This window comes from Tinamus guttatus, unplaced genomic scaffold (assembly GCF_059628265.1).
Source record: "Tinamus guttatus ecotype Peru unplaced genomic scaffold, ASM5962826v1 Tinamus_guttatus_pri_ptg000252l, whole genome shotgun sequence".
In the NCBI taxonomy this organism is placed as follows: domain Eukaryota; kingdom Metazoa; phylum Chordata; class Aves; order Tinamiformes; family Tinamidae; genus Tinamus; species Tinamus guttatus.
The window spans coordinates 316,288-372,372 of record NW_028288786.1 but is presented as its reverse complement, the minus strand read 5'-3'; the positions used below and the strand labels follow the sequence as shown (position 1 = coordinate 372,372).

Here is a 56,085-nt window from a genome sequence, read left to right as displayed (position 1 = left end):
ATTCAAAGAGTCAAGTTATTTGAGAAGTAGAAGAAAAGCATCTCTCAACTCCAACATCTGACTTCATTTTTTTCCTAAGCTTCCTCACTGAAATGAATCAATCTGAATTCGTAACAGACTATTTTATATGCATGTAAAACTTGTTTTATGAATGACATTAAAATAAAAGGGAGGACATAACTTTTAGGAAGCATTTCCTATTAGGGTAATAAAATACCCAAAGTATTTTTCATGAAAAAAAATTACCTATCAGATCTCACAGAATTACAGAGAAGTTGGAGTTGGAGCTCATCTGGACATCATTTAGTCCACTCACACATTCCCATACCCACATCCACACATAAGCAGGGTCAGCTAACAGCAAGTCACCCAAGACTTGATAAACCTGGACCCTGTTCTTCTACAGATCTGTATGAGTTAGGGAAGGTCTTTCTGACCCAGCCGGGGGCGGGGGGGCGAACACTTCTGTTCCTCACACCACTATTAAGTGAATAAATACCCAAAAAAAGGGTCACAAATATTCCTAAGGCTCCATTATCAGAGTATCAGAGTAGGCAGTCTAGAACTCCACACATGCACTCACTCGTTTTCATTGTTTAAAAGAGAACAAACCTGTCAGTGCAACAGTTCAGGATCCCCCTCCTGTTCCCCATCAGTAATTTAAAAGTCAGGAAATGCTGAGTGCTGAAGGCAATGGGTTAGCATTTTTGCTATTCATTTCCTTCTGCCAAGTTCTGAAAAAGTCCTCTGTATAAATTAAACAATGAAAAGATGTTATTTTCAATTCTATATCATTACAGCCAACAGAATCATAACAATGCATCTTAAATGCATGTCCACAATATATCAGATATACTTTTTTTTTGGGGGGGGGGGGGAAGACATTCTAGGCTTGTTAAAAGGATAATGTTCCCATATTTTTATTAACAAGTTAGCAAAACAAAATCCAATGGGTTACAATATTTACATATTATTTGAAAAATAAAGTAGTGATAAAAGCATTTCAGAATAATTTATTTCATTTTTGGTAACTATTACAAACACCCAATCGAGGTATGAAACTGTTTAAGCACACTTGAAATAAAGTCAATTGAAAAACAAATACAGACACAAAGTGTGTATTTATACTTGTCCCTCTAATGTATTTTTCGCATGATGCTCTCTCTCCCTTCCTCCAAAAAAACAACCCTTCCCCCCAATAAAACTCCCCCCAAATCCTGCAAACACACAAGTGATGAATCTTTAAAAGCAAAACACCATGCGTCAAGTAGGGCTTATTCCACAAATGCAAATTTTACTGTTAATTTTATATGAATCTGATGAATCTGTCTGTAACACTATTTCCTCATCAGCTTCCTGGCGTGTGTCATCCCCTCCCCTCAAAAGAGAAAAAAAAAAAAGACACAAAGACACATGCATTTCTAAAATTAGGTTTTAGTCAAATACTTCCTACTTTTTTGGGAAATAAAATTTTGTTCACAATCAGAACATACCATGGGAACAGATCCTGTATTCCTTGTTCAGGCAAAATTCTTGCTGACTTTGGTAGGCTTTCCACCCAAGAAAAAGTGCAGGATCAACCACTAGGTATGTGGGTTCCTATTCATTCTATACTGCTCCCCTCATGCTAAAGGCTAAGGAGTAAGTGAAAAAAATAGCAACTCCCACCTTGATTCAAGTAAGAATAGTTCTCCAGGCTCAATGCAGTCTGTAACTATTTCACCTCTGCTTGCAAAAGGATGCAAGAACAGACATTACTTCCTCTCACCATATCAAAACAAAAAGAGTGTGTGTGTGTGTGCGCGCACACACACATATACACATATACCACAGGTGTGTGTGTGTGGGGGGAACACAGCGGCAACATTAACAGAAAATTACTGTTGCAAGACATAGATTTTAATATAACAAGCAACAGAACAGTTATGAAGACTATGTTTGGCCCAAAAGCTGCATAGCTATGCCATAAGTTTGGTTCTCTACTTATCAAGTTTTTCTTTTTTTTTAATTTCTGCATGTTTAACATTTAGAAAAATTATATGCAGAACTCTTTTTCCCTGTCCCACTTCCTTTTTGGGAAAACAAACAAACTTTCTCATGTAAAATGAGGGGGTTAATTGTGTTATTTTTCTAACACCTCAAGCTGATAAGAAATAAACATATGGCAAACAAAACCACACAATCAGTCACATGAAATCTATCAAATCCTAAAATTATAGTTGAATACTAACAAACAGCTTACATAGAATAAAGGATAGCAATTTACTAACAGTTATCTAGAAATTAAAGTCAATCTCTCTCTTTTTTTAAAAACTAAAATAATAATAATAAAAAATCACAGTATTTTAAGAAATAAAACCCACAGTGGGATTTCAAGCACAATTTATTTTCCTTTCTTTGAAACTTTTTTCTTTCTCCATTCACAACTTTGTCCAGCAGTCTCTCTACATTTAATCACAATGACAATAGGCAGTACTGACAAATGCAGAGAACACCCTTTGTTAATTTTGAGGTCCTAGGAAAAGCAGTTTCTGGACTGTTTTTGTTTTCTTTTCTAAAGCAGTTGCATTCAGTCCGGAAAGCTCTAACTTATTAAAATTAGAAAAACACACTCAAATTTGTGCATTCCAAAGTTATCCCCCCTCCATGCTCATGATGCTTCATTTTGCAAACAATCCAAGTCTCTACTGCAAAGCACATTGTGTAATGTAGAGACACAGGGAGTTGCTTCATTAGTCCAAGATGATGTAACTTTCCATTGTCATGATCCAAAAGAACAGATGCAGTAATGTAATGGAGTCACTTATTCCATCATTTAAATAACTTTAATATACACACACTCACACAGGTACCAGTGCTTTGAAAATAGACCATTCAGTCCTAAAAGCAGCTTTGTTTCTTCCTTCTGCCCATCCTACCCCATTCATCACTGTTCAACTAAGTTTATTAAAATCACACCAAATGCTTATTCATTTTTGGCTTCTGAGTTCTCTTGGAGAGGTTTGTCAGCAGCTACAACACTGACTGCAGTTTCATTGTTTTGGGAAAAGTCCACCACCATTTTCCCAATGCTTTCCTTTTCTTCTACTATCAATGTATTAACACTCTCTTCCACGTTCTCCTTCAGCTTGCTGTCCTCTCTGATCCTTTGCTTACTTTCATTCAGAGCCCTGAAATTCCAAGCAGTAGAAAACGGAAACCTTTACAATCCAAACATGCTTTGCGTACAAGGAAACAGGGAAAGAGAGTACTTCTGCCAAACAGTTAATAAACCAATACATCTTATTATAACTTGCAACATTTCAAGTACTCTTATTTAAGCAGACAAGAAATAATACTTTCTCATATCCTTTATCCCTCCCACAGCCTAGCTACAATATTACACTTCAATGTCTTCCATATGCCAGTAATCCTGGCTGAGATCTCTTTGAAGAAACTCCAAAGACATCCATTCTATTGACCAGATCTTTGTCAAAAGAAGGAAAATGAATGCTCCAGAGATGCCTATCATTTTACAGCATAGACTGATATTTACAAGTGTGAAAGGCAAACATCTTTGCTATTAACTTCGCTGTCTTTTTTTGAGGATAAAGAACTGTCCTTCCCTTGAAGGCCTTGACACTTCTCTGCACATAATTTGTTGCACTGGCACGCTGAGTTTAGTTACAAACATGCTAAAAAGAAATAATAAGGAAAAATAAAAATAAAAATAATAAAAAAATCCAGATAATTTGTTGTTAATTTCATGCTTCTCTACTGGTAAGCAAACATCAACAGTAGACTCAGATAATGTTAATTTTGTGCCAACAAAATGATATTCAGGTTGGAATGATGCTTAAGCTTTAGGAACACAGTTAAGAACATTTATGTGCTATATTTGGATTTAATAACACTAGATTTTAACTCCAAAATGGAAGGAATTTCTGAAGATGATCTGTATTCATAGAATCATAGAATGCTTAAGGTTGGAAGGGACCTCTAGAGGTCATCTAGTCCAACCCCCCTGCACACGCAGGGTCACCTAGAGCACCTAACACAGGACTGCTTCCAAGCGGGTTTTGAAGATCTCCAGAGAAGGAGTCTCCACAACCTCTCTGGGCAGCCTGTTCCAGTGCTCTGTCACCCTCACTGTTAAGAAAATTTTCCTTAAGTTCCTGTGGAACTTTTGGTGCTTCAGTTTGTGGCCATTACCTCTAGTTCTGTCGGTGGCCACCACTGAAAAGAGACCAGCACCATCCTCTGCACTCCCTCCCTTGAGGTACTTGTAGACACTGATTAGATCCCCTCTCAGCCTTCTCTTCTCCAGGCTGAACAGGCCCAGCTCCCTCAGCCTCTCCTCATGCAGCAGATGTTCCAGGCCCCTGATCATCCTTGTGGCCCTGTGCTGGACTCTCTCCAGCAGCTCCACATCCCTCTTGTACTGCAGAGCCCATTCTTGAACCACCTGACCATCTGTGGATTAATGTTTCTTGTTTCTTTCAGTTTGAGGTCTGATCTAGACCTGAAACTGGAAGGGTAGTTGGATATATGAAGAGCTTCAGGTATAAGTCTAAAATCAACAGGTACTTTGGATTTCTGGGTTCCTGAGTCAAACAGGACAAGCAGGAGCATCTAGTTGTGTAAATATATCTGAGAATTATATCCAACAATGCTTGTGGTAGACAGAATCCTTTCCTCATTAGAATAATCTGTCATATTCCTGCATTTATTTTCACTGCAGTTTTTTTTTTTTTTTTTTTTTGGGCAGGAAGGGGAAGAATATATGGCTAAATGCACAAAGATCTACCATCACATTTATATTTGGATGCTATTCAAAGGAGTCTGTAAATCAACTTACATGCCATGCCTCAGCACATGTCGTTCCCACTCAGAGCCCTCTGTAAACAATCGTCCGCAGAACTCGCATGGAAAGCGCTTCTCTGGAGCTTTGCTGTCAGGAAACTTCATAGAATCTGTGAGACAACAAAATTATCTGTAAACTCATCAGTATTAGGGCAAAAAGTATCCCTAAGCAGCAAAAAAGATTTTTTTCTTCAACTAATGTAGATATTTTTAAAAATGTCCTCCCCCCTCCTAAAAGGTCAAGGTGTGAAAAATTCCATAACCTCCAGTATGAGCAAAGATCAATTAAGTACAATATGGAAGCATGTGGGGGGGGATGGTGACTTTCAAAATAATGGAGTGCGGTTCCCATTTAGGCATCTACATGAACAGACAAGGTTTAATATGAATACCTAAAAGTGAACTGAGCTGTTCAAGGGTGACAGGGTAAAGAGGGGGTAACACGTTGCAGACACACCTGATCTGCCTTTGATTTTCCTGTATTACACACATGCATACTAATTTTTTATTAACTGCAGAAAAACAACAACAACACAGAAAAAGATTCACATTTATTTTAAGAGCAAGATATAAAGGTCAGCAAAGACAGGCAGTCCTTCAGGGATGCAACTTCTAGCAAGAACAGCTGCTCTTTTCCTGGAGTATCTCAAACAAATAACTTGATCTTTTTCCACCCTCACCTTCTTCCTTCCATATCCATATATTTTCAGCTGTCCTTTACCAGCAACCAACCATTCCTTAACGTTCACACCTGACATAGCAGTTCAGCTCTCCTAATAAGGCAAGCCCAACTCCTCCTTCTCCAAGAAGGAATAATGATTCTTTGGTCCAGCATCTCAACAACCCATTCTTTGCAAGAATGCACCTGAAATATATCAAGCATCAGTCTCAAGCTATGAATCTAGGCTGCCGTTTGACTCACAGGAAGAAATCCTGACTCTGCTGAAGTCATGGACTTCAGAGGGTCAAGGCTGCATTTCCTCCCACATACTCAGAGATGACAGATACACTCTAGGTAAATCTCACCTCCAGCCAACACCATGAAGACTAAAAGCATCCAAGTGGTATAGGACATTGCAATTTGGTACAGTTTGAAAGCGGTGACAGCATTAGCCACTGTGACAGACAATATTTAACAGCATGGGTATAGTCCTATGCTAGTTTCTGAACTGGAAGCAGCTTCTGAAAATCAACTAGAAGATTATGTTAACATCTGACTCTGCATCCAGCCACAGTCATATCTTTAGCACCTGCATCCGTAGACTACCACCATAAGGTGCAAGATATAACTTCACAAAAAAAAGGAAAAAAAAAAGCCAATACAACTTGAACTTTTATAAAGGTAGATAGCATAAGCACTTTCCATATTTTATACCCAATCTAGTTTTTTAAAAAATACAACTGATATTATTTGAAAAGGAGAATAATTAACCACAGTCACTTTAAATGGAAGCCAGGAAAGAATAGCAGTGAAACACAATTTGGGAAATAAACATGATTTGCAGATCACCCATTTGAACAGTTAAATACAGTTATAAGTACATAGAAACTAGGCAACCTACAGTCAGCTTCAAGAGTTTGGGTGACCCCTGGAACCTGATGATCAGGTATGACAAGGCTCACTGCATTTACTAGTTCAAATCATGCTCCTTCTAGTAGTCAACAAGATTTACAGACATTGTATTTGAATTTATGCACCATAGAATAGTGAATTTATGCACCATAGAATAGGCTGTGAGAATGTATGGAGTATTTCACTCTCAGGAACAGATATTTGCACTAAATTGATTTTAATAAGCGGGGAAAAAAAAACCCCACAAACACAGGAGCACACACGTGAAAAAAGCCCACAGACCAATTCACCAAAGACTACCTTTCTTTTTCCCTACTCAACTAACTACCTGAACAATGAGTCTAAGCAAGCACATGGACTAAAGTCAGTGATATTATTCATAGATATGGATTTAGGCACATACTTAAAGTGTACAATTTAACAGTGATTTGAAGTTATGAAATGGAACTTCCCTGGCTTCAGTTTTGCCAACCAAAGTGACTGTAAAAGAACCAACTCTCAACAAAGGAGAAGGAAGGACTGCTTTGTAAGCACTAGGCAAGCAGTTAATAGTAATAGCCAAAAAACTCATAAGTATTAGAAACAAGATTCTCCCAGGAAGCATCTTGACAAAAGCTCTTGCCCTTACTGACATTCCTCCACAACTCTAAAGGAATCAGTCAACAGCTGACCTTGCTTGATGAACTCGCAGGGTCCATTATAGTATCCACTATCAAAGAAAAAGCAGCTATACTGACCTCTCTCTCCACTCTTGAGGCTTAACTCTTTTTCTTCCTCGTCGCTGCTGGAGCTCTCTGTTTTCCCCTTCATTTGTTCCAGCTGATTCAAATTAACCCGTCCAACCAGCTCAAAATTACGACTCACCTTAGAAAGAAACAGTTTTATCAACAACTAACACCAACACCAACTATTGAAAAAAACAACACCCCGACAAAAACACCAATCACATGTGCAAAACAAAATCTAACAACTCCCCAAAACTTATTTCTATAGCTACAGGCTGAAATGGGAAAAACTTATCAGGCATCTAGTCAATTTAACATACATTTCTCCTCAAACAGAATTATATGCATTGCTAATGATTCTTCTTTCTTGTTTTATACTGTATTTCTCCATTCTGCTTCTCAAAATGATCCTGTTATTCAAGAAGGCTCCCTCATTTTGAAGATCCACTATGATGGATCAAACATCATTACTTGCACATCCATCACTGAAGAAGAATCCTCTGTGAATGGGTTATTCAGCTTCATGCATAAAGGGATGGGTCCTTTACTAAGTGCATGACTGCTGTATGCCACATATACTTTCACTGATTAATAACAGATTAATTTGCATTACAAAGGGCTGCAGAGTGCTTTGCAAAATGATTTACAGACTATAATGGGAATACTTCACCCAGAAGTTGGCTAAACCTTGGGTGAAATGCATCACCTATTTAACAGCTCTCAGCAACACTATGTGAATAGCAGCTTGGGAGAGGCAAGTCCACCATATCTAACAGAAACAACAGAGGCAGAGCGTGTGGAATGTGACCAGGACACTAGGGCTAATGTCAGGGCCCTTTGAGCTCATTGATCACTGCTGGACCAGGATTTTGGATTCACCATGGAAAAGGAGAGCCTTCTAGCAGCAAGGCATTGGGTCACTGAAACAGAGAGGATGGGGAAGGAGGAATGAGTGGAATACAGCACTTCCTGCAAGATGCTGAATGAAATATCAACCCTCAGTAGAAGATACATGAAAACACTTAAAGAGCATATAACTTAAGACAGTAACAGATCAGCAAATAGCAAGCTACCCGAAATGCAGCAGTGTGTTACTATCGGGTTCTTAGAACTGCTTAGAACAGAGCTGTGTTGAGGTGCTATGACTTAACAAGTTACCCATTAGATTTAAAAAAACAAGGCCACATGCAAGGCAGTTAATGTGACTCAGGTCATTCACAGGAACTCTTTAAGCTACAGTAAGTCAACTGTTTACCTGAGCTCAGAGACTAGGCACAAGTTGGCCAGATAACATTTATAAAAGATGCAAGAACAATAAGGGGGAAAACAACCCTTACTATTGCGAGTAATCACTGAAGGTTATAATTGGAGGGAAGGGAGACCAAATAGAGGGAAAATATTCTCAGTCTGATGCACTCAAAGGGATGGGGAATAGTGTTTCTTAGATCTCTCAGGACCCTTGCTGTGGTCACTGGGAGAAGTGGAACATCTTAACTATCGGCTAAACTATAGAAAGATAAGGAAGAAGGGAGACAAGCATAACAAACCAACATAAGCTCATAGCGTCCAATTTTAAAATGCAGTCAAATACTTTTTAAAGGGTAAAAAAAAGTTGCTGGTACTTTTGACATTCATTTTGTCGATATTATTTCTTGGGGGCGGGGAAGCATTGCTCAGTCAACAAAGTGGGAACGAGTTTTTAGTGAGGAGTGGGCAGCTCATCTCATGATAGCTGGAGTCAAATAGGATTCTCCCCACAAACTGTGACAAAATATATACTCTATAAACACGCCTCAGTTCTGGAGTTTTGCTTTTCTCACAGCCCTGGTTCTCATGGGGGACTTCAACTACCCCGACATCAACTGGAAGGACAACACAGCCAGGCACAAGCAGGCCTGGAGGTTCCTGCAGAGCGTCGATGATAACTTTTTGACACAGGTTGTGGAGGAGCCGACGAGGAGAGGTGGGCTACTGGACCTTGTTCTATCAAATAGGGAGGGACTTGTAGGAGATGTGAAGGTGGGGGGTAGCCTCGGCTGCAGTGACCATGAGTTGGTGGAGTTCAGGATCCAACGAGGAGGTGGCAGGGCTGTAAGTAGCCTTGCAACAATGGACTTCAGGAGGGCCAACTTTAGCCTCTTCAGAGACCTCCTCGGTAGAATCCCATGGGCTAGAGCTCTAGAAGGAAGGGGTGCCCAAGAGAGCTGGTTAGTTTTCAAGCGGCACTTCCTCCACGCCCAGCAACAGTGCATCCCTGTGTGTAAGAAGTCAGGCAGAGGGGGCAGGAGACCTGCGTGGATGAGCAAGGAGCTTGGGGCAATGCTCAAGCAGAAGAAGGCGGTATACAGAATGTGGAAAAAAGGACAGGCTCCCTGGGAGAAATACAGGAATGTAGTCAGGGAATGCAGAGATGCGACAAGGAAAGCTAAGGCGCGTTTGGAACCCAATCTAGCAAGGGACGTTAAAAATAACAAGAAAAACTTCTTCAAATACATTAACAGCAAAAGGAAGATCAGGGAAAACGTGGGTCCGCTCGTGAAAGGGATGGGCACCCTTGTTACCAATAACACAGAAAAAGCAGAGATGCTGAACGCCTTCTTTGCTTCGGTGTTTACCAAGGGCAGCCCTTTAGAGCCCCAGGCCCTAGGGACAAGAGAAGAAGCCTGGAGAGAGGAAGACTTGCCCTGGGTAGAGGAAGATTGGGTCAGAGAGCACCTAAGTAAACTCGATACCCACAAATCCATGGGCCCTGATGGGATGCACCCCAGAGTGCTGCGGGAGCTGGCAGAGGTCATAGCTAAGCCGCTCTCCATCATCTTTGAGAGATCCTGGAGAAGGGGGGAGGTGCCAGAAGACTGGAAGAAGGCCATTGTCACGCCAGTCTTCAAAAAAGGCAAGAAGGAGGACCGAGGCAACTACAGGGCAGTCAGCCTCACCTCTGTCCCCGGAAAAGTGATGGAACGGCTCATACTGGCCGTTGTCTCCAGGCACATGGAGGACAAGAAGGTGCTCAAGAGTAGTCAGCATGGATTCACCAAGGGGAAATCTTGCTTGACTAACCTGATAGCCTCCTATGATGGAATGACCAGCTGGATAGATGAGGGGAGAGCGGTGGATGTCGTCTATCTCGACTTCACCAAGGCTTTTGACACCGTCCCTCACAATATCCTCCTGGGCAAGCTCCGGAAGTGTGGGATAGATGAGTGCACAGTGAGGTGGATTAACAACTGTCTGGATGGCAGAGCTCAGAGGGTGGTGATCAGCGGTGCAGAGTCTAGTTGGAGGCCTGTAGCTAGCGGGGTCCCCTAGGGGTCAGTCCTTCATCCAGTCCTGTTCAATTTATTCATCAATGACCTGGATGAAGGCACAGAGTGCTCCCTCAGCAAGTTTGCTGATGACACGAAACTGGGAGGAGTAGCCGATACCCCAGAGGGCTGCGCTGCCATCCAGAGGTGCCTGGACAGACTGGACAACTGGGTGGTGAAAAACCTCATGCAATTCAACAAGGCCAAGTGCAAGGTTCTGCACCTGGGGAGGAATAACCCCAGACACCAGGACAGGCTGGGGACTGACCTTCTGGAGAGCAACTCTGCAGAGAAGGACCTGGGTGTCATGGTAGACGACAAGTTGACCATGAGGCAGCAGTGTGCTCTTGTGGCCAAGAAGGCCAATGGGATCCTGGGCTGCATTAAGAAGAGCGTCTCCAGCAGGTCGAGGGAGGTGATCCTGCCCCTCTACTCAGCCCTGGTGAGGCCGCATCTGGAGTATTGTGTCCACTTCTGGGCCCCACAGTACAAGAGGGATGTGGAGCTGCTGGAGAGAGTCCAGCGCAGGGCTACAAGGATGATCAGGGGCCTGGAACATCTGCCCTCTGAGGAGAGGCTGAGGGAGCTGGGCCTGTTCAGCTTGGAGAAGAGAAGGCTGAGAGGGGATCTAATCAGTGTATATAAGTACCTCAAGGGAGGCAGTGAGGATGATGGTGCTGTCCTCTTTTCAGTGGTGGCCACCAACAGAACTAGAGGTAATGGCCACAAACTGAAGCACCAAATGTTTCACATTACCTTAAGGAAAAAAATTTTAACAGTGAGGGTGACAGAGCACTGGAACAGGCTGCCCAGAGAGGTTGTGGAGTCTCCTTCTCTGGAGATCTTCAAAACCCGCTTGGACGCAGTCCTGTGCCACGTGCTCTAGGTGTCCCTGCGTGTGCAGGGGGGTTGGACTAGATGATCTCTAGAGGTCCCTTCCAACCTTAAGCATTCTATGATTCTATGTTTCTATGAATCCAAAGCTGACAGAAGTCTGTGTAACGTTTTTCTAGTGACTTCTCCAAGTATAAATCAGGTCTCCACTCAGGAAGTTGCACATGAAGATCAAAGAAGTCTTAAATTAAGCACTAAGTATAACAAGCTCCAGTCTTTCCCTTTTTAAATGTAAACTGGAATACATTACCCTGTTTTATTAAAATATGCATAGTACGTCACTTTGCCCAAGTTGCAAGAGCAATCTTATGCTTTTGAATCTCCTACGTTTTAGGGAGGACGAATCACAAAGCCTTAATGTTGTTTCGTAGCTTAGAAAAAAAACACAATATCTACAAAAGCCTTTTTCAGATAATTGTACCCTACATTGAATAGCCAGCCAAATCAACAGCTTTAGAAACTCACAATCTTGAATTTCTGAAAAATATAGAACCTCAGATAAATTAAAGTGCAGCACAGGAGCCTTTTACAAATTTTGGAAGAAAACAAACAAAAAAAAAACCCAAGTTGGCTAATCAGAGCTGACGTGCAAGTAAACTAGATATAGCAATTGCAAGAATTAGATTGCTCCAAATTAAATCCCTTTGGATGTTACCTTGTGCTCATCTCGAAGATGAGCATCCAGCTCCTCTGTGTGTTTGGTCTCATAGTAGCAGAGTTGGCATTTGTAAGGTTTCAGTTCATTGTGCTTCTCTATGTGCTGCTGCAAGCTCTCATCACTGGAGCAGGTAAAGGTACACTTATCACAGCGGAAAATAACTCCATGCAAGTATTTTGACAGTTTGGAACGGCAGACTTCAATGGGAACAACTCGCTCTTCTGTAGGGAGAGGGGAACATTTATTAAGTCTTAAGAAATAAAAACCATCAGGAAATGTGTCAACAGCTTGGAACATACCACCTATGCAAGAAACACAATCTGTTATTTGTGTATGCAATCCTTCTACAAGTCACCATGCACTAAAACTGGACCAATGAAGAAACACAAGTAAATTCCCTTTCTATACAAATAGGGTTAATCCAACAAAGCTACAAACGTAGGAGTCCTTATAAATGTAACCACTCATTAGATGAACAGGATGGGAAGAAGAGATTTAGGGCAGATAAGAATTCATCTGTGAGTTAGAGTAGCAGAGCCTAAGAATATAAAAGCAGCAGTAAATCACTCAGACCAAAAGTCCATTCTGGTACAATACCTGACAGCAGCCAGTAACAGGTGCTTGAACTGTGAACAGGGAGTATGTTGGGACATTCCCAATAACTCACTCTCTCAGCTCCTGATAATCAGAGCTAGTATCCTCATCATCATGTTTAAAGCTATTCATTAGGGAAACGAGAGGTTGTGTAGGGCACAACCTTTCTTCTCTTGAAGGTGGTTGTGCAGAGTTCAGCCAGTGGCAGAAACTTTCAGTACACCCTCAGCTTTTTAAGAGTTAAGATTTAAAATTCACACATATATTTCATGTATCCCACAAATCAAATTATGCTACAAGCATGTACTGAAAAGGATCACTCTGAGTTATGAAACTCTCTACTTCCTTCGTCTCATGCAAAACACCCACTTAATGAGACAGGACAATTAATTTCAGTCTTTCTACAGAGCCAGAATCCTGATATGTATAACACTTACTCACTGAGGTTCTTGGAGCTGTGCATGCAGGGGAAATCTGAAATTTGACCTTTCACCAGAGGGTTATTCAGAAGGTTATCACTACAGCTTTTATTACTCAACTGGCCTTTTCAGAATACTGAAATTTAGTAATATCCCTTATGGACTATGGATTAAATGAAGAGTTTGACCTTCCTCATGCAGGTCGTCATTAATGAAATCTTAAAACAAACAAACAAAAAAATCCCAGGCCTGACTCTTAGAGGGTAAACATGAAGGGTAGGGGACTTCTGTGCATTGACACATCTCACAGAGGTATGAATCTGAGCCAACAGGCTCTTTTCTTTGGCAAAGAGAGTAATGTCATGTCCAAGGACAGTTATAGGAATGCAAAGTCCCTTAAACTTTCTATAGGGAGGCAAGAGCTACAGAATTCATCTTTGAATTCATCTATGCATGGGTCTTTGTCCAATGTATAACCTCTCCCCACACACACACACACACACACACCTCAGTTTCTTCTTCTCCCTGTCCTCCCCCCTATTTTTTGGAACATGGAAGTTATCCTACCTCAGAACTTTCTCTTGCTCCCCTTAAAAAAGTGGAAGTTTCCTCCAAATCTATATCTGAGTGAGACCCTGAAAAGCTGTGGTACATTTATAGCTGTTATAAAAAATGCTAAATTGTGTCCATTCAGAGTGAAAGGGAAAAAATGGGCAGGGGAGTACGTGCTAAGAGGTAACAGGATTTAAATCTGTGATTCTGGAAGCCTAAGGTGACTATTTTAAAGGATTTTTACAGCTCTGTACAGTTGGATTCCCTGAAATAAGGTAACTTGTTTTTAAAAGTCAAAAAGTCCTAATAAAAAGTTTTTTTAAAGAGAAACACTATTTAAAGCATATGAAAAACAGATTTTCTTCTACTCGGTGACATATATTAAAAAACACTAAAATACATGTAGAACAAACAACATCATGAAAAAAAAGAGATAAATAAATAGCAATTTTAGCCTGAAGCATTTCACTTTCATAAGTTATCTGTCAGGGCCTGAAGGCACTAATAGGCCTTAACAGCTCTGACCAACCTCACCTGAATTCTCCACCAATCCCCTCCCCCCACCCATGAACCCAGGAGCTCCATTTAAACTCAACCCTAGGCCTTCAATCTCTGAGCTATGTTAGAAAAACACTGTTCTCTTGCTCAGCTTCAGCCTGTTCTTGGCTATAGACCCTGTTGATCCAGACCCCAACCCATGGGTTTACTTCCTAGTTTGAAACTGCCTTATTACCATAAACCTGCCTGATGATCTAGACTCTTAGCTGAACCTGGCTATGAGCTCCAGATTTGCCTTGCTTAGGTACTGTTAGATCAGGTCCTGGCTGCTGGTCATGCTATCCCCCTCTGTTCCTACCCCTTAGGAAACAGCTGACCCTTGCTACTCAGTGACAATAACAATTTAAAACTTATACATGTGTGCAATCGTGTTACTGAGTTTACTTCAAGCAATGAACTTGGAAGTTGCAGAGTGATTTGAATCCAGAACCTCATATTTTGCAAGGTGATGCTCTAATCTATGACCATACTAATAGTTGTTTCTCATCCCTATAAATTTGCCAAATATAGAGAACTTCAGACACACTTATCGTATCTCAGCAACTAACAAAATTAAAATAAATTGTAAGCCTTATCCATAAACTGCAAAATTTGACTTCTGCTTCTGTGCACAATCGTCTTCAAAGTTCAGCAGTGCCTACAAAAAGACTACCATATATACATCATAAAAAGATGACACGCTAAAACAGTTTATCAAAAGTGATAAAGGGGAAAAAGGCACCCCAAAAGCATAATCTCTGAAGAAATTCAGTCCCTGCTTTGACTGAAACATTTGGGTGAATTCTAATACATATCTGTGATGAAATGGAAAACCCCTTCCTACACTAGATACTTATAGTATGTTAAGACAAAGCAGGCATATATGTTTTGTTCACAACATAAGCACTTTAACATGTCATAGCCTTTTAAAATTCAGAATCACAGAATGGTTGAGGTTGAAAAGGACCTCTGGAGATCATCTGGTCCAACTTCCCTGCTCAAGCAGGGTCACCTAGAACAGGTTTCCCAGGACCCTATTCAATCAGGTTTTGACTGTCTCCAAGGATGGAGACTCCACAACTTCTCTGGGCAACCTCTTTCAGTGCTCAGTCACCCTCACAGTCAAGAAGTTTTTGATTATGGTCAGACAGAACTTCATGTGTTTCAGTTTGTGCCCGCTGCCTCTCATCCTATCACTGACCACCAATGAAAACATTCTGGCCCCATCCTCTTTACACCTTCCCTTAAAATATTTGTATCTGATAAGATTCCCCCCTCAGTCTTCTCCAGGCTGAACAGGCCCAACTCATAGAATCATAGAATCATAGAATGCTTAGGGTTGGAAGGGACCTCTAGAGATCATCTAGTCCAACCCCACTGCATACGCAGGGACACCTAGAGCACGTGGCACAGGATTGCATCCAAGCGGGTTTTGAACATCTCCAGAGAAGGAGACTCCACAACCTCTCTGGGCAGCCTGTTCCAGTGCTCTGTCACCCTCACTGTTAAGAAATTTTTCCTTAAGTTCCTCTGGAACTTTTGGTGTTTCAGTTTCCGGCCATTTCCTCTAGTCCTATCAGTGGCCACCACTGAAAAGAGACCATCACCGTCCTCTGCACTCCCTCCCTTGAGGTATTTATATACACTGATTAGATCCCCTCTCAGCCTTCTCTTCTCCAGGCTGAACAGGCCCAGCTCCCTCAGCCTCTCCTCATAGGGCAGATGTTCCAGGCCCCTGATCATCCTTGTGGCCCTGCGCTGGACTCTCTCCAGCAGCTCCACATCCCTCTTGTACTGGGGGAGTCCAGAACTGGACACAATACTCCAGATGCGGCCTCACCAGGGCTGAGTAGAGGGGCAGGATCACCTCCCTCGACCTGCTGGAGACGCTCTTCTTAATGCAGCCCAGGATTCCATTGGCCTTCTTGGCCACGAGGGCACACTGCTGCCTCATGGTCAACTTATTATCCACCATGACACCCAGGTCTTTCTCCGCAGAGCTGCTCTCCAGAAGGTCAGTCCCCAGCCTGTACTGGTGTCTGGGGTTATTCCTCCCCAGGTGCAGGACCTTGCCCCGTTCTCCAGGATCTTTCAAAGATGATGGAGAGCGGCTTAGCTATGGCATCTGCTCTCTCAGACTTATCTCATATGAGAGATGCTCCAATCCCTTAATCATCTTTTTAGCCCTACACTGGACTCACTCCAGTAGCTCCATCTCTCTCATACTGGTGAGCTCAGAACTGGACACAGCACTCCAGGTGTGGCCTCACCAGGGCTGAGTAGAAGGGCATGATCACCTCCCTTGATCTTCTGGCAGTGTTCTGCTTAATGCAAACCAGGATACCATTGGCCTTCTTGGCCACAAGGGCACATTGCTGGCTTTTCTATGAGGATGTGATGGGAGAAAGTATCAAGAGTCTTCTTAAAGTCAAGGTACAGAACATATGCTGCTCTCCCTTAATTGTAAAGGAAAATCTTTACTCAACAACAGGCCATAGCATGCACAAGTTATTTCCTCCCCAAGTACAAATAAAGTAGATTAGGTTAAGAAAGCAGTCCTGCTACTAGGCATAGACAAATAATTCAATAATATAGGTTGTTTGTACATTTGTGATTTTGCTTGTAACCAACATACATCCAAGATACAACCACAGAACTGGAACATCTACATTCCACTAGTCGAGAACAAGCAGAGCATGAGTATTCTACAGGTATCAATCAAGTCATCTGTACACAGGATAGGATCAGCAACATCTATATGCAAGGAACTAAGACATGTAACAATGAAAGCTTTGGGGAAGTAGATTAATGGCTCTGAAAATTTTACTCTTTTATACAAAAGTTACTATTCTAGAGAAATGCATGCCATTTCTATGAAAAGGAAGGACAAAAGAATTATTTATACCAATAAAAGAGTAAAATATATATTTTTAAAATGTCCTGGGCTTTATAAAAAAGTTCTACTATTGATCTTGGTGAGCTGAATTCAGCACTGGAAAAATATCAAGGCATTTCATAAAAGGATGGGAAAATTTGTCAGAAAGGATAATAAAATCAATTGTACTACCTGGACTAAATAAAAGGTCAACAGCTCTGCTGGGCACAGAGCAGGAGTTCACAGTCCGTTATGGAACTTCCAAGAGCTCAAATATTTTCCTGTCCTGAAGACCAAGAAGAACTCAAGAGTCAAATTTTACAAGAGGGAAAAAAAAAAAAAGTTTTTACAAATTTTACAAAGCCACTGACTGACTTGGTAAATATTACATTTACTCCCACAAAGGGTAAATTGTGCTTGACCAAGCTGATTGCCTTCTATAACAAAGCAACTTGCTCAGTGGATGAGGGGAGAGCTGTGGGCATCATCTACCCTTATTTTAGCAAGGCATTTGACACAGTCTCCCAGAACATCCTTTTTGATAAGATGGTAAAATTTGGGCTGGACAGATGGACCATAAGATGAGTGGAAAGCTAGCTAAAGAGCTGACCTCAAAGGGTAGTAGTTAATGACTCAAAGTAAGACTGACAAATGGTCAGGAGTGGAGTTCCTTACAGGTTGATGTCAAGTCTGATTCTATTCAATATCTTTATAAATGATGTGGATGACTATTGAAATGCACCCTCATCAAGTTTGCAGATGACACCTAACTGGGAGAAGAGATAGATATGGCAGAAGGAAGAGCCACTGTATAGCAAGACCTCAGCAGTCTGGCCAACAAGAATTGCATGAGGTTTAACAAAGATAAATGACAAGTCCCACACCTGGGACAGAATAATCCCAAGCAGCAGTACAGGCTGGGGTCTAACTGGCTTGGGTGGTGCACTGCTAAAAAGGACCTGGGGGTCCTGGTGAGCAGCAAGATGAACATGAGACAGCAGTGTGTCCTGGTAGCAATGAAGGCAAACCATGTCCTGGGTAGCATCAGCAAGAGCATACTCAGCAGAACAATGCATGTGATTGATTGTCATATGGCACTTGTTATACCACACTTGGAATACTGTGTCCAGTTTTGGTCCCCCCAGTTCAAGAGAAAGATTGAAAAAAATGGAGAGGGTCCAACAGAGAGCCACTAAGATGATTAGAGGGTTGGAGAACCTGACACATGAAGGAAGGTTGAAGGAATTGGGTTTGTTCAGCCTAGAGAAGACAAGATTTAGTGGGGATCTAATCACACTCTTCTAATATCTAAAAGGTAGTTACAGAGAAGATGGAGGTACTCTTCACAAGGCTGCATGGCGACAGGACAAGAGGCAACAGACACAAGTTGCTTCAAGGGAAATTCTGTCTGGAAGAGAGAGGGAAAAACAAAACAAAACAAACAAACAAACAAAAAGACTTTGGTGTCAGAACAATTAAATATTGGCATAGGTTGCCCAGAGATGTGGTGGAATCTTCCTTGCAGGAAATATTCAAAGACTAGGTTTAGCAGGTCCCTGGATAACCTAATCTAAGGTCCTGCTTTCAACAGATGGTTGGACCAGATGATCTCCAGAGGTCCCATCCAACCTAGACTTTTTAAATCACTTATGATGATGAGGAACTAACTGAACAGATTATGAAACACACGACAGAAGGCTCTCAGAGGCAGACTAACAATATTCTGGTGGCCATAACCCTTAATGGGAAGCATACTCATTGCCTGAACTTTTCTCTCAAATCATCCAACCCTCTAGCTCCTAATGCTGTAGCCCTCTGCAGCCATTCACTGAGGCAAATAGAGTCTTCATTTCAACTACATGCTGCCAAATCAGGGACTTGGGATGCCACCATTTTGAAAGCTATAATGTAAGAATTAGAGATCTCTATGTATATTTGCTTGGTTTTAATTATTTAATTATTTATTTTTGCCTAGGAGAGAAGATAATACACAAAATGGATCAAAACCTTCATTCTTCTGATTTTACACAACATACTGCTCTCTCTACCTGGAAAAAAAATACGCTTAGACCACAACTTGAGGCTACGTCTTTGTTTTAGCAATATAATAGCTAAAAGTAAGAAAGGCTATCTCAGGCTTTGTTCAACGTCCCCCAGTCCTGTTCACACAGCAGCACCTCCTTTCTTTTTTACATTAAACCCCATCAAAATCTTCTGCTTTAGCTACCACGATTAGACACAACAAAGGTTTTCATCTGAATATATACACTAGAAAGAACATTAAGAAAGGACCCTGCTTCCTTTATGGCCTAGGTGCTACATGCCCAAGAAAAATCCTTGTTTGACCAAATCCTTTGGTCAGAAACAGCTCCATAAAGTCAGCACAACTGCACAAACTCATGAAGTGCTACTCCACTGTTGCAACTTGGCATACTCAGTATGAAGGTAACTACTTCTGCTGAAAGTTTTCCTAACTAGGCTCAGCAAGATCTCCCCTCCGTCCATTTATCTGCATTTAAAGTTTCAGATCTTCTCCACTTGATCTCAGACGCAACCACAAACCAGCGAACAATCAGTTTCACGAGATGCACCTAGCCAGTATATGGAATCCCAGGGTTTCCTCCACAGAACTTTCAAGCCCACCTTTTCTCCAAAGAGGAGTAATCCTGGAATATACAGTGTTGGATTTTGTCCAGCTTTAGGATGACACCTTCAAGGATAAGCCCACACCTAAGTAAAAGCACCTGCTGAACCCTTACACTCAAAAAGGCAGCTTTGTTATATGTCTTTTGAGTTCCTTGAACAGTACTTTGCCTTTTTCCTAAATGCTTCTTTAAAATAGCCTTTCCAACAGACAGAAGTTTGTATGAACTAGGTCTACCTCAGTGCTTTGGTACAAGGAGGACCCTAAGCAACCAGCATTGGAAAGTGGAATGCTACAATGAATTATGACAGTGGTTGCAGCACTAGAAGCTCCTCCAAGAAAAAGATGGCACATGAAATTTGTGCTTGCTCACCAGCAATACCCTACTGTAAAAATCTGGATGGCCTCCAAACAGGCAGAGTATTATCCCAACACATGGGTATGAATTTCAGCAGTCAACAGACTATCTACAAGCATCAAGTGTGATAGCTGTGGGTAGGAATCCCAGCCCAGAAAGCCCAAAAAGAACTCTCTTCTGAGCTCGTAAGCCTCTGGTTAATAGAATAGGAATTCCTAATCTTGCTTTTAGCTGGGTTAAAAGAAAAGGGGTAGGAGAGGAAGAGTCCTAAAGAAAAAGCAAAAAGCCCACTAATTTTGTTTTGTTCCTAGGAACAGGTGAGGAGCATGTCATGAAGAGAAATTTCAAGCAAGCAGTCAAGGGATATTTGTAAGTCTCTATAGTTGATGCATCTTACCACAGTGTTTAGAATAGCAAGCACTTTAGAAAACACATACATTGGAAAACACACTGTTATAAATTAGGGTAACTCTTGCTAAACAGGTGCTTGGTGATCATTAACCTCTCTAGAGGAAAAAGCTTTTTAAAAAATTAAATCTGCCCCACTTCTATCAACTTAATTGGTTATCTTTTTATTTCACAGGAAAGAAATAAGATGTACGGTTTAAAAACAAAAGTTACTGAAGGCCTGATGATCTATTCAACATATTTGTGCTCACAGACAGAGAAGAGAAATCTTAAAAGACCCAATTTATAAGAGAGATGCACTGTTCAGCATTCTCTTTATCAGATATAGTTACATACAGGAACATCTTTACCTCTGTGCAGAACTATATGATCAATCATGTTACGTTTGTATGTGGTGTGATATAGACAAAGAGGACAGCGAAGGTCTTTGGGTCCTTCCTCAGGAACTGCCGAATGCCCAGCTTCCACGTGCATAGTAAAAGCAGATCTATGAAACAGGAGGGAGACATGAAAGCAGTCAAGAGAGGTATTTATGGAACGCTGAAGTGTCACAGCTCTGTTACAAAAGTGCTGTGTAAAATGGTACAGATACTACTAGCCTCGTCTTCCTAAAGCCATATGGCATTTCAGCAGGACTACTCACATGAATATTACATAAGCATAGGTGTTTGCAGGCTTATATCCCTAATTAACTCTCACACATTCTGACAAGATATTCTTTTGCAGTGGTTCCTCTATAGTCACATTGCTATAGTTAAGAAAGCAAAAGTATTTCCAAATTTGTGCTTGTTTGTGCTTGTCTGTCTTTGGCAAAGAGAGAGTACATAGAAGTTTTCAACACAAAGAGTACATTTTAGAAAGTTGAATAAAATCCATTCAACTATCTTGGACTTCTGAGGGTGAAGGAAGACTTATTTTTGATGGCAAACATCCTCAACGACCTCTCTCTGTAGGAGCAGTCCCAGAACAGCTGAAAGATTCAGTCTTGAGATAGGAAATAGACTTGCATTCACAGCAAATTTGGCACCGAGTAGATAAGTTTGAAAGCCTCAATTATGAGGATCTGAAAATACAAGACTGATAATACACCACAAATGAACAGTACTTTTGCACAACAAATCTCACTGTACCATTAGCTGCATACTTAAAAGATGCAAGAGACATGCATGTAGAGGAAATTACCTATGTACCTATCAAACCACAAGCACAAGTACAGAAATTAGAGGTGTTTGTAATCTTGGGGACTTTTCCTGGGGTAGTGGTAAAGCTTACAAGAGTTAAGAAACTTGCTGCATTAAATTACAAAATTTAAATTCCCTTTGAAGTTCTCCAAGTCTGTTAGCCTGAATATAAAACAGCTTACTCACACAATTGACTTTGTGTCTGATCCAAAGGTCTTTGAAGTCAACAGGTGCATTTTATCGACTTCAGGGAATGCTTTCATGTGTTTAATTCTCTTTGGTGACTGGAAGGGTTTATTTATTTTTGTTATTTTTTAAAGAAAGAATACATGTGAAGCCTGTACTTTTTAAGAGGAAAGACTTAAACCCTCTCAAACCTTCTGTTTGAGACACCACAATAAAGAACACAACTTATTTTATATAATTATGAACATATTTAATTACATCTTGATTTAAAGCAATTTTGCTTCATCCTGGTAGGAGAAAAGAGCAATAGGAAAATGTAAAAAGATACATTGGACCTGGTAACAGTTGGAAATGTTCAAGACAAATAGTAATCTGCAATTAAGGCATAAACAGAACGTTATGCCATATAACCAGCAAGAAGCTAAAGCAACAAAGCCTGAACCCTTATAGATCTATATCTTGAGGTTGGTCTCATATGGAATCTCTCATGTCTAATAGGAAAGGCTGAACACAGGCTTCAACAGAACCTCTCTCCTTTACCCAAACACACTATCTATTTTCACAGATCTCCTAAGAACATAATAGCTTTGAGATCCCAAATATTAGCTAAGGGGGTTATGACTGAGGGTTCAAAATATCAGAAGGAAACTGAGAAACCGCACAACTGCATGAATCTTTTTTCCTTAGGGAACATGGCTAAACACACACACAGACAGCTGTGACTTGAAAATTTGCAATTTTTAACTGGATTTGCTGAAATGTTTCTATATGCTATCAGGCACTTTGGACTATGCTTTGAATTTCAGCAATGTAAATTTGGGGGAGAGAGAATTTTATGACAGGTTTCTTCAGAGAGGGAATATAAACTCTACTATCTCTTAGAACATTTGACTGCCCCATGTATTAAGATAATTGCTCCAAATATACACATTATTTTTGAGAGGCAAGCCCTCACTCTTGATGGTGAGGACCAGCCTCCTTTCCAGTGAGGGGAAAAAACACTACCTGTACTATTTCCTGTAGTGAGAACACCCTACTGCAAGGGTTTCTTTTGCCTTTCTCTTCAGCAGATGGCACTGGCTGTTGCAGGAGTGAAGAAAAATGATTACGTGGATACTGCTATGATCTGTCACGGCAATTCCTATGTTTCTTTCCCTGGTCACCATTGATCATGTTTCTCCTAGGATTTTAGAAGTGCTACAAAAAAAAAATCCCCTTACAAGTTCAGTTTATCTGTTTAGCACAATACTTACTTAAAGCCTGTATAAAAGGAACAATCTTTGCACTTGAAGAGTTTCTTCCCTCCATGTTTGTCACGGTAATGACGCCGAATGCTTTGTATGTAACCCGAGGAGAATTCACAAAATTCACAGTTAAGGATAGCTTCTGTTTTTTCCACTCCTGCAACACTCCCAAAAAGTGGGATTGGGCTGATGTTATTGTTCCTGGCAAGAGCTGCAGACTGATAGTGGTTCAACTGTTGCTGAACATCAGGAGGTTCCGAGTATGAAGAGTCTGTAGAGAAAGAAAGTTGTTATTCCATGTGGGTCAACAAAATTTAGAAAGGTTCAAGACCTGCTCCGGCTCTTATAAACTTTAACAGAAATTTGATTCAATAACGAAACCCACAAACAGCCTTCTGAAGGGATAAGGAAGACGATTAGCATTTCTTCATCTAACCTAATTTGTATTCTACAATGTAAAAGATGATCAGTTGAAATTAGGCTTTTAAATATGATTTGGGGAGAGAAAATGGGGTGACAAGTTTCAAGGGTCTTGAAACCAGACTCCTTTTTATACTGCTTTTAAATTGTGATGGTAAAGCAGATTAACCATGCTGCTGTGTGCTCTTGCTGAATGTTTGATACATAAATCAAACCAGATCTTCTCAGCTGTCTTGCATCAATTTACACCAGATGAGGATCTGGGACAGGATATGCAAGTGCAATATTTCCCTCTTCTGAATTTCACAGACAAAAAAGACCTATTTTATATATACATAGCTACACACCACTTATACAACCAAACAGATGTTTGCCACACCATTTTAATGGCATAAAAGACCAACACAGTCTGGAGATGTTTCAACACATAAACTGAAAACTAAAATACTTTCATAAACTAAAAGGGGGGGGGGAGGGACACATGAAACTCTCCCAGTACACTGCTTTAAATATGGAAATTAGGAATTCATCTACTGTTCCTCATTTAATCCACAGCTGCCCATGAAGGGTACCAATGAAAGCAGACAAATAAAGTGCAGATGAATTTCAGGGTAACTTTCCTAAAAAAATGACAAAAGGCAATTCTTAAGCCTTTGGGGAAAGAAAAATTATGGGGGGGGGGAAAAAAAAGTCAACAGAGAAACTGTACAAGCCACCTCCTTCTTTGATGGGTACTTCATCTTCCAAAGTACAAATCCCTCAAATCCCTGCGGCTGGATATGTAGGAATTCTCTAACTCACATATTTGTGGGAAATGAATACTATCCATTCCAACCAACTAGTAAAGAGAAACAAAAGGCAAACAGGCCTATGCAGCACACAGTGTAGCACACAGACTTTTCCATCTGTTTTCAAAAGAGTAAAATGCTTCCTTTTTATTGCTGCTACAGAGCTTATAGGTGCTTTAGAAATTAAAAACAAACCACAACCAACTAAACACAAATACACAAACAAAACAGAGAGGAGAATGTTGTGAGGCTCCCCAGCTTCATCACCAGGTGAATGCTTGCATATTCAGGTTTGGAAATCATAGAATCATAGAATGCTTAAGGTTGGAAGGGACCTCTAGAGGTCATCTAGTCCAACCCCCCTGCACATGCAGGGTCACCTAAAGCACGTGGCACAGGAGTACATCCAAGTGGGTTTTGAAGATCTCCAGAGAAGGAGACTCCACAACCTCTCTGGGCAGCCTGTTCCAGTGCTCCGTCACCCTCACTGTTAAGAAATTTTTCCTTAAGTTCCTCTGGAACTTTTGGTGCTTCAGTTTGTGGCCATTACCTCTAGTTCTGTCGGTGGCCACCACTGAAAAGAGACCAGCACCATCCTCTGCACTCCCTCCCTTGAGGTACTTATATACACTGATTAGATCCCCTCTCAGCCTTCTCTTCTCCAAGCTGAACAGGCCCAGCTCCCTCAGCCTCTCCTCATGCAGCAGATGTTCCAGGCCCCTGATCATCCTTGTGGCCCTGCACTGGACTCTCTCCAGCAGCTCCACATCCCTCTTGTACTGGGGAGCCCAGAACTGGACACAATACTCCAGATGTAGCCTCACCAGAGCTGAGTAGAGGGGCAGGATCACCTCCCTCGACCTGCTGCACATGCTCTTCTTAATGCACCCCAGGATACCATTGGCCTTCTTGGCCACAAGAGCACACTGCTGCCTCATGGTCAACTTGTCGTCCACCATGAAAACCAGGTCCTTCTCTGCAGAGCTGCTCTCCAGAAGGTCAGTCCTCAGCCTGTACTGGTGTCTGGGGTTATTCCTCCCCAGGTGCGGAACCTTGCATTTGGCCTTGTTGAATTTCATGAGGTTTTTCACCACCCAGTTGTCCAGTCTGTCCAGGTCCCTCTGGATGGCAGCGCAGCCCTCTGAGGTATCGGCTACTCCTCCCAGTTTCATATCATCAGCAAACTTGCTGAGGGAGCACTCTGTGCCTTCATCCAGGTCATTGATGAATAAATTGAACAGGACTGGACCAAGGACTGACCCCTGGGGGACACCGCTAACTACAGGCCTCCAACTAGACTCTGCACCGCTGATCACCACCCTCTGAGCTCTGCCATCCAGACAGTTGTTAATCCACCTCACTGTGCACTCATCTATCCCACACTTCCGGAGATTGCCCAGGAGGATGTTGTGAGGGACGGTGTCAAAAGCCTTGGTGAAGTCGAGATAGACGACATCCACCGCTATCCCCTCATCTATCCAGCCGGTCATTTCATCATAGGAGGCTATCAGGTTAGTCAGGCAAGATTTCCCCTTGGTGAATCCATGCTGACTACTCTTGAGCACCTTCTTGTCCTCCATGTGCCTGAAGACAACAGCCAGGATGAGCCGTTCCATCACTTTTCCGGGGATGGGGGTGAGGCTGACTGCCCTGTAGTTGCCTGGGTCCTCCTTCTTGCCTTTTTTGAAGACTGGCGTGACATTGGCCTTCTTCCAGTCTTCTGGCACCTCCCCTGTTCTCCAGGTTCTTTCAAAGATGATGGAGAGCTGCTTAGCTATGACCTCTGCCAGCTCCCGCAGCACTCTGGGGTGCATCCCATCAGGGCCCATGGATTTGTGGGTATCGAGGTTCCTTAGGTGCTCTCTGACCCAATCTTCCTCTACCCAGGGCAAGTCTTCCTCTCTCCAGGCTTCTTCTCTTGTCCCTAGGGCCTGGGGCTCTAAAGGGCTGCCCTTGGTAAACACCAAAGCAAAGAAGGCATTCAGAATCTCTGCTTTTTCTGTGTTATTGGTAACAAGGGTGCCCATCCCTTTCACGAGTGGACCCACATTTTCCCTGATCTGCCTTTTGCTGTTAATGTATTTGAAGAAGTTTTTCTTGTTATTTTTAACGTCCCTTGCCAGATTGCATTCCAACCGCGCCTTAGCTTTCCCTGTCACATCTCTGCATTCCCTGACTACGTTCCTGTATTTCTCCCAGGGGGCCTGTCATTTTTTCCACATTCTGTATACCGTCGCCTTCTGCTTGAGCATTGCCACAAGCTCCCGGCTCATCCACACAGGTCTCCTGCCCCCTCTGCCTGACTTCTTACACACAGGGATGCACTGTTGCTGGGCGTGGAGGAAGTGCCGCTTGAAAACTAACCAGCTCTCTTGGGCACCCCTTCCTTCTAGAGCTCTAGCCCATGGGATTCTTCCGAGGAGGTCCCTGAAGAGGCTAAAGTTGGCCCTCCTGAAGTCCATTGTTGCAAGGCTACTTACAGCCCTGTCACCTCCTCGTTGGATCCTGAACTCCACCAACTCATGGTCACTGCAGCCGAGGCTACCCCCCACCTTCACATCTCCTACAAGTCCCTCCCTATTTGATAGAATGAGGTCCAGTAGCCCACCTCTCCTCTCGGCTCCTCCACAACCTGCATCAAAAAGTTATCGTCGACGCTCTGCAGGAACCTCCAGGACTGCTTGTGCCTGGCTGTGTTGTCCTTCCAGTTGATGTCGGGGTAGTTGAAGTCCCCCATGAGAACCAGGGCCTGTGACTGTGAGGCAATATCCAGCTGACTATAGAAGGCCTCATCAACCTCCTCGTCCTGGTCAGGTGGCCTGTAGCAGACACCCACCACAGTGTCTCCCACATTAGCCTGCCCTCTAATCCTTACCCACAAGCTCTCAACTCGCTCATCCTCCACTCCCAGGTTGAGCTCCATGCATTCCAGTTGCTCTCTCACATAAAGAGCAACTCCACCACCTCGCCTTCCCAGCCTGTCCTTCCTAAGGAGGACATAGCCTTCCATGGCAGCGCTCCAGTCATGCGAGTTATCACACCACGTCTCTGTGATTCCAATGAGATCATGTCGCTGGGACCGCACACAGATCTCCAGTTCGTCCTGCTTATTCCCCATGCTCCGCGCATTGGTGTACAGGCATTTCAGGGAAGTAACCGAGCCCGCAGGTTTCCCAGGAGGGGTGAAAGAGGACCCCCTGTGATCATTTCCTATCCTCACTTCCCCACTAGCATACTCCCGCTGGACTCCATCTGACCTAGGCTGCGCAGTACTGAGGGAGGGAAAAAAAAATGGAGGGAAAAATATTGCTTAAGTAAAGCAATAGACTTGTGGGGCTGAATGAACTGAAAAGTAAGCATACTGTATCTGCAAAGTACTAATAAAGAAATAGCTCAACGACCAAAGGGAGAGAGAAGCAGATAAAATTGAAAACATCATACTTTTCTGGTAAATCCATACTAGAACATCAACTACAGAGTCACAGAGATCCACATCTATGTGACAAAAGAAACTGGGGAAGAGTTTATCTCTGAAGAGATAAAGAAAAATATCTTCAATGCTATTCATCTATTGAGTGATTTATTTTATAACAATAGGTTTCACTTCTGCATTTCTCCAGTTTATGAAAGGAAGGCAGTCTACCATCTCCATAGCCTTTCAGGCAACTACAGGCCAGTGAGCCTCACCCCCATCCCCGGAAAAGTGATGGAACGGCTCATACTGGCTGTTGTCTCCAGGCACATGGAGGACAAGAAGGTGCTCAAGAGTAGTCAGCATGGATTCACCAAGGGGAAATCTTGCTTGACTAACCTGATAGCCTTCTATGACGGAATGACCGGCTGGATAGATGAGGGGAGAGCGGTGGATGTCGTCTATCTCGACTTCACCAAGGCTTTTGACACCGTCCCTCACAACATCCTCCTGGGCAAGCTCTGGAAGTGTGGGATAGATGAGTGGACAGTGAGTTGGATTAGGAACTGGCTGGATGGCAGGGCCCAGAGAGTGGTGATCAGCGGTGCAGAGTCTAGTTGGAGGCCTGTCCTCGGTCCAGTCCTGTTCAATTTATTCATCAATGACCTGGATGAAGGCACAGAGTGCTCCCTCAGCAAGTTTGCTGATGATACCAAACTGGGAGGAGTAGCCGATACCCCAAAGGGCTGCGCTGCCATCCAGAGGGACCTGGACAGACTGGACAACTGGGTGGTGAAAAACCTCATGCAATTCAACAAGGCCAAGTGCAAGGTTCTGCACCTAGGGAGGAATAACCCTAGACACCAGTACAGGCTGGGGACTGACCTTCTGGGGAGCAGCTCTGCAGAGAAAGACCTGGGTGTCACAGTGGATGATAAGTTGACCATGAGGCAGCAGTGTGCCCTTGTGGCCAAGAAGGCCAATGGGATCCTGGGGTGCATTAAGAAGAGGGTCTCCAGCAGGTCGAGGGAGGTGATCCTGCCCCTCTACTCAGCCCTGGTGAGGCCACATCTGGAGTATTGTGTCCACTTCTGGGCCCCACAGTACAAGAGGGATGTGGAGCTGCTGGAGAGAGTCCAGCGCAGGGCCACAAGGATGATCAGGGGCCTGGAACATCTGCTGCATGAGGAGAGGCTGAGGGAGCTGGGCCTGTTCAGCCTGGAGAAGAGAAGGCTGAGAGGGGATCTAATCAGTGTATATAAATACCTCAAGGGAGGGAGTGCAGAGGATGGTGCTGGTCTCTTTTCAGTGGTGGCCACTGACAGAACTAGAGGTAATGGTCACAAACTGAAGCACCAAAAGTTCCAGAGGAACTTAAGGAAAAATTTCTTAACAGTGAGGGTGACAGAGCACTGGAACAGGCTGCCCAGAGAGGTTGTGGAGTCTCCTTCTCTGGAGATCTTCAAAACCCGCTTGGACGCAGTCCTGTGCCACGTGCTCTAGGTGTCCCTGCGTGTGCAGGGGGGTTGGACTAGATGATCTCTAGAGGTCCCTTCCAACCCTTAGCATTCTACGATTCTATGATTCTACGAAATACAAGCTAATGCACATAACACCAGTAATTATGCAAACAAGCATGTGTATTCTCTCCAGCTGGTGTTCACACTGCAGATAACACAGTCATCTGTTTTCCAGTGTTAAGTCCTATAATATTTATGTGCCCACCTTGCTTTCAACCTTTCCTTATTGACAGAAATGGGGGGGGCCTTTTAATATTCTTATGACTTGATAACGCAGACAGGGTGATTTCATTGCCTTGCACTGCAGTCAACAGGAACAGAGCTAAGCCTGCACAGAGAAGGGTTTCCAGTACTGCTCTGTGACACATACTACCTTATAGTATGACAATATTAGCATTAAATGCATATAACACATCTAGGTGGAGATCATCTTATATATATGCTTTGGTTCTAATGAAGATTGAAAACACATGAGAAAACAGATCTTGGGCAGAGGGGAGCACAGACAAAATCCACAAAGAACAAACAATCTGACAACTTTCAATTTATGCTGCATTTTCACTGTGTAAGAACTCCAAAGCATTATGCCACATTTCAGCATACAGCACAAATCAAAGTAAGTAAACCCAAACAAACAAGTCACACAACTGAAAACAAACAAAACTTTTTTTTTCCAGAAGAAAAAAATATCTGTAAACTTCTGGAAGATCAAAACTTTTCACTGCAATGTCAAACATTGTTTCCAATAGGACTTGTTTATTGTTCAGAATGACAGCCAGTGTCCTTATGCTACACAAAACAGTGAAAAGTCATGCTAGTGATTACCATCAGCTAGTCTTTCACATATTCTTTTTTCACATTTTCTTTCATTTTTCTTTTTTGTTTTTAAGAATTGGGTATTTTACCTCTAGAGAAGTTAGGGTACAAAGAACTAGTTCTTTATATAGCAAAATATCACAAAACACGCAGAAGATCCAAGTAAGTCATCTCAAGAAAGAGCAGCAGCTTTGGATGATATCTTGCTAACAAAGCTTTCTCCACTAACTCATTTTACAGATTAACACGAACAGTTACACTACTGCCGTGGGATAGGAAATATATTTCAAATATATTTAAAAAAGCAACGCAAACCGATGGAAAGTGATGAACAAGTTTCATCTTCCTAAACATCTCCCCTACAATTTCCTGGAACATCAACAAACAAAACCTGAATCTTTTAAGTCCTGCTACATTCTCCTCCAATGTCAAGGCAACTCATCCAGGAGTCAAGATGTCCAAGAATCAACTCTTTTCTTAATTGGCAGCCCAAAGTATGTTGCATAAATTACCACTGAACATATCTGAAAGCTTGTCAAGGTATCATACTACATCTCTCCTATGCATTTGCATTTTCTCTACTGACTACACACAGAAATCCCCTTCCTCCTCCCACCTCCCAGATTTTTTCTGCCTGTTCCTCTTACACAAGGGCACAAGAGCTTTCAAAGAAAGCAGGGAAAGGAAACAAATCTAAGAGCTACTTTCCAGCAGACGAAGACAATATTTGGAGGTAGTTTCTAATGAGCTCTGTAACAGAAGCAAGAGAATATTTACTTTTACTATTATAACAGGTCTGTATTCTAAGCTTAATCATATGGCTAAAGTGCTCTGCTAAAAAGATAAGGGATGTTTTTTAGAAGCACAAATGGAATTAGATGCTCCCTTTCCTATTGACTTTTAATGGGAGCCCTGCCACTGACCATTTCCTATGTTGTAAATCTTTGCTGAAAAGTAAAGCCAGCCTGACTTATTCCAAAGGTCAACTATTGAAGTTGATGACAAACTAGTGACTTTCTACTGCAGATCAAGTACTAGAACACACTTCCCCCTCCCCCCTCCCCGCCCCCCCGTGCAACTTCAGGTTTTCCTTAATGACCAAAGGAAGCTGCTTTTCAATCAAGCTGTCTGTCTGTTTGTTTCTTTTTAATAAAAACATTAAGTAGCATGTTAGACAGTTAAATTCTTGCTCTGAGGTACCTCTTACCATTAGAGTCCTCTACCTCTTTAGCAAGAGCACAGTTCTTGGAGGTGTGGTGGGCAAGTGAGGTTGAGAGGTTGACAATGCGGGGTCTTGGTAGTGTCAGTGCTTTCCCATGCACTTTCAAGGAATGCTCTTTCAGCTGGTTAATTGTCATGGTGGAAAATGTGCAGGAGGAACATTTGTAGGCATGTTCACCCGGATGAGTGAAATACAGGTCATCAGCTCACAAAAGCAACAAAATGGGGCCCCCATCGTTTTCCTACTAAAATCAGCAATAAAATTCCTATGGATTCCTTCAGCATTAGGTTGATCCCAAAGAAAACAACTATGTGCATCTCCCTGTTGAAATAGTTTGGAGTCTGCAGGTACAGCCACTTACTTAGGACCAAAGTTCGGCTTTCTGATAATTGCAGATACTTGTAAAGTGACTGATGCCAGAGAACAGAAATCAGTCTCTTAGCATGCCCCTATTGCATGGTATAAGGGGAAAACACAATCTTGGATGAAAACCAAGCTACTTGACTAGAGCATTTCAAAATTTCTTTGGGAGCATAACAAGGGTGAAATCCTCTGTTTTCCATGCAACACATCCAGAATCATTACTAAAGAAACCAGAAGAAGACTATAAAATGTTAACTAATCTCCTAAAAGAACAAACAAAAAAACCCCAACCCCCCCCCACACACACAAAAAACCACACACACACCCTACACACCCATTTTCCTTATATGAAACTTGCCTCCACGCAGGAATGAGCTCCATTGAACTAGTAACCAAGTCAAGGTTGGTTTACCACAAGAAATGGACATGGCAATATCAAGAGCAGCACATATTTATAGGGCTAAGTGCTTTTCCATAATATGCTTCCCCTAAAGGATGTGAAAGAACAGCAGTAATGAACAGGAGTGCATTTGGTTCCAAATACATTCCAAGTCATAAAAAATATATATATAAGGGGAGAACAAATTCCCAAGACAAGATTTGTTCTGCATTAAGCATTGAAGAAACTGGAAGAAAAAGTGAAAATGTCGAACACAAGTGATATGATATGCATAGCAAGTAATTCTCTGGAAGTGCCATTCGTACAAGGGCTACACTGGCTATATATGAGTTGCACATAAAATCCCAAAACTATTACAGGAGTGAAATATTCATGAACACTACCAGAAAGACGAGTTCTAGTTATGAAAGAGGCAGAAAAAATGTTTTCCATTTCTCAACAAATTTAGCAAACAAGGTTCATGAACAAAATGGTTTCAAACATCAGAAATAAGTGAAGAGAAAGGTAACATGAGAGGAAAAAAAAAACAAAAAAAACAAAAAAACACAGTATTGCAGCCAGCCAGAACAAGCACATGAAGAGATCGGCAACCATCCTAAATAAAAATGCTGCTCCTATACTAAGCACAGGGACAAAAAATAGTCTCCTAGAAAACCATATCGGTATATCTGAAAAAGTTCAGTCTAAAATTGGGAAACAAAAAGTCCCATATGCTTTGTTGCTGTTTTTTGTTATTTTGGGGATTTTTTTTGTTTGTTTCTTTGTTTTTCAAATTACATTTTGCACCTGCATGTTATGTCATGGAGATATCATGTTTACAGAAAGAAAGAACATGTTTTTCATTAAATATATATGATAGGCTGATTAATGGAACATGATGAACTAAAGATTAAAAGATATAAGCCCCCATAATTTATTAAACATAAGAGATTCCTGGCTGACTTACAGCATAGAATCCCAACAAGACATTAAAGCAAATCAAAGACTACTACAAATTAAAAACACAACTAGTGAATATACTTACTATACAGCAATATACAGCAATAACAGTTCAGGTGGACACTACCATATGAGAATATGTTTGGTTTCAGAGGAAAAACTATTGCTTTCATTGATATGACTCAACAGAAGACTTCGGAAATTTTGTACCGCTAGTTTTGCATCATAGTTTTGACATTTGAACATATAAATAAGTATCTCTTAATTTCTCCATATGACTTTCTCAACACCTGAGATATATCATGTCCCAGATGATTAAGACCCTGAGCAAAAACTCTGGCTAACATTATGATTCAAGATAAAAGCAAATAACATCACATTTAAACATACTACATACAGTTCTGCTCCATATGAAAGGAAGCAGCACATACTAAATGAGAACAAATGATAGCTAATGCTGAATGGTACTATCTATTATGCTAGGATACATTTTATAGTAACTGGAGTTTGACCACTCTGTAAAACTGAGTGAAAAACAATGGGTGTAAAATAGACTGAGTGAAAGACATAAGAATTTGTGCAAAGTGTCTTGAAGGTTGTAAAAATCCTTAGGTACACTGCACATCTCCAAGCCTAAATAATATAACAATGAAGCTACAGAGAGAGGAAAAAAATATGGTAACAAAAAAAAAAAAAGAAAAATAAAAAAAAAACACAAAAAAAACCACTGTATTATGGAAGATTGGGTAAAAAAGATCCACAAAGTGATTATTCAGTAGGATATATTATTGAAGAACTGCCTGGAAAAAAAAATAGTTATCAGAGAATAAGTGCTAGAAAATTTTTTCAAATTCATTAATATGAGTTTGGTAGAAATGTGCTGAGAAAAAAAAGAGATCACAAACCTTTGGAAACCCACTGTAGTGAGAACACCTGCAGAAGAGTCAGTGACTGGCAGAGTACATGGTAGCAGCTCCAGCATGTGAAACTACACACTGATCAAATTCCCATCAAGGCCAGGCAGGCCTATTCTGTTTTGTCAACAATGCCTAGTTGCTTCCCAGGCAGTAGCTACTCAAGGTTAGCATAGCTAAGATGAGGACATAGCTCTAGTAGATTTAAGGGGCCCTTAACACACAGTCAGTCCCACCTGTGAGTCTGATTTGTGTGTCCAGCAGCCTCCCATCAGTGATCCCTCTGTGCAGTTCCTGAGTCTCCCTGTGCAGCTTGGAATGTAAAAGTCCTTTACTAAATCTATCCTGTTTAACCCCTCATGAACTCTGAGGGTCTCTCTTCACCACTGTCCAACCTTCTCTTGCCTCCCTTGCAGTCACACCCTATGTAACAAGTAATCATACAAAGCACTAACTAGGCTGCAAAAGTCAACCATGAAATGGCATACAGGGTGAGAGGAAGGACACGCAACAGAAGGAGGACAGATGATAGAGGAAGGGGAGGAGGATGCTTGGGGGTGGTAGCGTGAGGGGGAGAGAGAAGTGTGACAGGGAGGGGGAGGATGAGTGGCAGGGGGAGTGGCACATAGAGCACAACAGAGGAAGAGAGAAATGACCTGACAGAGAACAACAGAGGGAAAGAGGGCAGAAGCATGACAGAGGGAGACAAAGTAAGGGTACATGACAGAGGGGACAGTAGAGCAAGAGCGCATGATAGGGGAAGAGAGAATGAGGATATGCAACATGGTGAGAGTGACAGAACGTGTGAGATAGGGAGAGAGCAACAGAGAAGGACATAAGATGGGTGACAGGGAGTGGAGGCACAGGCATGATAGGGGGAAAGGGGGAGAAGGGGGGAGAGAGAGCACGAGAGAGTAAGAGATGGTGAGAGATCACACAAAAAATGTGGGGGAGGGAGAGACTGCATGCGTGAGAAGGCATGCAAGAGGAATAGTGAAAGCAATGAGCAGAAATCACATGCAAGAGAATGCACTCAAGATAGAGAAAACACATGCCAGAGGGAGAGCACCTGCAATAGTACAAGAGTGCAGTGAGGAGAGCATGCATGCACGAGGGTGAGCTGGGTTCATGTGCAAGACAATGCGAGAGTGATGAAGAGAGACCATGTGTGGGGCAGCACAGGAGAATGAAAACACAAGAGGGAGAGAGCGCGCACACAAGGGAGCATGAAATGAGAATGTGAAGGAATACACAGGAGATAAGGCGTGCAGAACAATGAGAACATGAGACTTCTGCTTCTGCATATATGCTTGTGGAGAATGAGAATGCAGGAGGAAGGGAATGCATGAAGGAGAGGGAGACTAAGTGTGAAGGCAAGAGCACAAAGGTATGTGAGAAGTCAAGTGGGCACTAGGGCAGGAGATCGAGCACGCAAAATCAAATGTGACAAAATGAGCATGAGACTGAAGGTGCACAAACGGGTGCAAGACAATGTGGAGAGAACATGAAGGCATGTGAGAGAGAGAACTCGAGAGCAGGCAAAAGCTAACACATGAGCAAGAGGCCATGTGTGACAGAAATGTGAGGGCATGCAAGACAACACATGAGGGAGAGAATGAGAAGGCATGAGAGACAGAGAGCAAGTGTGACTCAGGGAGTCGCAACGCAGACTGCAAGAGCAACACAGCATGAGTGACAGTCCTAGACTGTGAGTGACAGAGTTCTAGATGCAGAGTGACAACGGATAGAGACCAAGACACCAAGCACCAGAGAGAGAAATAGCACACAGACACTTTAGAGACAGATAGAGGAAGAGGATGTGACAAGGCATGTGACTGCAAGAAACAGAGATGGTGCATAACAGAGAGAGCATGTGACTGCAACTGAGAGAGGGAGGTAAAGCTAGCAAGAGACAGCAAGTGCTGGAAGAGAGAGGGAGAAACCACAAGCAAGAGAAAGTGAGTGCAACTTGGTGAGAGAAAAGGAGAACATGTGACAACATGCAATGAAGCAACTGAGAGGAAGAACAAGCACATTCACCTGAGAAAGCACGACAGAGAAAGAGGAAGAACATGTGACCAAGAGAGAGGAAGGGAGTGTACGCATCCACATGTGAGACAGAGGGAGAACATGACTAGAAAGAGGTAAAGTGAGAATGACTGTGCACAAGTGAGAGAGTGCGCAATCACATGCAAGAGGAGAGTGCATGACTGCAAGAGGGAGAGCTCGCAACTGTGTGAGACTGCAAAGAAAAGACTATGCATGAAGGAGAGTGAACAAACATGGTTGCGAGCAAGGTTGCGTAAGAGGGAGCACACAGACACGCTAGAGGGAGCACATGAGAGCAAGACCAATGCCAAGAAAGGGAGACCCAAGGCAGAAGGAGAGCATAAGCAAGTGACTTACCAACATGAGCTTTAAGTATATGGGTTTTCAAACGGCTATTGTAAGAGGACTTGAATGGACAGAGTTTGCAACGGAATGGCTTATGGTGTCCATGATGAGTCTGCATGTGGCGATCCAGACTGATCAGAAAACAAAGAGAAAAAGAAAACAAAATAGTAAATCATTTCAGCTATTCCTTCAAATGCAATCCAAAAAATAGTAACAACAATAAATAAGAGCAGGACAGGCTCAGCTATCCTTTCTCATGCTGGCTATCTCTTTATATCAAACAGGTGTGCTTACAGATCAAATCAGAATCTAATCTGAGAAAGAAAGAACTGAGACCAATTTTGTCACACAGAATGCAAACCACTTAAACTCATAGGGCAAAATTACTATCAATTAAACTATACTGAATCCAGACTAACAGAAGAGTCACTTAAAGGATAAAGGCTATTTGAAAGAAACCAGAAACAAACAACAGTGAAACTATTAGTGAAGTATTCTTCTGTTCGGTGTTTTTGTGAAAGTATGCCTTCTTTTCTCCTAAAGGAAAGGAAAATATTTTTTCTAGATCTACAGAGGAAACTTATTTGGTTACACAGTAAAAGCTGACTAGACATCTTGCTCTGGGGGTAAGCTACCAGCAAGCTGTTTGTGGTTAATGACTTTCAGGAGTAAAAGGTGGCAGAGTTTCAGACATAACGGACTGAAAGATCCTGTAGAAGCTCAACAACAGAAGGAAGGGTGGAAAAGATCAGGTACTGTTTTTCTGCAGGGGAATTCAAAGCAACAGAAACCCTGGAATCAGGAGGGTGAAGAAGATCCATCACCTGTCTCCTTGGCTTCAGATCAGAATGGAGACATCTCCAATACAGCCTCTTCTTTGGAAAGATTAATGCTTTGTAATATAAGAGTAGTCTGAGCCTGCTTGTGCATACAAGTGAAACAAGAAGAAAATGTGAACGAGTTTGGAGAGTGATGGTTTATTCAACAAGACACTCCCCCCCGCCCCGCCAACAACCAGAACCCTAATAGTTCCAGGCATATATCAGCTTTATTTCCTATTACTTGACACAATTTGTTCTGTTTTTTCTTTGTTTATTTTTCTACTGCATATCAAAATCTAGATAAAATGGACTTTACTCCAGCCCCTCAAATACAGAAGGTGCCACAGGATCTTTAGTCCACACTGACAGAGCCTGGCCCGAGAAAATCCCTGTTTACCAGTGCTAAAGCCGGAGTCTGTGTAATCAAAGATCTGATGATAGTGAAAACATAAAACAATATATATGCAATTTCAGGGCCATTTCACAGAAACATAATTTTATCATAAATCCAACAGGGATTTTGTGGTAAGATTTAAAAAAAAAAAATCCCCATTTCTTTGGAGTACCAGTAAGTCAGTAAGTCTCCTAAATAAGAGGAATTGAGGAATTGAACATTTGTGGTCAATATTTCACTTTAAAAAAACACACATTTTAAATAGATGATGAGAAATGAGCTGGTATAAAATTAAAGACTGCCAAAGATGTATACAATGTATATCTCAAGCTCAGCATTGACTGTAGCAACTATCCCTGGCACATCAGAGGCCTGTACTCAGACAGAGCTCCTGTGGGAGGATGCAGCTCTTCAGGTCTGGGGCTGCAGCAGTACCTGGAGCTTCTTACTGAAGATGGGGCAGAGGGAAATTGTCTCCTTGCCTGCAGGAGGTATGTGCTTGTTGAAGAGCTGTGTCAACAGATTAAAGGAGCTATGGGAAGAGGTCAGAAGACTACACAGCATCAGAGATGACAAGAAAAAAGATGAACTAGATATTTTCAGAGACCCTGCAGAGACAAGAGCCTGAACCAACAACTGTACTGGAGGAGGAGCAGACAGAGTCTGCTTATTGGGTTGGAAAATGGAGACTCCCATGATGGCAAAGGCTGGAAACTTGTTACTTCTGGCACCAGGAAGGCTCCTGCTCCACCTGCAGATCTGTACCTACAGAGTAGATTCAGTGATTTGGTTGCAGATGAGGGGCTGGAAGATCTGTCCAATGAAACATCTGACTTGTCCAAGCCTGAACCATGCAGGAGCAGCAGGAGGAAGTGATGAGAGACAGTAATGGGAGACTCCCTGGTGCAGAGGTATGGAGGCCCCCATCTGCTGACCTCACCTTGCTGTCTAGGGAGGTTTGCTGCTTACCAGGGGCTCAGATTCAGGATGTTGTGGAGAGACTGCTGAGGCTTGTCCAGCACTTGGACTGTTACTACCCCCTGCTGCTCTTCCACACAGGCACCTTGCCATGACACTGACAGAAATACTGCTTTTCTAACACAAGGGATTTTAAATACCTCATATCATACTTTCTTCCCATATGCATTGACTTATAGAACAGTGACGACTTCACCCCATTTAAGGTTGCCACTGACAGTGCTATAAATGTCTACATGAAATCAGCACCTGAGCTGGATCTCTCCAGTGGGGGGTACAGCTCTCCCCCCAAAAGCTACAGAAAACATGTACATGTGTATCAGTCTAGGATGCCAGTGGAAAATACCCCACAAACCTCTTTATGGCAAGCCATGAATAATTATGATTAAAAAAAAAAAAAACTTCCCAGCTGTAGGTAAAGACAGCCTTTAGGAAATAAGTTATGAGGAACCTGATTATTTATGATGACCATGCGTTTTCGTGTGTCGCATCAGACAAGAAGTGATTTCCTGAACCCATTTCAAGTATCCCACACTAGTATGAAGACTATGTTCATAGACTGAAATTGCATATTGCAATTAAAAAAGAAAAAAAAAAGATTGGTTTGTGCTAACTGTTCAACACTACAAATGAAATATGTCTCAATCAACTAAGAGTCACAGTACTATTTAGAAACAAGGTAGTTGTTACATTCAAGACTAGTGAAGAAAATGCTTTTTCCTTTTCAGGCTTGTTGAATTTTATGCATTTGACAGGACTGTATTAAGTGGTGGACTGCATTGTTTGTCTACTAAAAGAAACATCTTTTGCTTGCATGCATTTTTCCTGCACATAACAAAAAGAGAACTTGAATTCATGAGGATATACAATTGGGACTTCTTATAAATAGTCACAGGCAATGGCAAAAGTTTTGGGGGCATAAAAATACCTAAACCCTGAGAAAGAGAAAATATATCTTGCAATCAAATCGTATGTGCTCCCCTTCAATGTAAACCTATATGAAAAACAGTAGTGCTAGTTCATGCTTCTATTGAAGACAAAAAAAAACATAACTTACTTGTGCCTGAAAGCAGAGACAAAAGAGCAATACTGGCAGCTGTGCTTGTCTTCCCCGGTAAACATGGCAAGAGCTAAGTGACTCCTCTCATGAGATCGCAGACCCTGCATAGACATCAAAACCCGGTCACACTGGCTGCAGTGGTAGCCCCCAGGACTGGTTTCATCTTCCAAGGATGCTCCAGATTTGGCTTCTGTAAATTCCACAATGCCAGAGTCTTTGGCTCCCTCAAAACCCTTCAAAGTTGTGCTTGAAGAATCTTCAGCTTCCTGCTAAAAAACACATACCCCGCAAAGCCATCATTTCTCTGTCCCTTCTGCCCCTCAATTCTTTCCTATGTGTTAATTTTAATGTCTAGGTTTCCCACCGCATCCACTTTCTAAAGATACCCCCACCATAATACACTAATGGCTTTCTGTATAATAAGAGTTGTCTTTATATATACACACACACACACACATATATGTATACATATAAAAAATGTGTGTGTGTATATATATATGAATAGAAAAAAAAATCTCTTGTTCCCTTTCCTAAATGTTAATTATCACAGCACACATTTTGCAGCAACCTTAAAACTGAAAGTCATATTTATATCATGTTTTTCTGATCTTGGATTTTAGTCTTGGTTCCCTGCTGCCCAGTGAGAAGATGGTATTGGCCCCACATAAACTTTACTTTGGAAGCAGGGAAAGAGTGGAAATCATTTGATAGGAGGAAAGCATCCCATTCTGTCAACAGTATTAGGTAAGCTAAAGGAAAGTCACTGAAAGGACAATGAAAGCTCTTGAGATGAACTGCTCAGATTCTGAAGGACTACCTTACAACACACATTTGATTACATGAATTAGGCACACTTAGGTAACATTCTGAGGACTGCAGGAGACTTTGCTGAGAGCTCATTGCAACAAGGAGAACTGCATAACCGGTTCCTGCAAACTTATTGTGCCTGAACTCACCCTGCTGATATCCTGGAAAGCTGGCTATAGAGCACAGCCTCTCCTCAGAGACATTCTAGGCAGTCTCTCCTTGCACAGGGAAGAAACAGCAGCGCATTTACAATTAACCACTTGAATGGGACCCCTGGCTCACTTGACTATTTAAATATGTATTTGCAGCCAGCATTATAATTTCACATGCAAAGGTGTACCTTTGCATATGAAGGAAGAAAAAACAATCAAACAAAAAAAAAACACACCACACCTTAAGGGTCTAAGAAAGCAGAAAACTATCCCAGAACAGTTGAGAGAGAGGCTCCTGGCTCATAAGTCAAACCTTTCAGTCATCAGTGACATAAATTCCTTTGTGGCAAATAAGAAATGAGAATTAAATAGTTTTTGTGCCCCTGATCAAGATCTGAAGAAAGGTAAAGCATCTTAAAGTAAACAAAATGCACTGCAGAAATCTGAGGTATTAAATCAGAATGTCATGATTAACTGTTCAGAATACCCAATCCAAAACCCATTTGACTCCACGAGAGCCCTCCACAGGCTTTCAATTAGGGCTTAATACCAAGCAGAAAAATAAAATACTGTCAGTTCACAGAATTCTCACCTTTACTGTAGCTGACGTAGAAGAAACATTCCCATACCGGACATGCTTACGGAGGTGATTACAGATGGCTCGAAGTGTTGGATGAACTTCCACACAAAATTTACATTTGTAACCAACCACTTTCATCTCTTTAAATTTTGAAGCATCTTCCAAGTGCCCAAAAGCCTATTGAAGTGCATGAGCATCAATCAGTTGTATTAATTTAATACTTAAAAATGCTTCTGATGTCTGATTTTTAGAAATATACATCCAGACCAGATTTTGCATCTGAAGGGAAATTACATTTAGTGTACACTTGTGCTATTGTGCAAAACTTCAACCTTAATTTGTGCTGACTTCTATTAAAGCCTCCAAAATAAGTGGACAGGACATGCACAGGAGAAACTTTGAGTTTCTGCATAACTGTGGTGCCCTAGAAGATAATTCAGTTTGAACTTACAAAACCAAACCAAGTTATTTCATGATCCCCCGCCACCTCCCCTCCCTTGCCCATCCTATCCTGCCTCCAATTGTGAGGAGCTTTTCTGCAGCAAGTAGAGTTGCTCCAGATGGTGGAAGGGGGTGCAGAAAAGTAGAATTTGGTCTTCTGTTTGCAAGAGTACATGTCCAAAACTTGAAATTATTACACAGATTCAGATTAACATCAGGTTCTTTATTAGAGAATGCACTGAAAGGGATAAGCTTGAGAAGAAAATTGGTGTGTTATTTCAAGGTATATTGATGAGCAATGAAAATTGGACATTGCTAAAGAATCTAAAAAAAATAAATAAACAGCAGCCTTGCAATAGAAGAATACATAACTGTCAAATACAGATAGTCTTCCATAGGGGTAGGAGGAAGGAAGGAAGATAGGGAAAAGCCTGAAGTAAACAGCTAGAAGGAACACGTCTTCCTCATGTGCTTAGGAAGGGGTGGAGAATGAAAGTAGAATATGTAACTGACTTATGGAGCCCATTGGCACACTGAATCACTCACAAGCCTGTGGTCATTTGGCTGCCAAAGAAAACATGCAAGTGGATATTAGTAATTTAGAATCTCCTGGGGTGTAGAAGAATAGTTTTTTATTTTTTAGCAGAGAAGACCAGACACACAAATCCTTACCCTATCCTGTTTGAAATCTGCAAAACCACCATCTGCATATTTCTGCTTGCTCAAAAGCTGTTTCCTCCTCTCTTGACGTTTGGCACGCTTCTGGAATTCCTCATTGTGACTACTCAAGTGTGAGGTCAGATCTGCTATGCTATGCAATTTAGTATCACAGTGCTTGCACTGGTAGACAGCATTATGAGAGCGGGTGCCACTTGCCAGCATGGCAAAGTCTCTCTTCAAATCCTTGCTGTGGTGGTCAGTGAAATGCATGCACAGCAACTCTGCTGTGCTGAAGGAGAGCTTGAAACATTTTACACACCTGAAGGGAAGCCACTCAATTTCCTGAGTCTCACTATCCACCTGAGGCCTTTCAAAGTCATTCCTTTCCTCAACTGGAAATGATTTTTCATGCTCTTCAGCATATACGGCAGTGAAGTAACCTCCAAGCTTGCTCGCATGCTGCTTCTTAGGAAAAACACCAGGGTGACGCTTCATGTAGTGGGACACAATGCCTTTTTTGCTAAAAGACTGGAAGGAACAAAGCGAGCATTTCTTCTTCTCCACAGCACTCCTCAGCTCCTCACTTAACTGAGGAGTGTCCTCTTTGGGAGGAGATGGAATGATCGCTTTATTGGGTTTGTCACTTACTGTCCTGGAGGCTGCTAAGCAGTGGGTATAGTAAGCATCAATGTCATGCCTTTTCTGGTAGTGTGCTGCAAGCCCTTTGCGGATAGGGTTGGTGTAGGAACACAAAGCACACTTGAAGAGGTTGTTCTTGCCTTCTGGTTGTGCCCGAACATTGTTATGTTTGATGCGGTAGTGCCTGGCTATCCCCTTCCGTGTGGAACAAAAGTATTTGCAGAGCTGACACCGGAACACCATGTGAGACACTAAGGGAGAATTGGAGAAATGTGGTGCTGGGACAGACACATCTCCAACATCCTCAGCAAAAATTTCTGGGGAGGCCTTGATTTCAGTCACCATGTCTGGTTCCACTGAGGCAGACACCTTTGGCGGTGACTGAGCAAAAACATCAAATTCAGGCTGATTATGGTATTTCTCATAGTGATTTTTGAGCTTCTCCAATGTGCCATGGGTATAAGGGCATAATTTACACTGGTACGCACCATATCCTTGCTTGAAAATCCTATTTGTCTCTTCCACATCAATCTGGGTAATGTCATTTGACTGTTCCATGTCATGCACAAAGTCTTCAGCAGTGACCTTTATTGATGGGTGTCGTTTCTGGTAGTGTGTGAGGACTCCATGAATCCGTGTATTAATGTATGGGCAATGCCTGCACTTATACACAGCTCCTGAGTTAATGTCCATATCTTGTGCAAAGTCAGCAGCTTTCACTTTCATGCCAGGATGCTTTTTGCCATAATGTGTCAGGAGGCCATGCAAGTTATTGTACTCGGACTGGCAAACTGTACACTGATATGGAGTGGAAGAAATGGCACGGTTTGCAGAAGCCAGTTGGACATTTTTTTCCTGGGAAAGTCTGGGATCCTCTGCAGCCTGATCCATCTGTGATGTTACCTGGTTTTCTGAATTAATCCTGGTCCAAACTTCATCAAGGTGTGTGCCAGTTTTCCCAACAGCATCTTTCTCCTTAATGATATCTAACACTACAGATTCATCCCCATTCATGGCCCAAGGGTGAAAAGCCTGGTAATGATTAGTAATATCCCAAATGTAAGATGCTTCAAAAATGCAATCTCTGCATTTATAGGTCATTGTTGGCATCACTAGAGTAGGAGGGGCAGGATCTGGACCTGCCCAGAGTTTAGTTGCCATATATGTATAGTCAACATAATGCTCAGGATGCCTCCTTTGGTAGTGCACAAGCAAACCACTTGGTTCTGTATGTGAATAAATGCACCATTCACAGTGATAACCTGATTCTATCAAGCCATCCAAAAATGCCCATCTCAGAATGGATGTGACTGTGGCCTTCAGATTTGGGTGGTCTTTCTTAATATGCTTCCTCAATGCATAGAAGTAAGGCGATGTGTAGCTACACTGCCTGCATTTGAGGGCTCTTAGCTTTGTCTTGTCCTGTTCTGTACTGGAAGTATGAGCAGGCATGCTGCCAGATGATTTTTTCTGGTTGTGATCATAAAGGCTTCTAATGGTGGCTGTATGTTGCCTAATCACATCTGCATTGGCTTTGAAATCATGATGCTTCTTTTGATAATGAATGAGCATGCCTTTCACAGTCCGGTTTCCATAATCACAGTGCTGGCAGAAGAACATCTCGTTCTCGAGGGGATTCACAGAGCTCTGAGAACTGCCCCGGCTCAACTGTTGCATCAACACTGGCAGCCTCTGAATCCCAGATGGCAGCTTAGCAGCCTTCATCATTGCCGCAGTAGGAGGTGCCTGCCTGATATACTTGGCAGTGACCTTTATTTCTGGGTGCCTTTTCTGGTAGTGGACAAGCACTCCCACAACTGAGTGGTTGCTGTATGAACAGTGTTTGCAAAAGTAGAGTTCAGGAGCAAGGTCTGGAGGCGGGGGGGAGGGAGGTTGGGAAGCCAAGTTGGACACCTTTGGGGAGATGTGCACCCCCATCTCGAAAGACATTTGAGCCAGGGCAGAGCCTTCAACAGAAGCTATACGCATGGTCTTCTGAATTCTGAAATATGATGCTTTTTCTTCAGGATGTTTTTTCTGGTAATGCACCAGAACAGAATGCATGTTGGGGCTTGCAAACGAACACATGTCACAGTCATAAACAACCACAGTATTGACTGAAGGCACCTTCTCATTTTCATATTCAGAACTAAAACTCTTTGCGGCACTTTTGTTAAAACATGCTGGCACGCTAGCCCCATGAGCCATGGGGGTGGAGGTTGCCATAGTTTTTGGAGAAGAATTCAAGATCTCTCTCAGTGTCTGAGACTCTGTGTTTAGTCCCTCTTGCTGTTCAATAACATAGCTTGAAAATATCATTGCATTGTTAATTTTCACTGTTGGATGCATTCTTTGGTAATGCGGCATCAGGCTTCTAACATTTGGGCTTGTATATGAACAGAAGCGACAGCGGTAGATCAGATCAGAGTGATCAAAGTTCAGTACATTCATAGCTTCAGGGTGATGCTCTCCATAGTGTTGCTGCAGATCTTCAAAGTTTGTGTAGTCAATATAACATTGAAGACATCGGTATACTGCACTGTGATCATTAGGATCCAAGATATACCTAAAGCTAAATTTAATGTAGGGATGCATCCGTTGGTAGTGGGTGCTAACGCTCCTAGCAGATTTGTTGCTGAAATCACAGTGTTTACAATAATAAAGCCTGCCAGTGTTGTTAAACTCCACGTTTTCGTTATTCTGATCAGGGCCATACATATTTGGCTGGCTCCCCAGAACAGAGGTGTTAGGGCTCTGTTGGTCTTTGATGCTAATGGAAGAATAATAGTCTTCCTCATCTTCAGATAAAGTGAGCTCAATCTCTGCTCCGCTGGTGGAATTATAATTATGCTGCATGTTTCCAAAGCTTGCCTCCTTCTGGGACTCATTAGTGTCTCTCCCCCACATTTGTTGGGGTGCATAAGAACTAGAAGCCTCTAACATTGGTTCTGTTTGTTCTTCTTCCCTGTCTAATTCCACTTCTATCTCCACCTCATTGTCTTCCTCCTCTTCCTCATCATCCTCTACATTAATCACAGCATCTTCTTGCTGTTTGTTTTGGTTGATTTTGCTCTGCAGGTTGCTTGCTATTTCATCAATTCTAGTTCTTTTCTTCACTGGTGAAAGATGCAAAGGGCAGTCATTTAACACATTTCGAGCAGCCTTAGCAACAAAATTATTTTTAGATGAGAGCCCAAGAATTGAGGTCTGGCTTTTCTTCACTGTGCTTGCAGAGGTATGAGCATCTGCCTCACTCTCCTCTTGTGTGTTGGATGGCAATCCATCGTATTTTGGCAAGTCATCACAAAATGAGTGCTTGTGCTGCTGATGAACTCTGAGGCCTTTCAAAGTGGTGGTGGAATAGTTGCACATTGTGCACTTATGGGGATGGTGTGAATGGGGTTGAGGCAACTGCTGCTGTTGCACTGGCTCCATCATCCTAGCTGACTTCCTACCATTTATATTTCCGCTATCATAAGAAACTGTGTTGTCATTCAAAGAGATCATGTTTTCACTCTGAGGATTCAAGGTGTCCCATTCTGATGCTGGGCCTGCATGACACTGCCTATGAGCTCCAAGCTTTAATGAACTTTTACAGGTGAAAGGGCATTCATCGCATTTGTATACAGCTGTCTTCCCAGAGAGGTGAATGTTTTCAATGTGACGGGAGATGCTTCGGCGGTGCATCGTGAGGAAAGGGCAAAAAGGACATTGGAACCTGTTCATGTATCTTCTAAAGGGAATCCCCTTTGTTTCCAACAGTTTGTTCCCATCAGATCCCATCAGTTGCTCTGCAGACATTCCTAAGGTTTGGTGATCCACAGAGTTCAAGCCATTCTCACTGTCCACTTTGTTTAGTTCTTCACCATCTGAGCTAGAGTCATTTAACGTGCTGCTTGTTTCCAAGTCAGCAGAAGAATTTGTCATGTCAGCAACTCCATAGCAGGATCTGTCTGACAAATTAACTACACTTGAGTTTTGAGGTATCTTGGACTTCATTTGAGGATAAGACACACTAGAAAACTTGGAGGATGTAGAAGAGTTGGGCCTGATAAGGGAATTGCCTGTAGTACATCTGAAGTTTGAGGCATTTGACAAATCACGTCCTGTCGTATTCATGGAGACATAATTAGAGTTTGGGCAGGCATTCTGGACTCTATTATTCTGCACATCAGGCACACTGGTTCCATCTTGTTGCTGCCTCAAGCTTGACAATATTTTTACCATGCTGCGGTGCTTCTTCATCATATGGTCACACCAGCGCTCCCTCCGAGGTGTCTGGTAGCTGCACCATTCACAGCAAAAGTTGCCCCTGGACTTTGTTAGGGGCTTAACCATGGACTCCAAAATGCTCCATTCTACCACCTCTTCAGGCAATTCCTTGCAGGACTCCTGCACTGGCACAGAGGCAGATGTCAATTCAGATACAGCAGCGGCAGCAGCAAGGGGAATTGAACTCTCCTTCAGGTTGTTTTTGTGATACATTTTCTGGTGCTTAATAATCCTTGCGCGCCTTGGTGATTTGTATGTGCAGAAATGGCAAGAGAAAACTTTGCCAAACCCCTCATGCATCATGATGTTGTAATTTAAGGATCCAGTAGTGTGTGGCCCTACTGAACTCCCTCCAACTTGTGCTCCATGAACCTTGCGGGTGTGCTCTATGAGGAGGTTTTTAGATCGGAAGTAACGCACACAGAATTTGCACTGGAAAAACTTGTTGGTTGGTCTAGGATTTGGAGCCATGTGCTGACCATAAGAACTTTGGCTCTGCTTATAAGAAGTTCCAGGCCCCATCTGAGTTGTTGCGTTTTGCCCTAAAATAGGAATTAAAAATTTGAATGTCAATAAGGAGAATGAAATAGACAATTCCCCCCCACCCAGACCCTGTATGCATATGAATATAACCACGTCTTGAACACATATTAATCACACCAGGATTTCCTCATTTATTTTTAGATCTGTACATATGCGAATGCTCAGAAAACTAATGGATGGTGCATAATTTGGGATGGACAGCTTCCAGAATAAGTAAGTTCAGAATTCTTCTAGAGCTCATGGTGGTGAAAAGAAAGGAAAAGAAGCAATGTGAAGAAGCACATGAAAAAAAACAGCAAGGAGACAGATCCACACTCCATGTTTGCATGGCTGTAACTAAACATCATTCACTTCACTGCCATAGCAATAAAGATAATAGCTTAAAAAGAAAAAAAAACACACTGAAACATACAAATTAAAAAGCACTGAAATGTCACATGTGAGATTGGAGCTTAGGGTTGAGATTTACCTGCTATTTCATCTGCAATTGTAAATTCATCCTTTACAGAAGAAAATTCAACTTCAGTCTGGTTGCTAGCATTCATAGAACCAGACCCTAGCTGGCTAGGGCTTTCCTCTGAGACATCTGTTGGCTGCAGAAAAGCAGTGTGAACATCCTGAATGTGAACTTTCAGGTCTTCATAGGATGGAGCTCGGAAATCACAACCATCACACTGCAGCACCTCCATGGCTCAGGAGTGATATTTTGCATTAGAAAATTCTGCAAGAGAAACAAGGAAGGGAGTAGAAAAGAGGCTTTTTTCCCCTCTCTTTTGTTTTGTTTTTAAACAGAAAGGCCATTCACTGAACTCTGAAAATATATAACATTAGGCTTCCTCTCACATGACTTAATGATTTCCAGAAATTCCATTACTGCAGCCTAAAACTCAACATTTAACAGGCATCCAAGTATTTGGAATTCAAAGAAAGTCCTATCTAGGACTTTCTGAGACTAGAACTAACTGAGAACTTCCTGATATCAATGCTACAGTTAGTTAACCTTCTGACAAATGACTACTAATTCAACGGAATTTGTCCTCTAGGCTATTCCATTCCTCAGGAGAAGGCTGTTGTTAGGAAGTTTGTCTCATTCAAAGACTAGCAACTATATGCTAGAACAGTCACATTACTTCCAAACATTCGTGCACTGAAACTTATAAACATCTATGACAGTTGTTTCTGCTTCTATATGACCCACTCTGATCCTCTTGAAAGCTGAAGAAGTTCTGCCAGTTTCATTACCAGAGATTAAGAAAACTTAAAATGGAAACATTTGCCCTTCTTTTCAAAATCCTATAATTCCTGACTTCAGTGGAAAACATAGGCATAATGGAAAAGTGAGATCTAAACAAGTGTATACCGAATAGAATGCTGCACATTGGAATTAATTCCACCAAACACTGAGAACATCTCCACTCTCTGTTAGAGCTTAGAGTCTTTGGTGGGATGGGAGTTTGGGGAAGGGCAAGGGCTGGAGTAGGGAATGGTCAACAAGCGGCATAGGAATACTGCAAAAGTACAACCAAAAACACTAGAGAGACAGTAGAGAGGTTATGCTGCTGTGTGAGGCAGTCAACAAACCTAAAGAGATAGCAGTGATGCACTGCAAGGCACACAGACCTGGACAAACTGCTGTAATCAAAGAAAACAGGAAAGCAGATGAAGCTGCAAAGAGTCGCATTGTCAACAACCATAACCACCTTGGTTGCAGAGAGCATCTTAAAACTCAAAGCCCCTAAGCACACAGACAAAGAGAACAGGTTGGATGAATTAAAATGCAAAAAGACTGATGATGGATGGTGGGGAACTCCAGTCAGACAGGGTGTCATGACTCCACCGATAATGAGGGAGTTGATGGAACGTACCCATAAAAAGCACACACATGGGAATTGAGAATCTAACTGAAACAGAAAAGTATTTTTAAGGAAAGAAATCAGAGATCAGAGATCTGTAACATAAATACTAAAATTGGTATGATGGGGTATGAATGGAAATGTGTGTGTAAATGATCAGAAGGAATAACAGAACAGAGTGTTAAAAGAAGGGCCTACATTGATAAAACAAACATCTATGTTTAAGGAAGTTGTTTTTACACACAACTTTCATAACCATCACACATCTCGCCATATGTTCAAAAACGGTTCAAGAAAATAGAGCCTTGATCTTGCCTGATGCTATTAAAATAAATATTAGCAAAGAAAAGCAGCCTCGTGTAAGAGACTGTTTTGGATTGTGTTTGTCTCGTCATTGTTGCCATACCATTTAGGACTTCTTGACCTAGGCGTCCCGTCTATCAGCTCCAGGTGTCTTATCTCCATACAATTTATGACTTCTTGGCCTTGACTCTGGGAAGACTGTGATGTCAGCTCCAGGTGTTTTATCTCTGTACAATTAACGACTTCCTGGTCTTGGCATCCTGCCTCTGGGAAGACCGTGAGATCAGCTCGAGGTGTATTATCTACTTCTTGGCCTCGGCATCCTGTCTCTGGGAAGATTGTGAGATCAGCACGAGACCAAAACAATGCTCGGGAGTGCCTACGGAGTGGCGCTTGCATTCGAGTTGGGTGAAGAGGAGCACCAGAGCACGCAGCACGTACGAAAGTGGGTGGACTCTTCAAGAACTGAGACATAAAAAAGACTGTGTATTTCCCCCCTGTGTGCGGCTTCTTCCGGGGCGCATGGCTTCTTTCCCTGAACATCACCTGCACTGAGGTGTGCGTGGAACATCACCGGCACCGAAGCTCCTGTACCTGCACCGAAGCGGAGACAACGACACTTAGCTGGACTGGTGATGGTGGTAACTATAATCTTGCTGCATCTCTCCTGATTGCTTGCTTTTCTTTCTTTTTTCTCTTCTTCTTCTCTCTGTCCTATCGTGCTTATGAGAATAAAGCTTACAAGGTTGTATGGCATTTGACCCCATTTGTGTCTTAATCTCGCTCTTGGGATCGTATCAAAACTTCCCCCAACAGTGGATCGGGACACCTCGTTTCTAGAGTTGCAGCATTATGAAATCACTACAGTAGGAATTTCTGCATTAGAAATACAACTGATGTTCAAAACTGAGCTATGTATTAAGCCAAAATAGGATTCATCATTTCAACAGAATACTGCCTTTCTGCTGTCTTATCATCTAATCAGAAGGTGCTTAATATTGCAGATGAAATTTCCAATTCTTAAAATCTCTAAACTGACGAACATTGTCTTTCATATCTCTAGGTAGGGCTATGGTGTGTGTTAGCATGGAGGAGCCCCATGTTGTTACTCTACAGTCAGATAATAAAGACTTTAAAAGACAAAAAATGAGGCTATCTTGCAACAGAAACCTGAGCCAACTATATATGTTGTGTGGACACAGATTTTTTTAATTGTAAAAATGGGAATTGCTACTAGATGAAATAGTTCTCATGAAGGGCCTGTTTAAAAATTTCAGTCTTTGTTAGAAAGTTACATGAAAAAAACTATTTTTTAATGAAAAGTTAACTTTTTTTTAAAAAAAAAGGAAGCAGAATATATTATTTGCAATTGTATTTTCCAGAAGGTTAACAAAAAACTTTTTGAGCAGCTATATTAATTATGTTCAAGTTTCAGAAGCTAAATATTTGGAATAAAAGAGATTTCAGCTTTTCATTAGCATGAATAGCATGGTGTTAAGTAAGAGTAACCCTGTGCTTCCCACTACTTTATCTCCAATCACCTGGTCTGACAGTAGTGAAAAAAAATTCTGAGGCAATGGAGAGGCTTCATATACTTGTAAAGGTATCCTTCCTTGAGCGACCTGAGTTGGTGATAGGCGGATTGGACCCCAAAAAGGAATCAAAAGTGTTAAATAGGATAGTTGGATGATAGTGCAGAAAGGATTGTAAGAGCAGAAGTATGAATTGTCAGAAGAGGTTTTTAAAGCTCTCTTGAGGCTGAGACATTTTAGGCTAATGAAGAAAAAAAGTTCTGCATGAGTAGCAGAACTCGTGAATTTTGGTAAAAAATAAAGATAAAATTGCCCTTCTATCACTCAAGGGAAAAAATAGAAGTATCAGGACACAGGCTTGGCTAAGCAGGGAACCAATTCAGAAAGGCAACATGCAGGAGATGGAAGCAGGGATGTGCTACAAAGGAGGCATTAAGAAAAAATTGCCCAGGGATGTAAGGATAGCATCAGGAAAGCCAAAGCTCAACTGGAGGTGAAACTTGCAAGGGATGTCGAGGGCAGCAAGAAGAGCTTCTACTACTACATTAGTAATAAAAGGCTGAATAAGGAAAATGACTGCTCAGATATAGCTGAGGTACTTGGTTCCTTCTTTGCCTCAGGCTTTACCAACAAGGTCTCCCAGGCCTCTGTGCTTAGTGAAAGGATTCAAGGATGAGCACTGCCAGCAGTGGATGAGGATCGAGTCAGAGATTACTTGAGAAAACTTGCTCCATACAAGACCATGTGACCCAACAAGCTACATCCAAGGGTGCTCAAAAGTAGCCACTGCCCTTGCAAGGCCACTTTCTATTGTCACTGAAAGGTCACAGAGATTGGGGGAGGTCCTTGACAGCTAGAGAAAGATAAACCTTACACCCATCTTAAAAAAATAAAAAAAGGGGAGGAGAGGAGGGAGATACACCCATGACATGACAATGACAGGCTGATGAGCCTCACTTTGGACCGTGGGAAAATCATGGAATGATAAATTAAGACAGCATCATGCAAAGTATGTTTTTTTGAGGCCAAAGCAGACATTTCCAAATTCTAGCTGTCCGAAACTAAGTGAAGGTAGAGAACAAGGACAACTGGGCCTCAGAATAAAGTAGATCAGGCTGGCCTATGACAGCTGTTTATAAAACTCAAAAATTGGATGCTTTTGCCTCAAGCACAATTATGTACTTTTTTATTCTTTGTATTCTTTCTTCATGGCACATTATTAATCCCCACATAAATCAAAAAGGTTCTAAGCATATGATGAGAAACTGAACAAGTCAAATGTCCAGTATAGAACTTTTTTCCTTATTCTTTAAGTTGAATATGTCCATTGCTTCCATTTATGGATAAATCATGTGTGCTCTTGCATCTCTACTTTTCTGGAACACCTCAGTGGCAAACTCCAGCCTGTCAATATTTTCTGAATAGACATTGCCTTTCAAGAGACAGATGGACTAGCCTACCTATGAAAACTGATGCAAAAGCCAAGAGGCAAGCAACTTAGCTTTTGCACCCTGTTCCTCAGTGTGTTTTCTATGTGGTACAATACAACTTAAAGCAATGTGTTTGCAGTTGCTAATTTTCAACCAAGAGTAAATTGTTAATTGCCTCAAACAAACAAAGTTGAATTCTAAGGACCCAAACAAGTGCACTCCCCACATACACATAAATCTGTTTCATCAAGAGTTCATGTGGTCATTCATGAAGATATCCACTAACAAATATTACTGGTTTACAGTACCACATGACAGAAACACACAAAACATGCCCGATATTCCAACTTGCAGGATTACTGCACAAACTTACCAGGGGCTCCAAACCCAAGAACCTCCCTAACATCTGATACTTATGAGATGAGAACTCAAGTCCATCTCTCCAGTGCTAGATCCTGGATCCTGCTAGTCTCCTGAATAATAATTCTAGCTTCTAATCATCAAACAGAAAATGATGATGTATCCATGATGACAGAGAAAACAGAGCACGCACGTGTGTGTGCATGCACACACACAAATCATACTTTCCTGCAGATTGCTTCGCATCTTAAGCAGCAGCAGCTCTTGCTGAGACAGGCTAACTCAATGGAAGACTGCCCAATCTGCTGTGATAAAATTATCTTCTCAGTGGTTATTTGTTGAAGATAGTTTATTACAAATAGCACCTTTTTGGTGTGAAAAAAAAGTCAAGAACTATGCATTTTCTTACTGTAGCGATGTTATGGTTTGAATGAGAAAAGATGCAGACACAATCTGGAAGCATTACTCATTTACATATTCTGATGAGAATTCAACTAGTGTGCTCTAAAACTTGTCCAACACTGCTAAAATAAATAACTAAATAAAAGTTACCAACTACTAGAAAAAAAATGAAATCTGCAAGGAAGCTTATATAGGCGGGCACAACAGAGCAAACATAACTTAAAATAAGTTCAAGTCTCTTGACAATATCCTTTATACCTCCTAATGCTGCAATAGATAACTCCATGTTGTTGTAGCTATGTAACCAGAAAAAAGTCCTGCCTTGAGAGATGACATTCAAATTCCACATAACTCTTCAGTGCCATTTCTTTGCGAGTTTCAAAAAGAGCTACAACTGCACCATATGCAGAAGTGCTAGAAAGTTCTAGACTTAGAGAGCTTCAGCCAAAAATCTCCTCAATGGGGCAGCCAGTGAAACATCTAGAAAGCTGTAGGGATGAAGTTACTGCAGAACTGAACAGTCTTCATAGACAAGTCATGTTTTATATGCATTCCTTCTTACAATTTGTTACTGGGAAAACATACTTGTAGATTGATTAATCCAGTCATTCAGCTCCTAGGAGCATATGAAAAAAGTCATACTTTTGCAGAGCCACCACAGAACAGCATTTAAGATGATGGTTCATTCAAAGGGAACTGTAATACTATTCTTTGAAAACCCTGTGCAATAGGAAACAAACTGCAAGAGTTGTGGTTATGAAGTACTGCTCTGTCATGCCTGTCAGGGAGTAAGCTCTAGTATACTAGATATTCCCAAGTTTCAAGTACAGGAAGATGTCCCTGAACTCGGGGGAAAAAATAATAATTATAAAGGTAAAAATAAAACAAAACAAAACAAATGAAAAACCCAAAACAAAACCCACAAAAATCTCCAGAACTCCTGCTTGCTTACTCTCATGCCATAGTGCCACTGAATAGAAATTAGCATATAGCTAATTAGCATATATAGCATATATGCTATAGCATATATTAGCATATATATGTAGAAGCTGTATTAATTTTCCCTTTTATCTGTGAGTTTGCACCTTTGAAACAATGGATAAGAGAAAGCAGAGCATTTCCTCCATTCATTTACTCAACCAGAAATCAGCTGCCTCTGAACTTGCAGCATTATCCTTTGTTCTGCTTTGTTTGCACAAATAGCTGTGCTTCTGTCACCCTACAGCAGAGTTTTTTTTCATGACCAATATGAGTACAGCTCACACAATACATCATGCCTTAGTTATGCAAAATTACCACTCTGCATTAAGGATTGAGGAAGGACATAAGGGAAAACTGCACCGCACTCAGCCATGACTTGTATCTTGATATTATCCACCAAAATTTCCATCTGGCCCAGAGCGACAAGATGCACATGAAGGGTATCACTGAGTTAAAGAAGCTCTAAGAGCAAATCCTGTAGGACCCTGTGCAAAGAGGGGCCATGTAAGAGGTTAATAAGGTTGAGGTGACTAGGTACCTAATTTCACTATTGGCTTCTGTGAACATAGCTTGCTACTTATGCTGAGTCACCCTGCTCTTGCTGCAACCATGAGATAAGATATCAGCCGTGAAGAACTGGTAACTGCAAATAACGTATGAAGGAGTTGCAGCTGTGTATAAAAACACAAACTTTTCCCAAGATGGTGTGGATCTCAGGCAAACTGTAAGAGGTCTGCCGCTGGCTGGCTAATAAAAGTTTGCTTTTCAACCCACCAGGTTGAGTGTGCGGGTGATTATTGAGATTATGGACTAACATTTTGGGGGCTTGTCCAGGATCTCAGTAATTGCCAGGCCCTCCCTGGTTGCGAAGGGCCGCCCGACTTCACCAGGGGAACACTTCCAGGGGGAGTGCTACCTGATGATGTTCCAGGTCCCCAGATTCTGCCTTCCCTTGGCGACCGGGTGGCACCTCTCAAGCTTAAGCGAACTCTGAGGTCCAGGGGGAGCGCTACCTGATGACATTCCAAGTCCCCGGATCTCAAAAAACCTCGAGGTAAGGTATCATACGATTAAGGAGGTTAAGGGGCACCCCAATTTCTGGTCTGGTGGACTGTGGGAGGTCTGATAAGACAATAACTCCCCGCCACCGGCACGTGTGGGACTCCACTGCGTTGCCCTGGGTAAAAGGTTGAAATAGGTTGGAATGTTCTGCAAGTAGTATCGTGGTCATTGTTATTTGTGTCGGTTGTTGTGTTAATTGTTATTTGTGTCATTTGTGGTGTGTTCTAAATCGCTTTGATCCAGACGGAATGGGACAATCGAGTTCTGTTCCCAAAGGACCCCTTGATTGTTTTTTGTCAAATTTTCAAAATTTTAGGAGATGGACCCTCCTAAATTATGGGTTTAATATTAAGGCAGATAAATTGAAAATCTTTTGTAAAAGTGAATGGCCAACTTTTGGAGTGGGTTGGCCTCCCAAGGGGTCTTTCGACCCCGACGTAGTCTGAAGAGTACTTTTTATCGTTATGGGGGATCCTGGCCACCCCGATCAGATTCCTTATATCATTCCGTGGAATGATATCCTAAAAGAACCCCCCCATTTGGCTACAAATGTGTATGGTAAAATATGGAAACGGGCACAAAGTACTAGCAATGAGAATGGGGGGAGAGAAGCCCCCCATTCCATCTGTGTC

At 42.0% G+C, this 56,085-nt stretch overlaps 1 protein-coding gene across 3 annotated transcripts; it reads right to left on the bottom strand.

Annotated features, from left to right (window-relative positions):
• Positions 1–2,673: 2,673 nt before the first annotated feature.
• LOC104577256 (zinc finger protein 462) lies at positions 2,674–48,219 on the bottom strand. 3 transcript variants are annotated; one of them, XM_088526690.1, is made up of 12 exons: positions 48,000–48,219; positions 42,089–47,529; positions 40,988–41,152; positions 39,434–39,705; positions 36,199–36,314; positions 31,159–31,353; positions 23,005–23,266; positions 20,735–20,871; positions 11,995–12,218; positions 7,153–7,279; positions 4,838–4,952; positions 2,674–3,170 (listed from the first exon to the last, which is right to left on the bottom strand). In XM_088526690.1, the coding sequence occupies exons 1-12, from the start codon at positions 48,217–48,219 to the stop codon at positions 2,966–2,968; spliced, it is 7,479 nt and encodes a 2,492-aa protein (XP_088382816.1). In that variant the 3' UTR covers positions 2,674–2,965. The 3 variants fall into 3 exon arrangements, with proteins under 3 accessions (XP_088382816.1, XP_088382817.1, XP_088382815.1); XM_088526691.1 differs by having other exon boundaries at positions 39,434–39,537; XM_088526689.1 differs by lacking the exon at positions 31,159–31,353 and having other exon boundaries at positions 36,196–36,314; positions 39,434–39,702; positions 40,994–41,152.
• Positions 48,220–56,085: the final 7,866 nt, after the last annotated feature.

Bases quoted from the DNA above. Each gene is read 5' to 3' on its own strand.
- LOC104577256 (XM_088526690.1), bottom strand. From the start codon at position 48,219: ATGGAGGTGCTGCAGTGTGATGGTTGTGATTTCCGAGCTCCATCCTAT. The intron at 36,315-39,433 runs GTAAGTTATGTT...TTTTCTGATCAG, and splicing joins GTCTCTGCTTTCAGGCACAA to TCTGGATCGCCACATGCAGA. The intron at 7,280-11,994 runs GTAACATCCAAA...TTTCTTTCTAAG, and splicing joins ATCTTCGAGATGAGCACAAG to GTGAGTCGTAATTTTGAGCT.